The following is a 72,089-nucleotide window of genomic DNA, read 5'->3' as shown; positions in this document are numbered from 1 at the left end:
CACTGGACGACACCCAGTGGCATCACAACACCAGAGTCTTCCATCAAGAGCACAGAGAACGTGACGCCCATATCCACGACCGCTTTCAGCCCAACTGCTGGAAAAATCCATGGGACCAGCCACGCTTCTCAAGAAACCAAAAGGATAACATCTGGAAACCTAACCAGATATCCAAAGGTAATCACCTGACTCATCCAAGAGCAACTCGTGTGGGTAAGCGACAACAAAACCCACCTCAGCACCACTCAGACATGCACAGTGCTGAGTATGCACAAGAACATGACCGCTTACCATTAGAAGACACGGAACAAGTCATGGAACAACTAAGAGAGTTCCTTCAAGACAATTTACATGCATATGACCACAAAGTTGAGTCATGCTCGCTGTGACCAGCGACAGAACGGAAGGCCGGTGATCCCCTGGTGCACCACATCAGAGATGACAAGCACCTGTTCAACAACAACCCAGAATGAACAAGTCTTTAACGGCCAACTGTTGATGAAAAATCTGAGGTACTAAAGGACATCACCTCAGTCACTAACAAACTGTCAAATGAACTCCAACTCCAAGTTCCAAATTCCCTGTCTGTGCAACAGCAACCACCAGAGCACAGAAGGTCAGAAAGTCTGCTACAGCCAGAAGGCATCACAAGAAGAATGCAACATAGGAGACAAGTTTTGCAACTCAGCTTCACACAGCCATGCCAAACTGCCTCCGACTGTCTGCTAAAGAACTTCCTGCCTTGCTGGACTGACCCCTCATTAGACCATGGACACGCCCTCATCCAAGCCAAGGATGCTGAGAGCCACTCTTCAGTGACATGCTAGAAAAAGGGGGAGACAACACAGATGTGAACAGATCTGACCACACATGCACTACACCAGTAACACACAACATTACCTACACCCAGAGGTAAACACATCTACTGATAACACAGTCAACAAACATATTCTTCCCACAGGTAGAATATCCAACTTTTAGCGTAACAAAGTTACACATACCCACCATGAAGAAACGTGCAGCCATCCTCACAATAGGTAGAACACCTGACACTAAGTTAAGGTTCACGACACACTAGCTGCACCTGACATCCTAGCTCAATAGTAGTTGTAACACATGCTAGGAAAACCCACAGCAGCCTTGTTTTGTTTTGTTCTTCTTTTACCTATCCTTCTCCTTCCCCTCTTTCCTGAGTAGGTGAAACGCCTAGACACCCTGCGAGGGTCGAAGGTCTGATATTAGGATTGACTCGCAACACCTAATATCCGCCAGCCACTCTAAACTGAATGGAAGCCAGAGAGCTCCATGCATGATAGGTCAATCCATTGAATTGAAAATGAAATTACTAGAAAACTAATGGTAAACATGTAAAGTAAGACAACCTAGAAGAACCAAACAAAGTTAACCACAAATTTGATTGATGAATCAAAATAAAAACAATTTCCAAGACGATCTAAACTATCTTCAATGTGCTAAACTACATTGACTAATTGAACTTAACCACGTGTACCTAAATAACCTGATGCCTGCACCAGTACAGTAACTGTCATGGAGGTGTTGTCTTGCTGTTTGCTGTGTTTGTCTGCTTCTTCTGCCTTTGTTTCTCCAGCGATCGATGATGTCTTCACCTAAACACCTCGCCGATCGAAAGGGGGATATATGTAGCAGAAATGAGTCAAATCAGACAAATCAAAGAGTCTATCAGAGCTGTGTGCATTGAAACATGAGCTGAATTCCTCAGGAAGTCATAAATCAGTTCTAGTGCCACAAGAACCAAGCAAGATAACCAACCAACTTGTTCACACAACAGCTTTCAACATTAACACCAATATAACAATTATTGACAATTTTAATTCGAAGAAGAGATTGTCAAATTTATTGTTCGTGATTGGAATGCAACACTGGACATCACATGTAAACCCAGGAGATCAAGTTAAATACTTGCATTGACTTCCCCCCAGCCAGCAGAACCAGACTGAAATTCCTAAGGGGGAAGGGCTTTAAACCTTTGTCTTCACAGAAAAGTCCCTTTGCCAGAGAATGGCAAAGAAACTGCTTTTTATACATTATATATGGACCAGAATGAACTCAAAAAGACTGCTAAATGAATCGTTCCATTGCTTAACTCCATATTCATTTATGTGTAACCCACACATTTGACTATCATGTATAATCACTTATTGTGTATGTCTTTTGATAACTATAGGATACATAGTCATGTCTAGTATTGACATAATCGAATTTTCTTGCTTGATATTGTCCTGACAATCATTTATTTGTAAAATATATCATAATCATGTTATAGGAATCATGTCCAAAATTAGACCCTGTGAGGCAAGAACCACATGCTTGGTAAGATAAACAATGATTTATGATACCCCAGACCCCAGGACCATATCTGATTGGTCAAGGCAACATTTGAGGGGTGGCCAACAAGAAAGTTTAAATACTTTGGACACGATTAAATCTTGCTTTTAGTCTAGCATTGCTTGTGCTATTAGCCATGTCGGCTTTTAGTCTGCTTTTAGTTCAAGCCTTGCTCGTGCTATCAGTCATGCCTGCTTTTAGCTTGTAGCTTTGCTACCTAGCTTTAGCTTGTAGCATCTAGCCCTGCGGTTAGTCATCATTGTTCTTTGAGCGCGGTTCCAGCGTGCCTGCCTGCTGCTTCTATGCCACAATGAGAAGGAACACAACCTAGTCTCGTCAAACTTTATTTCTTTTCTTTTCCGTTTGAGAGTTTCGTGTTCTGAGTTAAGTTTTGTAACGTTGAGTCTCCGACGCCTGACCTCGGATGCCCGTTCAACTTCGACCAGCGTACACGACTCTGCACTTTCAGCCAACGCCCAACAACCACGGGCTTCCCAAGACGTCACTTCACTACTGAACTTCCAGCCAATCAGCGACACCGGGATACCCCTTTCAACGGGAGTCCCTTTCACAGGAAACTAAGGCAACGTATCCCCAGATATTTGTTGTGCTGGTGTATCTAATATAATTTTAGTCACATTGAGGAACTCAATGCAAGGGCTAATTACGTGATTGATGGTTGTTCATGTCTATGCAATTTAACGTATTGCTGTTAACTTGGGATTCCATATTTCCATTCTCTTAAACTCATCGTTCCTTAACTTTCGACCTCCCTGCAACTTGTGTGAATGTATGTGTGCGTGCGTTTATGTGTTAGATTAGTTTATATGTCTTAGATTTATCTAATAAAGCCTTATTCATATTGAAAAGAGAAGTATCTTGTGTTTTGTGCTTACAAGTTAATGTCTTAAACTGCCGATCTTGTTACTGTGCTAATTGATAGTGGTTTCACATTAGTTTGGATATTAGTATCCAGCGCAGATTTGATGTTAAACGGCTCGTTCACTGAACTGCAGGCGCGTCTCCGTGAACAGCCGTGAAACAGTGATTCTGTTCAAATTCCCTTTAAAACCTTAAATGATTCTCTTTGAGCTAAATTGACCTGTTTCCCTTACATCTCTTTAGTTTGGCATTTCATCTTTTTAGGTGATGGTGCGGTCATACATTGATCAGATAAACTACCTGCCTCTTTGGGAGATGTTGGATGTATCAAAGCACTTTTGACCATGTCATGTCCAGAAGAACTACCATCCGAATCATCTGAGCTGATTTTTGGTATGTAGTCAACATCGCTGTAGTCTGTGACATCGCTGTAGTCTGTATCACAAACGGCACTTCCTGAATACTGAATGAGAGAATTTAACACTTACTCAAATAGTACAAAATGGTTTGTGTTTTTTTTTTCAATTATATATTTTAGTGATCACACGAGTACACCACTGGCAGAATCTAATAGAACAGGTAGTATTTGGGCATAGTGGGTATGGCAGTGGATCATGTAACATTACGTTTCATCATTTGCCGATACTGGCAAGCAAAGCCATAATTATGCAAAAAATATTGAGCGTATAAATGATCACATGGCAAGTGACATACCTGTCTTTTTCTTGATGGCCTTAAGGAGGATATCTGGAAGAGGAGAAATACAAACAAATATAAATAATATTTTATTTCATATAATTTATTGTAAGATTTACCAGTCCAAAAATGAATCTACCCACCTCCCTTAATGAGAGGGTCTCAGACGCCTGTGATGAGTGAACCACAGGTGTTGATGCAGCACAGGGTGAAGATAAGGGTGGAGCAGGAGAAGATGAGGATGATGAGGGCTGCACATGAGAAGGTGATGAGGGCTGCACAGGCGAGGATGAGGATGATGAGGGCTGCACATGAGAAGGTGATGAGGGCTGCACAGGCGAGGATGAGGATGATGAGGGCTGCACATGAGAAGGTGATGAGGGCTGCACAGGCGAGGATGAGGATGATGAGGGCTGCACATGAGAAGGTGATGAGGGCTGCACAGGCGAGGATGATGAGGGCTCCGCATGAGAAGGTGATGAGGGCTGCACAGGCGAGGTTGAAGGTGACGTGGGTGGCGCAGGTGGTGTTGACGGTGATGAGGACAGGGCAGGAGGGCATGAGGTTGATAAGGCCATTATAGAGGTGAATAAAGCACAGGGTGCCGATGAAGAGGGTGCATCAGATGTGGATGCGACTGAGGATGACTGTAACAGTCTTGATTGAAACTGCTTCTGCAGATATAATAAGAGGAATTTAGCTTAAACAAGAATAAAATGTACTTTAACAATATTAAAAACTGTGGCATCCATATAAGACAAGAACAAACACACTTTAGGAGTGATCAAAAAATAAACAAACATGTTTTGCACATTTCAAAGCAAAGATCATTAATAAAATAAAAAACTCTAACCAAACATTTATACAAACTTTACATACAAATTGTGACAAAAGTCACATTAATAGTTACATTGGTTCAGACATTAAAACACTGAACCAATAACTAGTTAAAGGATTAGTTCACTACATAATTAATTTCCTGATTTCCTATCTGCTTGCCTTAGCTCGATTCAAAACAGTAAGCTTGTAATAATATTTATAATTCCAGTGGTACTGGTGGATTTCCGCGTGAATTTCAAGCATTTTTTGCGTCATTACGTCACTTCTGTACACATAGAGAAGGAGTTTCGGCTTGTTGGATATATTGCGTGTGAGGATGTTGGAGGTGGAGATTTATATCCATTTCTCACAGCAATTGATATAATTAAACGTATTCATTTGATGGCAGATCCAGAAAGGTTCAAACGACAATCACCAGTGACAACTGAGATTCTATGGAAGCATATGGGTAGCATTATTCAATTTGGGATGTAATATGCAAAATGACAATGCAATATGTAAAATGGCAATGCATTTCTGTATTTACATTTACATTTTCCAATACATCTGTGCAACGTTTGGTGCAAAATGAAAATTAAAATTAAATTACATAATTTTCATTTGCCATTTACTACACCAGTTTTAATATGTAAAATGAATATTAATTTTAACGCTTTATAAGTTGCTAAATTAAAATGAAAATGTATTACAGAAATGATTAGATATGTCTAACATGTTAAAGCAAAAACTGTGGCAAAATGATCATTTAAATGCTATTTTTCTTAATTGCATTAACACTCACAGTCAAGACACTTACGATTGCATTTTCATTCGGTGTCCCGCAATGAATGTAGCAAAACTCTATTTGCACATTGAAAATGCATTCCGAGCCGATCACGTCTCCCCGCCCTCGCGCCACGTCAATCATTGTGTGAACAAGGCGGGGCTTACAGAAGGTCAGAGACTCAAGTCTCAAGAAGAGGATTCAATCAAGTGAGACAACATGGACAAGACAGTTGGTCCGTGTATGTTTTGATCATTTCGGTTTATGGCGTCAATATTTCATTCGGACTTGTGGGCGGAGCTGAAACGCTGCTTTCATCTGATTGGTCGAATCGGATCGGTTTTCATCTGACAGCCTTCAGCTGAAATGTCTGAAACTACACTCACTGTTAATTAGCATAATATTTGAATCAGATGTAGCTGGGCACATAATTCGTGCTGCTGAGACCTGCAAATTATTTCTAGGTTGTAGTATTGTATGAATATTGTCCCACTGATAAAAACAGTGCAAATAGTTCTGTCCCTTTGGATAACAGTAAAGTGGAAATAAATATAGTTAAATTTATGAAATAAAATTAAATAGGATTTTTTGGGAAGGTAAGTCTGGCCAGTTATACAAGCAACACGAGTCGGACGAGTCTAAAGATATGAGCTGAATTGGGTGAAACATTAAAGTTCTAGTCTGTGTCAATTACTCTCATAATAAATAATAATAATAATGTTAACTGTATTTTTCGGTATAAGTTGCATCAGTCCAAAAATACGTCATGACGAGGAAAAAAACATATATAAGTCGCACTGGACTATATGTCACATTTATTCAAGACCGAGAGAAAACATTACCGTCTACAGCCGCGAGAGGGCGCTCTGGGGTAGGCTACAGGAGCACTGAGCAGCATAGAGCTAATTTTACTATTTTTATTTAGAAAATGTAACTATATTCATTTTTACAATTATTTATTAATGTCACACACACACACACACCTAGTGCCTTATGACTTAAAAGATGAGAGTGGTAAATGTTACAGACATGGAACTGTTCAGTCTATTATTGATTTTAATTTCCACTTCACTGTTATCCAAAGGGACAGAACTATTTGCACTGTATTTATCAGTGGGACAATATTCATACAATACTACAACCTAGAAATAATTTGCAGGTCTCAGCAGCACGAATTTGCCCAGCTACATCTGATTCAAATATTATGCTAATTAACAGTGAGCGTAGTTTTCAGACATTTCAGTGCTTCACTCGCACTGACTCTTATTCTGCCTGAAAGAATGACAAGACCGAGCTGAAGGCTGTCAGATGAAAACCGATCCGATTCGACCAATCAGATGAAAGCAGCGTTTCAGCTCCGCCCACAAGTCCGAATGAAATATTGACGCCATAAACCGAAATGATCAAAACATACACGGACCAACTGTCTTGTCCATGTTGTCTCACTTGATTGAATCCTCTTCTTGAGACTTGAGTCTCTGACCTTCTGTAAGCCCCGCCTTGTTCACACAATGATTGACGTGGCGCGAGGGCGGGGAGACGTGATTGGCTCGGAATGCATTTTCAATGTGCAAATAGAGTTTTGCTACATTCATTGCGGGACACCGAATGAAAATGCAATCGTAAGTGTCTTGACTGTGAGTGTTAATGCAATTAAGAAAAATAGCATTTAAATGATCATTTTGCCACAGTTTTTGCTTTAACATGTTAGACATATCTAATCATTTCTGTAATACATTTTCATTTTAATTTTGCAACTTATAAAGCGTTAAAATTAATATTCATTTTACATTTTAAAACTGGTGTAGGAAATGGCAAATGAAAATTATGTAATTTAATTTTCATTTTCATTTTGCACCAAACGTTGCACAAATGTATTGGAAAATGTAAATGTAAATACAGAAATGCATTGCCATTTTACATATTGCATTGTCATTTTGCATATTACATCCCAAATTGAATAATGCTACCCATATGCTTCCATAAGATTCACCCGTTGTAAAATGCAAAAGACTTGGACTTTGGAGTGGCTACAGAAAAAAAAGAGACTGGCCGCCTGGCCCACACGAAAACAAGGATAAATATCCGAAGGGCCTTAAATGTAGTCACACAATGCTGATGTTGTTAACATTAACAATTTGAGAACAAAGTATAGTTTGCACGGTTTGATGTGATATGATAATTGATAAGCGATTGTTAGATTTAAAGGTGGGGTATGTAATTCTCTTTTTTGTCCATTTTTTCAAAATCACTTGAAATCCTATTCCTAACCCACTTACAGCCACTGAGTTAGAAGCACTGAAATGAGAATTAGGCAATTTAATCATCTGTGGAACGGGCAGGACTCGAAAAAACTCCAGCCAATCATTTCCAAGACCACCTAGAATCATTAGACAGTAACTGCATCAATCAAACGGTCGTACCATACCCCCTCCCCCTTCGTGTCCATGTACTTCGAATGGGTGGAGTCAAAGGAAAGAAGGTAAGGCCATCCACAAAAGTGGATGTTACTTGTTCCAGTGTCATTTTCCGGTGAACATTCTTCTGTTGGTCATGACTTATACTTCCAAAAAGTATAATCTGTGATTGCAAATGACAGTATCCACACCGACGCGATGTGATTGACAGCAGCGCGTTCTCCTCAAAACATTGGATTCATTCCGATGTGCCGTGTCAAAGCACAACCCATGTAAAGTTGATAATTCCACAAATGACTGCAATTGCAGATTTCGAACAGAAATGGCGACAAAGACGAAAAACTAGGACTGCAGCTTTAAATAATTTCTTGTTTGTTTTTTTAATTGCGAGTACATTTAAGTTTGGGTACATAAATACATTCCAAATGACACGGGTGCTGGTTGAAGTGGATATGCACCTACAAATCAACTAAAACCAAACCATTCTATGGTTTGCCAGCAATAAAGATATTTTCTATTTGAACACCTGAGCACCAGCTAATAGTGGTTGACTGTGTTGCGTGTTCATTATTTTGGGGGCGGAGCAATGAAGGGAGGGGTGTGTTTGTTTGGGTGTCGATTTCAAATATTAAGTGTTTCTCAGAAATCACTTACTGCATTTTTTACTAGCTGGCAGTAAACATCAGTAGATAGTTGCTGCATGTTTAAGATGGTTACCGTTTTATTCCTTGATGTTCTTGCTTTGCCTGACTGCTTATGAGGACCATTGCTGTTTACCTTGTCCAGTTCAGGAGAGGAAACAGAAGCTGCACAATGGGGCTAGATGTCAGAAAAGAAACCAGTGAATATCAAAATATCAGAATATTTGTAAAGGACAAACAAACTTGTTAATGTTCATTCCTCTAGCTGTCCTATACTTTATACAGAATTGTTCAAAATAATAGCAGTACAATGTGACTAACCAGAATAATCAAGGTTTTTAGTATATTTTTTATTGCTACGTGGCAAACAAGTTACCAGTAGGTTCAGTAGATTGCCAGAAAACAAACAAGACCCAGCATTCATGATATGCACGCTCTTAAGGCTGTGCAATTGGGCAATTAGTTGAAAGGGGTGTGTTCAAAAAAATAGCAGTGTCTACCTTTGACTGTACAAACTCAAAACTATTTTGTACAAACATTTTTTTTTTTCTGGGATTTAGCAATCCTGTGAATCACTAAACTAATATTTAGTTGTATGACCACAGTTTTTTAAAACTGCTTGACATCTGTGTGGCATGGAGTCAACCAACTTGTGGCACCTCTCAGCTGTTATTCCACTCCATGATTCTTTAACAACATTCCACAATTCATTCACATTTCTTGGTTTTGCTTCAGAAACAGCATTTTTGATATCACCCCACAAGTTCTCAATTGGATTAAGGTCTGGAGATTGGGCTGGCCACTCCATAACATTAATTTTGTTGGTTTGGAACCAAGACTTTGCCCGTTTACTAGTGTGTTTTGGGTCATTGTCTTGTTGAAACAACCATTTCAAGGGCATGTCCTCTTCAGCATAGGGCAACATGACCTCTTCAAGTATTTTAACATATGCAAACTGATCCATGATCCCTGGTATGCGATAAATATGCCCAACACCATAGTAGGAGAAACATGCCCATATCATGATGCTTGCACCTCCATGCTTCACTGTCTTCACTGTGTACTGTGGCTTGAATTCAGAGTTTGGGGGTCGTCTCACAAACTGCCTGTGGCCCTTGGACCCAAAAAGAACAATTTTACTCTCATCAGTCCACAAAATGTTCCTCCATTTCTCTTTAGGCCAGTTGATGTGTTCTTTGGCAAATTGTAACCTCTTCTGCACATGCCTTTTTTTTAACAGAGGGACTTTGCGGGGGATTCTTGAAAATAGATTAGCTTCACACAGACGTCTTCTAACTGTCACAGTACTTACAGGTAACTCCAGACTGTCTTTGATCATCCTGGAGGTGATCATTGGCTGAGCCTTTGCCATTCTGGTTATTCTTCTATCCATTTTGATGGTTGTCTTCCGTTTTCTTCCACGTCTCTCTGGTTTTGCTCTCCATTTTAAGGCATTGGAGATCATTTTAGCTGAACAGCCTATCATTTTTTGCACCTCTTTATTGGTTTTCCCCTCTCTAATCAACTTTTTAATCAAAGTACGCTGTTCTTCTGAACAATGTCTTGAACGACCCATTTTCCTCAGCTTTCAAATGCATGTTCATCAAGTGTTGGCTTCATCCTTAAATAGGGGCCACCTGATTCACACCTGTTTCTTCACAAAATTGATGACCTCAGTGATTGAATGCCACACTGCATTTTTTTTTGAACACACCCCTTTCAACTAATTCAACTAATTGCCCAATTGCACAGCCTTAAGAGCGTGCATATCATGAATGCTGGGTCTCATTTGTTTTCTGAGAATCTACTGAACCTACTGGTAACTTGTTTGCCACGTAGCAATAAAAAAATATACGAAAAACCTTGATTATTCTGGTTAATCACATTGTACTGCTATTATTTTGAACAATACTGTATATCATTCCACACAGAACTCTATGCTGATATATCAATAATATAGAATAATGATACAGATGTTTTAAAGTGGACTTACGGATTTATGCAGGCGCAAACTGCTGGCTGGCGTTTTATCAGTGGATTCTGCTGATGCTTTATTCAAAGGCTTGAGAAATATGAGACCACAATCACATGGTAACTTATCAGAATTAGAGTAAAAAATTATCATGAATTACTGATCAATCTCTTTTGCATTTTATTGATAGTACCTTGACCCACCATGGCCAATCTGAGTCTCCATAATTGTAAGTGATTTCCTCTCCTGGTAGAATGTCTCGTACAGCAAACAGACACAGGTGAGGTTTTCTTCTCACTTCAACGGTTCTCATTTTGCAAGTAGGATTTCTGGTCTCATCGTTTGCAAGTCTTCCCAAAGACAAGTCTTCTTTAGATGCATCCATGCTATAAAAACATAAAATGAACACTCAATACTTATAATCTTAGTATATATGCTAGACATGTACAGTTAATTTTTACAAGTGGTTCTGAACCCCAGTCCTGGGAACCCACCGCTCTGCATATGCTGTATGTCTCGTGTTTTAATCCACCTGATTGAGATGAGGAGTTCTTCATCAGAACATGGCTCTATGAACTCATCTGATTGCATCAGGTGAAGGAGACCTACAGAATCTGCAGAGGAGGGTCTCAGAACCACTGATCTATATGATAGTGTACTGCAACATGCTCTCAGCTCTCAGATAAAAGCATCTAAAAGTTACCATGTTGTTCTCTTTAGGGAATACAGGGGGAATTTTTTTTGATGACTCAAAGAAACTACACTCCGTACTCTATGTCAGTTCTTGGTGAATTTGAAGTATTAGGGTGTGTTCACATCTGGCATGTTTTTTTAGACTGTTAATGTGGTTCATTTGAATAAATGTGAAAGCTGCAATTTGAAACCTGGTGAGACCAAACAAGCGGACCGAGACGCTGAAAAGAAGGGTCTCAGTTGGCTTCCAAATGAACTCTGGTGCAGTTCAAATGAAATATAAACATAACATGGACCAGAGACATGTAAATCAACCAAAAACAGGAAGATGTGACCCTAAAAAGGACAGACTGGTCAAGCATAACTTAGGTTCAACGATAGAAATGCCAATCTGAACACTAAGCGTATCCGGACCAAAAGAAACGAGCGAACAGAACTACAGGCATGAACTAAGTATCTTACAGTTCCAGATATTTTAGCATACCTACTACATCAATCCAACAGTTCTGTACTCACCACCAATTTTTGCCATGCCACTGAAAATCAAACAGGAACGTGTTCTCAGCTTCAGTGTAGTGTCCAGTTCGGTCCAGACTCTCCTGTGAACTCAGAAGTTCACCTCTGTATTCAAGAACAAAATCACCTCTGAAAAAAGCTCCAGTGGTGAAAACTCCACGCCCTGAAGAGGAGAAATACATTATTTTCAGTTTCTTTAATGTCAAATATTATTTTGATTATTACTAAAAGTTCTCTACCATATGATGTACATTATATGATGTAGAAGGGAAATTACTGAAGGAAAATAGTCAGCCAGGCTAATCTCAAAGCATGCTTTGCTTTTCATACTTTTAAGTCTTAAAATTATACAGTTAAAATTACATACATTTTCTTACACAAACAATATTATCATGGCTATATATTGTTTAGAACAGAGTGCCGCAGTGATGACGTATTTTTGCTGGCCAACCCGGTAGTTCACCTCACCTAGTTCCCTCCACAAAAAGATTTTAGAACCCTATAGAAAATTCATATCCTTGTGTAATATATATAATGTTTCTACATTCTTGTAATGTATGTTTGACTGATTGTGTGCCTTTATAAGTAAATCAGGTTAATGACGTCAAAAGCAAACCATATGTGTATCTGACTTTGTGTATTTCATATGTCATGTCAGTTGTGATGTTAAATAAAGCCCAAGAGTATTCCAGAATACCAGTGGGAAACTTACAGACTCATATTCTCCTCTCATCCAGTATCGGATGCAGGATTTTGACTGTACCACCTCTGCATGAGATGAGAACACATTTTAAGAGTTTCTTGGGTAGAGAAAACGCTTGCTCTCTCTGGATGTGCTTAAATCCACAATAAGGACACTTTCCTGTCACACATCACACATGCTCACTTCAATAAGCCACAGAACACAGGTTAAAGGGATAGTTCACCCAAAAATGAAATTTCTGTCAGTAATTACTCACCCTTATGTTGTTCCAAACCCGTAAGACCTTCGTTCATCTTCGGAACACAAATTAAGATATTTTTGATGAAATCTGAGAGCTGGATCACTCCTCCATAGGCTTCTAAGGGACTGAAACTTGTTGGCCCAGAAAAGTTATAAAAGAGATCGTTAATATAGTCCAAGTGTCTACAGTGGCGCAATCTTAAGTTTATCAAGCGACGAGAATACTTTTTGTGCGCAAAAAAATAAATAAAAATTACGACTTTATTCCACTATTCATTTCCTTCTATCTGGGCCTCGAGTGAGTTCACGTAGTAAAACTGCGTTGCTTGATATACTTAAGATTGAGCCACTGTAGTCACTTGGACTATATTAACGATCTCTTTTATAACTTTTCTGGGCCAACAAGTTTCAGTCCCTTGGAAGCCTATGGAGGAGTGATCCAGCTCTCAGATTTCATCAAAAATATCTTAATTTGTGTTCCGAAGATGAACGAAGGTCTTACGGGTTTGGAACAACATAGACAAAATCTAGCTGTGTCGACTGGTTTATGCTTATGCCGTTTATGATTACCTTAGTCTGCGTTTACATGACCACAAGAACTGTCGGCTTATTATGCATAGTTGGGTTACATGTTATCTGTTTCTGATGCAGAAAAGCTAGTTCATGCATTCATGTCCTCTAGACTGGACTATTGTAACGCACTTCTAGGTGGTTGTCCTGCATCTTTAATAAATAAGCTACAGGTAGTCCAAAATGCAGCAGCTAGAGTCCTTACGAGGTCAAGAAAATATGATCATATTACCCCAATTTTACAGTCTCTGCACTGGCTACCTATTAAGTTCCGTATCAGTTACAAATTATCATTACTTACCTATAAGGCCCTAAATGGTTTAGCTCCTGCGTACCTAACTAGCCTTCTACCACGTTTCAATCCATCACGCTCCCTAAGGTCACAAAATGCTGGACTTTTGGTCGTTCCTAGGATAGCAAAGTCCACTAAAGGAGGTAGAGCTTTCTCACATTTGGCTCCCAAACTCTGGAATAGCCTTCCTGATAATGTTCGGGGTTCAGACACACTCTCTCTGTTTAAATCTAGATTAAAAACACATCTCTTTCGCCAAGCATTCGAATAATGTTTCTTTTTAATTGTGAGTGTAGTTGCATCTGTTCAAAGGTGCATTTTTATTCATTAGCTTGGGTTAAACTAATTTTACTTTGTTGGATCAGCAGCTATGCTAATGATGTCTGTATTTTGTTTCTATGTTTCGCCACAGGATTTACATCCCGTGGTAACTAGGATTTACACAAGTTCCAGTCTGGATCCAGAACACCTGAGAAGAGATGATGCTGACCCTCAGAGGACCCCAGATGATGCTAACCTTGAATCAACAAACAGAACTAACAATTATTGCTAAATGTGTGACTGAATCATATAATAACTTAATTAATAATATTGATAGTTCATCGTCTAGCTGACTACGTCTTGTATTATTATTATTATTATTATTTTTTCTAAAATCCTGTCAAATGTGCACAAACTACTAGCTACTACTAAATATTGTAGAAACATAATTTTCTGTAAAGTTGCTTTGTAACGATTTATTTTGTTATACAAATAAACTTGAATTGAATAAACTTGAAATTCTAAAACTTATCATCTATGTTTGTATTGAATGTAGGCTACTGTACTTACTGTGCAGTTACTGCTGTTAATTTCAGATGGTTACGGTTATTGTTTTCAATAGCCAAAAGCCAGTTTGGCCTATTAAATACTAAATAAAATCTTGTTTATGCACACTTTCCTTCTTTTATTGTTTGTTGCTCAAAAAAAAACTAAACAATCGGAAATCGGAATCGGCCAGTTTACTTGTAAAAAATAAAATCGGTATCGGAATCGGTCATGAAAAATCATGATTGTTGCATCCCTAATTTTAATACAGAAGCAATGTAGTACAAGTTTAGCTTCACAGATTTTTGTAATGGGCCACATTGAGAGAAAATGAAGTAGAAATGGTGTGATAGTGACATTCAACAACTTTATGCTTTTGTCCTAATTAGATGAAATGGATGTGTCGAGGAACAGTTCCAGTGATGAGGCAGAACCGCAAACTATAAAGCTGCAGAAGACAAGAGTATGAGGATCATGTGAATGGTACATGCGTTTATTCCAATTCTATACATTATTATTCCTCCAGCTCTGCCTCTACTCCATTACTCTGGATAATTCCGCTGGATAGGAAGTGTACATTTCAGCAATGGCATGAGTAACTGTGCTGTACTTAAGATAGTTGCTTTTTTCCACAATCAGCAGGCAACCTGCAAGACGAGGGACTTCAAGACGAGGGACTCAAAGTTTCTTCAAAGAAAAACCACAATGTTGTTCCAAACCCATAAAAGCTTAGGTTTATCTTCGGAACACAATTGTAAGATATTTTGGATGAAAACCGGGAGGCTTGTGACTGTAGCATAGACTGCCAAGTAAATGACACTGTCATGGTCCAGGAAAGTATGAAAAGAATTTTCAGAGTAGTCCATCTGCCATCAGTGGTTCAACCGTAACTTTATGAAGTGACAAGAATACTTTTTGTACACTAAGAAAACAAAAATAATGACCCCAGATGGACTATTCTGGCAATGTTTTTCATACTTTTCTGGACCTTGACACAATTATTTACATGGCAGTCTATGGGACAGACACAAGCCTCCCGGTTTTCATCCAGAATATCTTAAATTGTGTTCTGAAGATGAATGAAGTAATTATTGACAATTTTTATTTTGGGGTGGAGTAACACTTTAGCTTAAAATCATAAGAATACCACATTTATTGTAAAGATAGCAAAGAGAGCAAAATTAAGAGAATTAACATAGCCTTTCAAAGTAGTACAATAAAGCATTGGCATGTTCTTATTATTCATATAAAGATTTAATTAATTGATTAAAAAAATGCTTCATTATAGACTCCCAGAAAGCACATGTGGGTAGACCAAAATCCTCCTCCATGGTAGACCTGGACGATGCCTATCTCAAACAAGGTATCCATGTTTTATTAGGAGATTAGTTTAGGACATATGGTCCCAATATGTAGGTGTGATTTAGACATCAGTGTGTGTGTGTGTGTGTGTGTGTCTGTGTGTGGCTCAGTACTCAGTCTTCAACATGGTCCCAATATGTAGGTGTGATTTAGACATCAGTGTGTGTGTGTGTGTGTGTGTCTGTGTGTGGCTCAGTACTCAGTCTTCAACATGGTCCCAATATGTAGGTGTGATTTAGACATCAGTGTGTGTGTGTGTGCGTGTGTAGCTCAGGACTCAGTCTTCAACATGGTCCCAATATGTAGGTGTGATTTAGACATCAGTGTGTGTATGTGTGTGTGTGTGTGTCTGTGTGTGGCTCAGGACTCAGTCTTCAACATGGTCCCAATATGTAGGTGTGATTTAAACATCACTAGCCGCATTTCCACTGTCAGGCCAGTGCGAGCCAGGGCATAAAGCGGGCGGGGCGGGGCTCATAGCCCCGGGCCAGTAGCACCGAGGCCAGAGTAGCGCAGGGTTTCCACAGTGGAGCTTGAAGCTCCGCTGCTCGTCACTAAAACACGCTCTTTACACGCCTCTCAGAACAACGTCATGCAACCTCATCATTTCACAAGAGAAGTTATCAGAAAACTAAGAAATAAGTCACTGGAACATGCAATCACAAAACGAACATGATAAAAGCGGCCGTTTGTTTGCATGCTTTGTTATATATTCTAATTCAAAAGCATCAATGTTTTAACTAGGGATGGGCATTCGATTAAATTTTCTTAGTCGATCGTCGGGAGAATTAACGATCGACTATCGATTAATCATTAATATTTTTATAATATAATTATTTAATTTTTATAATAAAAAAATGCAATGAATACAAAAATACAGCGTGTTTTTCCTCGGTGAGACCTTTATTACAAGATCAACTTGTGGCAGACAGTTAAACTACGTTCAGGCAAACCGAACATATATCCGCGTGCATATGCAGTGCTCTAAAGCAGCGGAACCTGCTGCTGCTAGCAGGCGTTCTTAACCCTTTCGAGTCGATTAACGCATATATGCGTTTTGAGTCTGAATAAAGTGCTTCATTCTTTTTTCTGAGGAAATCCATTTCTCAAATCATCAACCACATCACATCTTTTTGGGGTGAATTATGTCTTAGTCCTCTCATCGCGAAGCAAACAGTAAAATAAAATAAAAACTTGAAGAACAGTCTCGCTGCCTTTTCTTCTGTGTGGGCGTATTCAAGAGCGTGCTTCAGTTTGAATCTGAATAGCGCGTTCAGCGCGGGGGCGTGGTCACATTAAATATAATGAAGGAAGATATGAAAAACAGACATTGCGTTGTTTTCATATGGATTACTTTATCTCAGAATATTTGTTTTTCGGAAGCACTTGTTTAGTTTAAAAGTAGACATTCCAGGCTTTCTATAGATATCTCTCTCATGTCTCTTCGTTGAGTATTCAGGAGTTACGGTTCATTTTAATAAAATGTTTGTACATGACGACCAGCGGAGACAAAGACTGTAGACAGCGCACCTTGTTTGTTATCTTTATTTTATAAGTGCACAAAGGTTTTTTGTTATTATGTCTGTATCCAAAAAAAACTAGACCCTTTACAGATTCGATTGATGTATTGTATCTGTACGATTAAAACTGAGAGTGTAATTTATCAGGGGTTATCAGGAGAAAATGACTCAAAACGCATATATGCGTTAATCGACTCGAAAGGGTTAAAGCCTCATGAAAATTTGCCGGGATGCACAGGTACATCATTTGAGTCGTGGCTGTGTTGTACTTAAACACGGCATCGCAATGTTTGCAGTTAACTAGTTCGCTTTTTAAATCAAAATGGTCCCACGCCACACTTCGCCGTGACATCTTCATGATTATTCTTTGAAATCAAAACGGAAGATCACAGATAACCGAGTAGGGTGTCAAATATTGCCCCATGGTGGTAAAATATTTAATTGCTGCCACACAGTGAAATTCATTTAATTGCTTGAAGACTCGCACTACGCAACGCAACCTGCATTAGATTAAAAAAAATGCTTTAGATTAATCGATAACAAATTAACATGATCGAGGAAAATCTTAACGATCAATTATCGATCGTCGATTAATCATGCCCATCCCTAGTTTTAACTATAGAATAAGTGATACAGTGATCATATTGTTTTAATTTATCAAGACTCAAAATTAATCAAACATAAATACACTTTCTATTTTATTTATTTATTTTTAACACTTATGAAAATAGCCTGCTTATTCAGCGAGTCTGTTTCTGTTTATTTGTAGTCACAGTGGCCTATAAGTCACATTAAGAATGAATTATATCTTTATTTTTATAAAGGATCCCGAACAAAAACATTATTATATTTTTATAATAGGCAACATGAGCTAAACTCTCGAGACGAGGCTTGTGATAGATAATATAAGTTACTAAATAAATACACGATTGTGATAGAGAATAAGAAGCTGACGTCTGATTTCTTCAAGCGGTCACATTTTCCATGTTTAATGTTAATGCCCAGCGTGCATAGTCTTTTACATCGCTTATAAATATTTCTGCCCTGTATGGTGATTAGCCTATAATCCACATTGGATCAAGTTATTTCAAACACTCGCTGCTGACTGAAAGTCAGTTTTTAGCTCAACTTATTTAAATAAAGCGTTTAATGCTGGCGTTATAGCGGCTATTTTCTGAAATGATCAACAGCACATACTCTCTATTTTTATAAAAGCTCCCGAACAAAAATCATTATTATATTTTGATGATATGCAACGTGGAGCTAAACTCACGAAACAAGACGACATAAAATGTTACTTAATAAATACACAATTGTGATAGAGAATAAGAAGCTGACGTCTGATTTCTCCAAGCGGTCATATTTACCATGGTAATGTTAATGTTTATCGTGCATAGTCTTTTACATCGCTTATAAATATTTCTGCCTTGTTTAGTGATTATAATCCACATCGGATCAAGTTATTTCAAACACTCGCTGCTGACTAAGAGTGAGTTTTGAGCTCAACTGATTTTAAAATGTATTTAATGCTGGTGTTAAAGTTGTTATCTTTCTGAAATGATCTGCGCTGACGCTCTCCAGACGCTGAGAAACTCCGCCTTTGTTCGTAACCCCTCCTCTAGCCCCAGCTGGCCCGCTTTGGCCCAAGGTTTTCGTCGGGCCGAAAAAACCTGGCCGTTGGCCCCGAGGAAGCCCCGGCGAGGCACAATCAAGCCCCGGAAGTGACAGTGGAAACGCGACTGGCCCTGGCACGCACTAGCACGCCAGGTCCTAGCTTGATAGTGGAAACACGGCTAGTGTGTGTGTGTGTGTGTGTGTGTGTGTGTAGCTCAGGACTTAGTCTTCAACATGGTCCCAATATCTAGGTGTGATTTAAACATCAGTGTGTGTGTGTGTGTGTGTGTGTGTAGCTCAGGACTTAGTCTTCAACATGGTCCCAATATGTAGGTGTGATTTAGACATCTGTGTGTGTGTGTAGCTCAGGACTCAGAATACTGTTTTATGGGTCTTTGTTTTCTCTGGCTTTGACTGATTTGCCTTATAAAATGTGAGGCATAAAATATAATTCGTTTTGGGTAAATCTAACAGGTAATCTTTGGTATGTATTCATTTTATCTATATGTTAAAATGAAAATAAAAAAAAGGCAAATTTGTATAATATTTTGTTTCATTGTAATGGCTGTATATACTAAGTAGACATCGAAAATGCCTCTTTTACCGCTGCGGGTACCGCCGCCGTGGCGTGTGTAAAGTGCATTTGCAGCCTTTGACCGCTGAGTGGCGCTTTAACCACAAGTTATCAAACAAGCACATCAAAGCACATTCTCGCAAATAGACGTCCATTTTGCCTCATTGATGTGTTAGATTTGACTGCTTCAGTCACGGAAAATGAAAGACAAACACTATAGTTTAAATATTTTATATTTTATATTTAATATTCACAGATGGTTTGGTATTTATGAAGTTATGTGCATTTCTTAAACGAATTCAAGCAGGATAAATGTCAAGCCTGTGCCGGAGTCTGAGCTTATATTTTCTAAGCTACATGGAATTAAACCATATTTTAGATTTGACATTTAAAATGGGTCAGTATTATTTATATTATATTAATTATGCGTAATATTATTTAAAAGAAATTGTGGTTTACTTTGCATCGGAGCATTAAAAGTGGTAGCCTATTTTAGGGGGGTAGGCTACATGGATTAATATGCAAAATGTCAATATTTTAATATATTATGCCTATATTTTAATTTATATTTTAAATGTAAATATATTTTTTCCTTTAATAAAACAACATGCATTTTTGTTATTCGTTAACTGTCCTTTATTTTGACATAACGTATTGGGACAAAGACATTTGTCTGTAAACTGATTAAGAAATTGTTGCATGTTTAAATGTGAAGCACTGTATAATTTCGTTCCCATTATTTAGGCCTAATTTGCCTTAAACAATAAACAAATAAAATGAAGCCGGCTCGATTAAATCTTTGAAACTCTAAGGAATTAATAAAACATCCTCACAATTATTTATTTTTAATACTAGTCCGTCATGCATCTAACCATCAACTCAGCTTTAAGAGCTGTTCAGATTAAAACTGGCAGCTCAGCAGTGAGTCAGTGTCATGGATGGAGGACCTGTTAATATATTTTCTAGTTTATATTTCCATCTCGTTATGCCATTTTTTTTTTTACTTATTTGTAAATAGAGCAGCGACTTTCTGTGTGTCTACACCAGACGCGAAAGTTTTCATCTGTGCCCCACAGCGAAAGTGTGTCTAAACTTGATGACATCACACTTCAGTGTCAAATCATCTGAACACAGTGTCAGAACATTTTGTCAAAAACAGAACGAGCATCAGTTCACTGATGGGGATCGTGTCCAATGTATCCATCACTGGGTTCTGCTGTCTTTTGTTGGATCGTTCCACTTGTGTCCGGTGTAGACCTGGCGTGCGTTTTTTATTGTTTTATTTTACAGCCCAAGCTACTTGTTTTAATGTTTTTATTAAATATCTGTATTGACTGCATGGTCATATTATCGAATTATTTACTGCCATGCGACCTACAAAAGTAAAGCTTGGCGAGTCGATCAACGAGCAATGCTGCAGGTTGATTTTTGGCGGATGTGCTGTGCTTGTGTTGGCGCGGTTGTGTTCATTTCGTCAGATGAAACCAGGGGGCAAGGAACTCGACCGGAAGTTGAAGTCGGGTGGGGGCTGCCATCTTTTAGCAGAACTTCACTTGCGTTAGCATTCCCATTGACTACCATTAATTTTGGCGTCACTTTGACAGCGAATAACTTTACATCTGAGGCGTTTAAAGACTCTGTTTGTCCATTATTTATTTCTAAAGATACACGACAATGTATAAAGGGCTCCATTACCTTCTATGTTACATTATGGCCCCGTATAAACAGTTTTTGTAAAAAATAGGCTAATGATTGCGTCATAACCACTCGGCTCTCTGTCGCATTACCGTACAGACAGGTGGAGAAGCTCGCAGGCAATTAACTTAATATGGCGTACTGGCGTTACATTTTAAAATACTATACAAAATAATTAATCAGAATACTTACTCCTGCTCACTCACGACAAAGAACTCCCCGCTCAAGCTCGCCGTCTCTGCAAGATTAACGATGGCAGTTTGCACGCACAGCTACTAGAAGATTTACATCTGGCAGACAGGTTGCTGACGTCGTCAAGCTTCGTTTGAGTCTGCGCGTCAGAAACGGAAGTGCTAAAAAAACGCTAAAACTGGGCTTCATTTGTCTCAATTGAGTTCCAGTGGGGTCGCTGTGTCCATTTCTTTTACTGTCTATGGATGAAACATCTCTCTCACTCGCAGCAGAGTCTATGAGCAGCAACAACTTCCCCTCCGCACGCACTGATACAAGGAACACGCTCCGCCTTCACTCCGTGAATAAAGTTTTTTTTTTTTTATAATTGTAGCTTACATAAATAGGTAAAGCAAAACAAATATTCGGATTGTCCCTTATTTTTCCCCCTTGTTTTCTTAAAGAATAAACACGTATTTTTAACAAGAATAAACACGTATTTTTAACAAGAATAAACATGATAACATTATTAATTAATAAAAATAATTTAAGCAATTAAAACCTTTTTTTAAAAACTTGAATTCAAATACTATTAAATTAACTTTAAATTCTCAAGGAGTTTATAAGTAAAAAAAGTTCTAAATGAACTTGTTTTAACAATATAATTAGAATTAACAATACAATTTAATTTTTTAAAATGAACAATTCCTGTATAAAATGGGACAGCAACCTAGTGGTTCTCAACCTTTTTTTCCAGCGGGCTGCACTATGGTCTAAGTGCAAATCGCATATAATTTACATATTACGTCACCAATACAAACCAACCTGATTTATAATATTATAGCCTAACTATTATGATATATAATCTATTACATTAATTGAAATAAACAATTCTACTCCCCATAAATAAAACACCTGATGCTGTCGGGAGCTGACCAATTTTGTGAGATTCAGCTTGAAAGGAGTAACACAAAGAAGTTGCGATTGTAAAGCCTGTGTTATACTCTCCGCATGAGCAATCCGGACGCGTACACGGTCAGCGTGGACGCAGGCTTCTTCAGTTTATACTTCTGAATGCGCAGGCTGATGGCCAGCTCTGCAATTGCCCAGAATTATTGCACATCCCTGTCTTTATATTCTTTTATTGATGGATTGCACAGGTTCGTGTAGCAATGAGCTTCTTCACTCTGCCTGCACGTGCAATTTTGCTTTTGAAGCCTACTGACCACGCGCACCTGTCCGCGCGGTCGTCTGCTCAGAGCCTCGGCACACACTCTCCAATGACGATTTTTTACGTCACGCCTTTACCTAGCGGTCCATAGCGGACTCGCGGACACAGAAAGTTTGACAGAGGCTTTAAGATGCAGGCTTGCACGACCTGACGTGCAACATTTCAGAAAATGTGCGTTCACAAATGTAGCCTATTTTGATCCAAATATGGAAAGCACTTTTGAATTTAATAAGAAGAGGCTCTTTACAGAGATGTTTTGCCACATTTCTTCAATTAAGGATTGCTACGTAGTGTATGGTGTTTCTATTTGCCTGAACTTCTTCAAGTGAGTTGTGGGGCAAAAAAATGAAAATCCAGCACTTCTCCTTCAATACTGATACTGCGACTATTCACAGTTTGTACATGTTCATTTGCTGGCATTTTTTGAATTTCTTTTTTTTCCTCCCTTAAAAAACAAATGTGTCCATTCTGATGCGCAATTTTACCTCAAAGGCAATTTACCTAATGGCTGTTGATGACTATTTGAATTGAATTCTGCCAAAGTGCGCGCTTGTATGTGTTCGTTAAATGCTTATGCCAGTAGGTCTTCTCATGTCTGAAAATAATATATGAAGAAAAATAATTCACATAAAAACATTAGGATATAGCTTATATTTCATTAGTAGCATATATTTTTTTAATTGATGTAAAAAAGAAAATTTTACAAACTGATAAAGTTTTTTTTTTAATTCAGCATGTGGTGCGGGCCGCATTTGAATTTGTGACGGGCTACGGGTTGAGAACCACTGCTTTATATCAAACATTTTTAAACCGTCCACAGCTGAGCTTTGCGGGAGGCTGATCTGTGCCAGATCGCGTGAAGTGAATGTAATGAACAAAGTCATTTTCAGATGCAATGAAAAAAAAAAAAAAAACCTGGATAGCCTAGATTAGTCCCAGGCTCTGTTCTGAAGTAAAATAATTATAACTAGAATTAAAAGTTAGTGAACTAACTTTGATGTTGGCTTGGCCATCTTGGCCATGCAGCAAAAGAGCCACAGTACTTGTGTGCCCAACATTCTTGAGTTGCCCTGCTGCAAAAAAATAAAAATAATAATACCATAAAAAAATACACCTGCAACAGTCTTTTTCCATGGTCCCTTGCTGTTTTCTTTTTTAATAAAAAGCCTAGGCTATGATAACAGCTACGACAGGGTTGTCCAGCTGAATGCGAATAAGTCATGCAAAAACCATAATTTCCTAAATACCATTCAATTTGATATTATTTTAATAGTACTGACAACATATTTTAAGTTATCACACATTACTGAAAAATTAAAGAAGGGACACTATATATAGTATACTTCGGTGAGTCAAGAGCTAAACAAAAAGTCCTGTTTCATTACAAAATACTGTAACTTTTATAAACTTTATACTATCACCACAAAATTTTAATTAATATTTATTAAAAAATAAATATTTCATAAAACTGAAACTTAAATATATTATTTCTATAGGCTATACAAAACAAAAAAGAAAAAAGACTAAATAATAAGGCTGAATAAGCTGATCTATAGCATATTAAATGGTGGTTGCCTGTCTATGAATGGTACACCCCTCTAAGCACACAGAAGTGGTTTGACCCAAGTCCTCAGCAGCCAATGACACTGACCTGTTCAAACTGATTTTTAACGTGTACTTCACGTGTAGTTCACATGTATTTAATGTGTATTTAAAACGTGAAATACACGTTAAATACGCGCTGATTTTTCACGAGTAAACAACACGTATTTAACGCGTTAAATACGTGTTGTCTATGCGTGAAATACACGTATTTAACGTGTTGTTGACGCGTTAAAATTCACGTGTATTTGACCCTCTTGGCCTTCCATACACATTAGATATAATGAAGGGAGACGTGAAAAAAGGACATCGCGTTGTTTTGATATGGATTACTTTATCACAGAATATTTGTTTGGTAGCACTTGTTTAGTTTAAAAGTAGACATGTCAAGCTTTCTATAGATATCTCTCTCATGTCTCTTCGTTGAGTATTCATGGAGTTACAGTTCATTTTAATGACGTGTTTGTAAATGAAGATCAGCGCAGACAAGGCTGCAGACAAAACACCTTGTTTGTTATCTTTATTTTATAAGTGCACAAAGTTTGGTTGTTATTATGTTTGTATCCAAAAAAAGTAGACCCTTTACAGATTCGATTGATGTATTGCTCTTATCTGTATGATTAAAACTGAAAGTGTAATTTAAGTAATTTTCGGGGTTATTAGGAGAAAATGACTCAAAACGCGTATATGCGTCAATCGACTCCAGAGTTAAAAGGCTGTCGTGACTTTTTTTCCTTCCAGTATTCATAAGCTGTATCACGCTGTCAAATTATATTTCATTTTGCACACATAAACAGTTCAAAAACACCTGAATTCTGCTCTTGTTGTGTTCTAATGGGTGGATTAGTGCATTCGCTGTGAAATTATTTTTGGAAGCTCTTAAAAAATGCTGATGAAACGCTCATTTCTCTCTCGTCTTTCTCTCTGTTCTTTGGTCAGAGACATAATTTATTAATGAGATATGACCCGGTAATAATAACATATGTTGGTTTAGCTTGTCAGAGTGAATGAAATATGTAGCCTATTTATTTGTCTGATCTTGCCCCGAAACGCAGCTGTCATGTGACTTTTTTTTTCCTTCGTGATGTCAAATATTGCATTTTGCACACATACACAGCTCAAAAACCCCTGGATTTTGCTCTTGTTGTGTTCTAATGGGTGGATTGTGTGCATTTGCAGGAATATTTATTTTAAGAAGCTCTTAAAAATATATATAAATGACTTTACCATGTTGTGCAGCGCTGATCAATCTATGTGACGTTCAGTCTGACAGAAAAAATCTCACAAGCACATATACACTCATTTTCATGTGTATAATATATTCTTCTAATTGTTTTATGCCGTTTTGCTGCAGTGTTTTAATGTGAGAGGCTGTAATCTCTATGTGTACTTTAAGTGTTCAGAGAAATACATCGCGAGCTCGCGGACAGTGTAGACAATGCCTGAGCTGACCAGCCAGATTCTTCTCTCATCTTTCTGACTGCTCTCTGCCCAGAAATAATTATTAATGAGCCCTAACCCCTGTACTAATCAGATATGTTGGTTTAGCTTGTCAGTTTGAAGGAAATTGTATTATTTACTTGTATTTTTAACCGGTTTAAAAGTGAAACGAAACCCGACTACTCCTCTAAATCTCTCTCGGCTATTGCAACTGTAGGGGCGCAATTTTTCTCAGACAATGTAAGTCTATGGGTAATGTATTTTTACATTTAAAAATTAATTAAAAAAAAAAAACTTTAAGTCTGCTCACTCTGAAAAGATATAGCACACACCACCCCTCTATCCCGCAGGTGACTGCCGAGTTTGGGGCTTGTGGCTTTAAAGCCCTAGGAGGAGATACGTTTAGATTTTTTATGTCTCAGAAAAATAATAATATAAAAAATAATAAAAATAAGAAGTTTAAATAGCATAACAGTATGTAACATAACAGCTTGTTGCCAAGCCAACATAATTACTGTTAACCAAGAGTAACAAATTTTAACGGATTAATAGCCTATTTTCATTTGCTGAATGTTTTCTTTATTTTTTAAACATGCTAAAAAATAAATTAAGTTTGTGAGAGGAAAAAAATATATGAGTTGTGTATGTGTTTCATTTTAACGGATTAATTACCTATTTTCGTTTGCTGCATTTTTTTTTTTAAACACGCAAAAAAATAAATCAGAGTTTGAGATAGGAAAAAATAGGCTATAAGAAAATATTTTACAACAAATCTTTTAAATTAAAAAAATTTATCAGAACAAAAAAATAATTAAAAATATAGAATTATAATGGACAAATATAATTGCAGTATATAATAATATAGGCTTAGTAAAAAAACAAAATAAAAAATATTAATAATTTAAAGCTAAGCATAAGAAGGTTGGGCTTTCTCAATCGGGAGGAATCCAAATGTTTCAATTTTCGTGATGTTGCCCATTTGAAGCTTAACTATTATTCATGAGGTAAATAGGCTGTGTGCGTTTCAGTATCAATGAAAAAAAAATCATAATTAACAATATGTCAAAGTGCTCACGCCAAATGTCTGGTGAACGACTGCAGTTTTCAGTGAATATGTGCGCGAGGCACCAGCGCGATCAAACAGCTGAGACAAATAAAACTTAATTTTTGGTCACACATAAGGCATAATTCAAAAATGCTGGTGGTGTTAGTGTTGGTAGTTTGAAAATGTGTATATAAAATGTATATATATATATATATATATATATATATATATATATATATATATATATATATATATATAGGCCTTATATTTATTTACAGTTTAATAAAAATAGCATGCATATGATCCTTTGTGTAAAGGTCTTCTTTTAATTTTTTAGTAGACTGTAGCCTAAGACTATCCTACATTTTAAAAATTAACAAATTGTAATTTTTTTATGTTTTTCTTTTTATTATTATTGTTACAATGTTATATCATAATGTTATTGTTGTTTTCCTTTTATCTCATTTTACAATTACATTCATTTTGCAATCCGTCCCTTTGCGCCACCTGGCGGTACTTTCGCGAATGATTTTAACAAGCGACTGAATTACAGTTACCACCGCGGCAGATAGGCTGGCCACCTACTGTATATATATATATATATACATTTCCCTGAACTAAGTACATTTTTGCAGCTGTTATTATGTTTCAATGAAAACGGTATTTGATATCATATTTCGTTTTATTGTAAATGTACAGTGAGGAAAATTGCAGTAGCCAAGTCGAGCTGACTGATGTTATCAAGCACGCTGCTGTTTGCAGAATTATCGTCCTTCCGTCGTTGTGGACATCAACAGGTCTGGGGGGAAAAAAGTTCCTGGTACAAATGTTCCGGGTAATTTCGTTGGAAAACGTGACATCAGTCTTCAACATGGTCCCAATATGTAGGTGTGATTTAAACATCAGTGTGTGTGTGTGTGTGTGTGTGTAGCTCAGGACTCAGAACACTGTTTTATGGGTCTTTGTTTTCTCTGGCTTTGACTGATTTGCCATATTAAATGTAAATCCTAATTTTTTTTTTTTTTTCAAAAGTCAGTGTCAAAAGGAAGTGGTCGGAAGAAGAGGTTGGGGCAGTTGAAAAGCATTTGATGCATTTCATACACAGCTGTCGAGTTCCTGGGAATATGGACTGTGTCTCATGCCTGTTAGCTGAGCCTGAAGCACTGAAAAACAGAGACTGGTCTGCTATTGAGTTTTATATTAATAACAGAATTACTGCATTGAAAACACAGAGTCGGTAGAACTGATTTTTTTTTTATACATTTATACGTTGTTAAATTTGCAGTTAAAGGGGGGGTGAAATGCTCGTTTTCACTCAGTATCCTGTTAATCATGAGTCCCTATAGAGTAGTACTGCATCCTTCATAACTCCAAAAAGTCTTTAGTTTTATTATATTCATAAGAGAAAGATAGTCTGTACCGATTTTTCCCGGAAAAACACGACCGGCTGGAGGCGTGACGTGTGGGCGGAGCTAAATAATCACGAGCGCCAGTAGGCTTTTGCGTTGAAAGCGTTTGGAAGCTGTGACATTATCGTGAGGAAAAAACATCTAAACAAACCATGGCTAACAGTCAGATTCAGCCGTTTATTTATGATTATGACGAGAATCAGATCCCGAGGCTGAAACTGAACGAGAGCAGCAGCAGCAACGACTCGCTCCGAGCGGGGCTCGATCCCGGGTCTCCGGCATGGGAGGCGGACGCACTAACAAGAAGGCAGAGATATTTGAAGCAATTCTACTCACCGCCTGTGGTTCCAACACACGATCGTGACCCTTTTTCGTTGGGATTGCATCATCCTCAAGAAATAAACGATACGCAAATCCGTCGTCAAACTGGGCCTTGTTTGTAAAACATGCATCTTCGAAATGCAGGGAACAAACACAAACACTTGCACAACTCCATTGATGCTCTGTAAAAATAAACTCCATCCACTGGTCCCTTAATGCTGTTTTTTTTTTTTGGTAATCTGTACAGGGTTGTCTTGCCCTGGCAACCAAAAATACACTTCTTTTGTGACATTTCGCGACGCTCTCACTCTGATCAGTGAAGTATGTTGTGCTCTCAGTGCTCTGCTATACAGGAGCACGCACTCTTCCAGCAGACGTGCCTCAGGACTCATATAAGGAAATTCCGCTCCATCTAACGTCACACAGAGCCATACTCGAAAAAAACTTTCCGAAACTTGTGACAAACCGGAAGGAGTATTTTTAGAACATAAATACTCCTTCAAACGTACAACTTAATTTTTGAAACTTTTCCAACTCTTCCAAAGAATCCAACTCTTTAACAGTGTAAAAAACTCAGTATACATGAAATGGCGTTTCACCCCCCCCCCCCCCCCCCCCCTTTAAGGCTTTATGAAGTCCTCTTTGATTTTAAGCAAGATCAACAAAAATCTGGGTAACACTATAATAATGTTCAGTTGTAAGTCATGTATAAGTGATTTAGTTATAATGACGAACTAATAATTTACAAAACGACTTAACGTTCACAATGTTAAGATTTACAAATCTTTTGGTAAGTTATCTGAAAAAATAGCATCTTGAAATAGTCAAACAGATCCTTAGTAAAGGTCTAAGGAGTTATTAGTTAATATATTATTTATCACTTATCACAGCACTAAAATACTCCATGTGTGTCAGAGAAGACATCTGCAAAACAGTTTTTTTTAATCAGTATGATAATCTTGTACCAATATGTAGGTATGATTTAGACATCAGTGTATGTGTGTTTATATGTCCTGAAAGGTGATGAAATTAATATTTGTACTCATATGTAGGTTAAAAATCTGGTTGTGCAAAAATACGCTTTAAATTAAAATCTTAACAGATGACTGTCATAACAAAAACCATTGCTTTAAAAAGGCATGTCCCCATATGTGAGGTATTTTTCATATGTACCAGTTTTTCACAAAAACGTGTGTGTGTGTGTGTGTGAGAGAGAGAGAGAGAGAGAGAGAGAGAACGGTCAAATAGGAAAAATTACGAATATAAATTCAAAGTGAGAATTAGAATTGACTTAAAATCAGTCTTTTTTTTTTTTTTCTTGGACAACCAACCAATCACAGTCTTCAAAAGATTGTGTCATACATAGCATCGGGGCAACCCCGCCTCCTCACCTAGATTAAAGTGTTTGTCTTTTCCTTACTCTGAGTTGCTCTCAGATCGGTCCCGAATCGCTCTTAAGCTAAGACTCCTACATAAAAGTTTTTAAGCTAAATTAAGAGTTTTCTGAGAGGATTCTTAGAATATTTATTAATACGGGCCCAGGGCTTTACATTAACTTTTTTGCTCACTAGCCATTGTAGCCAAGTTACTAACATTTTTACTAGCCAAAGCATTAGAAACACTGTTTAAATATCAGACTCAGAATTACTTTATTGAACCACACTGAGAAATTCTTTTACAAGTTGCAATGGAAAGTAGGTCAGTCTCGAAACCTCACGAAAAATGCATGCCATGGTTCGGACAAATTTGCTTTTACCTTCATTAAAATTTGAGGGGAACGTTCCTCTCATCATTAAGAACAAATTTCAGTTTGTGTCATTTTTTTGCTCAGGTGCTAATAATGACTACTGGTTAGGTTGCAACCCTCTACTGACACTTTGGCAATTGAATCTCCATTGACTACTAAATATGTTAGTTTACTCGCCACCAGACTGATTGAGATATATATATATATATATATATGTTAGTTTACTCTTAGTTTATATATATATATATATATATATATATATATATATATATATATATATATATATATACCTACATACATATATACATACATACATATATATTTGTAAAATGGTGCAGTTTTTTAAATACACTTTTAACATCAATCAAGCTTTATAATAATCAAGTATTATTTAATATAACTTAAGCAATTAGAAGTAAATTTGATAACCATGTTTGAATGATATTACTCATTATTCATCAAACTGAACTTTAACAAACTGAATTTCATCAAACTGAACTTTAACAAACTGAATTTCATCAAACTGAACTAACAAACTGAATTTCATCAAACTGAACTTTAACAAACTGAATTTTAACTTGAGAGGTGGTTGCTTTTTCTGTCATTCAATTTTTGACAAAAAAAACTAACAAAAATACTGATAGGAAAATAATGATATGAATTCTAATAATAATAACTATAAAATACACCAAGGATTACTAAAGGATAATGAGCTACTGGATTTATAAATATTAATCAGGTTTTGTGCGTTTGCTTGAACTGAATTACTCTCTGCGATTTGTCACGTAGCACCACATCTACTGTAAACAGCATCACTGATTATAATGGGATCTATTGCATTTTGTTGTGCCGCTGACGTATGGTGTAGACACTGTGAGAGCCACGCAGATTTGTGTGGACACTGAATTATGCTCACCTCCATCTCAATTTTTGCCTGAAATGACACAGTCTATGTGCAAAACTATGTCAGAATATACGTGAATATGAATCTACATTTTCCTCTTACTTCAAACGAATACTTAATTTGTGACTCATCGTTAGCCTATAATTTTTAATAACAAAACATGCTAAAACAGTACGATGACAAATTCGCTCATATTAAACTTTGAACTTTTATTAATATATTATTAACTCGCTTAGCCGAAATTAAACTTTTATTCACAAAAGGTGTGCTTGCATCAATCTCATCGTGCAATAAACCAATCCCTGTTATAGCCTAAATAGAAGCTCTGCATACGCTTGCACCTGTTAATTGTTTATATTTTATATGAGTTCATTTTGCTTTTGTGTAATAGATGAATAACAATTTATTTGTTTTAGATTTTTTATGTTTAGATACTACTTTTTTTATTTTCCAGCATCCTGCACACACACAAGTCTTGTCCCGCGCCGCTCTCTGTTGCATCAGGTCTCGCGGGAGCAAGTCTGTAATCCACTGGTACTTGACTTGACAATGCGTGTGCTACATACTCTTTACAATCTCTAGATTATAAAACTAGCTGATTTATTCAACAACAAAATCACCCCAATCATTAATTTTTTCCTTAAATAGAGCTGTTCAAGTCATCTGGTGATTTTTTTCCATTTCTCAATATACATTGCTGAGAAACATTATCACAATGTGTGTTGTTTTTTCCAATATCGTGCAGCTCTACTAGTAAGTTAAGTCAAGCTAATAGGCGCAGTAGCTTCTACAGCATGAACACAAACATGTAGTCCTCCATTGTTGTTGGTGTTACATGACCTAGCGGTGTCTGACTATAGTAGAGAAGTGGGTTGATGACATCATTGTTTAACAAAATATATGGATTGGCAGTACACAAAAGCAAAAAAGGTGTCATTTTCAGATTTATCCACTCTGGGACCTGGTTTAAAAAAAAATTAATTCACTCTACCAAAATGCTGGATCCGTCTGGAGGAAACATATACCATACAAAATATTTACATATACAACTAAATGTGTCTCCCCGTGTACGGGGCCTTACTGTGATTGTTTTTTGTTTGACTGTATGTAACAGATGACATAAAGGAACACTTCTCACGTACATTGCGTTGATGTGCTTTCTATCCAGTGTGAATCCTCTCATGTGTTTTCAGCTCTATTTTCTGTCTGAATCTCTTGTCACAGTGTGAACACTTGTAAGGTTTCTCTCCAGTGTGAATCCTCTCATGTGTTTTCAGACTTGATGACACACTGAATCTCTTGTCACAGTGTGAACACTTGTAAGGTTTCTCTCCAGTGTGGATCCTCTCATGTGTTTTCAGATGTGTCGAATCACTGAATCTCTTGTCACAGTGTGAACACTTGTAAGGTTTCTCTCCAGTGTGAATCCTCTCATGTGTTTTCAGATGTGCTAACCGACTGAATCTCTTGTCACAGTGTGAACACTTATAAGGTTTCTCTCCGGTGTGAAGCCTCTCGTGTTTTTTCAGACTTGAAAAATCACTGAATCTCTTGTCACAGTGTGAACAGTTGTAAGGTTTCTCTCCAGTGTGGATCCTCTCATGTTTTTTCAGATTTGATGATTGACTGAATCTCTTGTCACAGTTTGAACACGTGTAAGGTTTCTCTCCAGTGTGGATCCTCTCATGTTTTTTTAGATGTGTTAACCGACTGAATCTCTTGTCACAGTGTGAACACTTGTAAGGTTTCTCTCCAGTGTGGATCCTCTCATGTTTTTTCAGATTTGATGGATGACTGAATCTCCAGACACAGTGTGAACACTTATAAGGTTTCTCTCCAGTGTGAATCCTCTCGTGTTTTTTCAGACTTGATGACACACTGAATCTCTTGTCACAGTTTGAACACTTGTAAGGTTTCTCTCCAGTGTGGATCCTCTCATGTCTTTTCAGATGTGTCGAATCACTGAATCTCTTGTCACAGTGTGAACACTTGTAAGGTTTCTCTCCAGTGTGAATCCTCTCATGTGTTTTCAGATGTGCTAACCGACTGAATCTCTTGTCACAATGTGAACACTTGTAAGGTTTCTCTCCAGTGTGAATCCTCTCGTGCAGTTTTAAACTGCTTGGTGAACTAAAAGTCTTTTCACACTCAGAGCACACGTACTCTCTCACGCCAGTATGTTTTATCTGAAGATGTTCTTTCAAACTTTGTAGATGCAAAAAACTCTCACCACACAAATGACATGAATGTGGCTTCTTCTTTGCATGAACTTTCAAGTGTTTCTTCAGAAGTGAAGCCCATAAAAACATTTTACCGCATTGATCACATGCATGCTGCTTCTCTTGATGATTTGGTTCTTCATTTTCCTCTTCAATGTACTCTGAAATAAAAGTAAAATTTTTATTTTTGGTATATTGATAAAAGCTGAGAACATCTGTTAAAACACAATTTACTTTTTTTGCTTCAGATTTAATGACTTTTACTAATTTAATAGGGAAACTGGGTAAACATTTTTAAGCATCACTTTATCACCGTCACAGCCCTAGTAAAATGTATATATTTTATATACACATTTATAAACAGTAGGTAGACAACCAGAATGGGTAATACCACCGCGGTGTAAGGGAAACAGGTCAATTTAGCTCAAAGGGAATCATTTAAGATTTTAAAGGGAATTTGAACAGAATCACTGTTTCACGGCTGTTCACGGAGACGCGCCTGCGATTCAGTGAACGAGCCGTTTAACATCAAATCTGCGCTGGATACTAATATCCAAACTATAGTGAAAACACTATCAATTAGCACAGTAACAAGATCGACAGTTTAAGACATTAACTTGTAAGCACAAAACACAAGATACTTCTCTTTTCAATATGAATAAGGCTTTATTAGATAAATCTAAGACATATAAACTAATCTAACACATAAACGCACGCACACACACATTCACACAAGTTGCAGGAAGGTCGAAAGTTAGGGAAAGATGAGTTTAAGAGAATGGAAATATGGAATCCCAAGTTAACAGCAATACGTTAAATTGCATAAACATGAACAACCATCAATCACGTAATTAGAGCTCGCATTGAGTTCCTCAATGAGGTTAAAATTATATTAGATACACCAGTAAAGGTCACAGTCTGGAGGTAAAGTTACTTGCATCTCCTGTGAAGAAGGAGCCTCGGTGAAAGGGCTATCCCGAGGTCGTTGATTGGCTGGAAGTTCAGTCTCTGAAGTGACGTCTTGGGAAGCCCGTGGTTGTTGGGCGTTGGCTGAAAGTGCAGAGTCGTGTTCGCTGGTTGAAGTTGAATGGACGTTACAAAACTTAACTCAGAACACGAAACTCTCAAACGGAAAAGAAAATAAATAAAGTTTGACGAGACTAGGTTGTGTCCCTTCTCATAGTAGCAGCAGGCAGGCACGCTGGAACCGCGCTCAAAGAACAATGATGACTACCGCATGGCTAGATGCTACAAGCTAAAGCTAGGTAGCAAAGCTACAAGCTAAAAGCTAAGAGCAGGCATGACTGATAGCACGAGCAAGGCTGGAACTAAAAGCCGACATGGCTAATAGCAGCAGCTAGACTAGAACTAAAAGCAGACTAAAAGCAAGGCATGACTGATAGCACAAGCAATGCTAGACTAAAAGCCGACATGGCTAATAGCAGCAGCTAGACTAGAACTAAAAGCAGACTTTAATCGTGTCCAAAGTTTTTAAACTTCCTTGTTGGCCACCCCTCAAATGTTGCCTTGACCAATCAGATATGTTCTTGGGGTGGGTATCATAAATCATTTGTTTATCTTACCAAGCATGTGGTTCTTGCCTCACAGGGTCTAATTTTGGACATGATTCCTATAACATGATTATGATATATTTTACAAATAAATGATTGTCAGGACAATATCAAGCAAGAAAATGCGATTATTTGAATACTAGACATGACTAGGTATCCTATAGTTATCAAAAGACATACACAATAAGTGATTATACATGATAGTCAAATGTGTGGGTTACACATAAATGAATATGGAGTTAAGCAATGGAATGATTCATTCATAAGTCTTTTTTGAGTTCATTCTGGTCCATATATAATGTATAAAAAGGGTTTCTTTGCCATTCTCTGGCAAAGGACTTTTCTGTGAAGACAAAGGTTTAAAGCCCTTCCCCCTTAGGAATTTCAGTCTGGTTTCACTGGCTGGGGGGGAAGTCAATGCAAGTATTTAACTTGATCTCCTGGGTTTACATGTGATGTCCAGCGTTGCATTTCAATCACGAACAATAAATTTGACAATCTCTTCTTCGAATTAAAATTGTTAATAATTGTTCTATTGGTGTTAATGTTGAAAGCTGTTGTGTGAACAAGTTGGTTGGTTGGTTATCTTGCTTGGTTCCTGTGGCACTAGAACTGATTTATGACTTCCTGAGGAATTCAGCTCATGTTTCAATGCACACAGCTCTGATAGACTCTTTGATTTGTCTGATTTGACTCATTTCTGCTACAGCGGCATGCAGGTTCACATGACCAAAATAAGAAATGCGCTGTGTAAATAAGTTCAGAGGGCGCGTTTGCATACTGCTGTTAATACGCAATTCCCATTTTAGATCTACAAACTTTACTGTACAAGATTTTTTTTCAAACTGAAAACATAAATCTAGGCTATCCGCTAGCGTTTTCAAAGCACAATTCAAAACTGTGACATTTCATTCACTGACGCTCTACAGACGGCAGCGCTAAACCCGTAAATCCATGTACTTACTTGCTGGCAACCCGCCAAAATAAAAGCCGATTTTCAGTTTGTAAATTCCGAAAGTTTAGATTAAAATAATAATAATAATAATAGCATTTTTTATAATACTAATATTATTAAAAGAAATTTACATTTATTATATAATAATTGTATATTAATTGAAAATAATTTGCGGGGTGTTATTGATTATGCCATTATGTCTATACATGAGCGCTCAAATGTCTGATTTCACATGATTTCACGAGCAGGTCAAACAAAAAAGCAGATTATTAATAACTATGAGGCCATTCTTAAAAATATTTTGGTTTGCAGTAACAGTAAAAAAAAAAGGGTCGTAGGTTGGTGTATATATATTTTTTTTTTCAAGTTTCAATGTAAAAAAAAAAAGTCAATTTTTGTGATGTTGATGACGTCGGTATGAATTTAAACAAATTAGCATATTGTGACATCACTGACTGGGTCTTCAACCCGTGCCTACGGGCGCATCTTTGCAAACCTCATTTTGATGCAGGCTATATAGACTACAAACAAATTTAAATCTTTGTCAAAAACATGTTTATTGCATGAATTTCAAGTGAAAAAAAAGAGAGGTACTGTTTTACTTGCATCCACCGCTATGTATCAATGCAACCTAATGAGAGAACGTTTACTTTGCTTTCTTGGGTTGTCACTTTTGTGAAAAAAAATCCTGTTTGATTTGAGTGACGAGTGTTCATTGAATCGATTGTAAAATCGATTTTGCATGTCTAAAGTTTTATACTGCAAATAACACCAAATATAGGTACATCAACGGACAACAGGCAGGAGGAATGTAAAGATTCAAAGACCAATATTTCTGATGATTTATTGGCGTGAAGTTACGTGCACAATGACAAACAGGAGCGCAAAATTTTCGAAAAACAATAAGCAGAGTGGACTGACATAATGCAAAACATTTACTGCAGGCATCAACATGGCTGTGTTTACGATTAAATTTCAACAACAAAAACAAAAAAATTGCATAAGCGATTTTCTTAGGCTGTAAAAAAAAATCTTTTTTCGAATATTCGTCGAATTTAAAATAGAAATCCACATTTGAATGCGCATTCGAATTTTGGGTGTGCATTAAGGAAGCTGCCTTATGAGCCCCGGTACGTGTTCAATTCCATCTCGCGCGCACAGCTGTGTCTACACAACTTTCAAAGGCGGACGAGCTCGACACGCAGTATCTGCTTTCTCATCTTTCACCTCGTGTACGTGCACGAGATGCGATGACGATGTATGTGCCATTGCATTATAAGGTTATGTTAGCCTATCCAGTTGAAGCCACTTAAATAAAAGAAAAAAAAATGAACATCAATGTGGAGAAGATCTTTTTTTACATCAAAACTGCATATTTCGCGCATTTTCTAGAGGGACACTGTTGGACTCGCGTCTCCCACAAGAGAGCCGCATGTTTAGAAAGACATGTAAAATTTTTGTATTAATTTTAATTTTCTAAAAAATATCTCGAGACTTTATGTTGGGTTTTTGTTCCCCATCCCACTGCATCTCATGTTTTTAAATGAAATAATGTATCCTGTGTGACCTTTTTATTTATTAAAAAAATGCATGCATACATGATGCTGTTTTGTTTATAGTTCTTTAAGCAAATTAATTAATAATAATTGGTTCATAAACATTATTTGAAATATTGTTTTTTTCAGTCATGTATTCTAATGCTTTGAATAAACATACAGTAATATTTTGCTTGATGTGCTATCTTGAGCCTCAGAAGAGAAGCAAAAAGCTTTTCTTCACCCTAACTGAAATTATGCATTTAAAATTTGAATACAATTTGAATTTTGATCATATTTAAGTAAAAAATTCGAATTTAGTTGTTCAGGTATTTTGACAGCCCTAGGCAATTCAAGCCCAAAGCATATTAGACTGAATTCACATTTCTGTTGTAAAAAGAGAAACATTGTGCAGAAGTATTATTTGCGGTTATGCGTGTTTGTCCGAGGCTGCAGTTGCTGTGTGACGCCTGTTAAAAAAAAAAAAAACCTGGATGCGCTCTGAGAGAAGGTCATTAAAATCATTTAAAATAGTTTTTGAAACTTGTGTTGGTTGTTTCGTGCTTGATTCGAACCTAAAGTGACAGTGGACACGGTCACGGTTTTAGACTAGAGAGGAGAAGGGATGGGAAAAGACCTGGGCACAGTTTCTCCAGAACTTCGTGCCAAGTTAAAGCGGTGTCGAACTGTTTTAATGAATTTTTTTAGATGTATTATGGTGCCCGAACCTGTAGGATTTTGAACAGTGACCGCGAACATTTAGTTTACTGTAGCTGCAGCCATCATTACCAAGCGCGAACCGTTGACTCTGACTCTCAGAGATGAGACGAAGAGAACGCACAGGCCACAGTGTGACTTAAATATAATTAATAGTATGTTATTGCGTTTGTATTAGTTGTTTGAAGAGTAAAAAAATAATTGGTCGGTCTTAACACAAATTTACAATCGGCAAGTCGGTCGGACTAAAAGCAAAAAAAATTATAATAATTGAGTCGGTGCTAAATTGACAGGGTTACGGCAAACAAGAATATTTTTAAGGATGGCCTGACTGGACTGTCACACCCATACTATTATAATGAGAACACCATTATAATAAAACGCTGTGAATTTTTAAAGTTTAGCTGCCGTGTTTCTGCACATTCTGCACACACATCCGCAAAAGGAGTTCACATTCAGAGCCCACGGACACGTTCATTTGCATTTGGGCTCTTTTTGCAGATAGCAAGCATATTAGTCCTAATATTAACGTTATGTTGTATAAATAAAGCGTATTCTACATTGAATTATGAGTTTAATCCCATTGATCAAAAACTCACTCTACTGGTCATCTTCAGTGCGCGCAGCTCAAAACAGAAATACAGAACATTAATAACTACTGTCATATAGGCTAACTTTATAACGAGAGCACTATTGTAAAAAATGTGTATTGTTAGGGTTTCGCTGACATTTAATTTGAACCATTTTAAATCAAAACATAAAACATTATTTACCCCGTTTATATCTGCGAAGCATTTGTTACACATTTTCCATGTGTGTTAACATCAGTAATTATGGCTGTAGAATGTCTGACTTGACTCAATGTATTTTGCCCCGCCCCCAAACATATGATTCGATATCAGCAAGATTGGAAAATTCCGATTCGACTAAGAAAATCCTTAGCCGGGAACACCACTAATATATATATATATATATATATATATATATATATCTCGTCACGATCATCAGCTGGAGTGACCATAAACTCCAATAGAGGGGAAACTCCACTCAGGACTATGACTACGGTTTCACTCCTAAAAGGATTCAACAGGAATCTACGCATTATACATGCACCGGGACACTTTACTTTTACAGACCACTTTACAGAACCAATGCAAGTATCCACTATCCACTGCCATGACGCTCCACTGTCTATTGTGCATGAGTGCTCGCTCGCTCTCGCTGCAGTTCGTTCGCTCTCTCTCTCTCTCTCTCTCTCTCTCTCTATCCATGCTTTCCGTGCGTTGACATCTATGTTTAATGTGTATACGTTTGTGTTAAGTCAGATGTTCCATGTTGCCCTGTAGTGTAGTTTAACCCTTTAACTGTCACCCCGTCCCGTATACGGAACGCTTACATTTACTTCACTATATTACTCTCAAAAATCTACACACACACGGATAAAAAGCTACATTTTTTTACAAGTTTTCATTTAAGTTCATTCTTGGTTTAAAAAATATCTTCACATTTACATTGAAATTTACATTTAATGATTTAGCAGACACTTTATCCAAAGTGACTTACAAATGAGAACAATAGAAGCAATCAGATCAACAAGAAAACAACAACAATATACGAGTGCCATGACAAGTCTCAAGTACAGTACGCATAGCCAGGGTTTTTTTTTTTTAATGAAAGACAAGAAAAGAAAGAAAAGTGCTAGTATTATTTGGTTAAGTGCTGGCGAAAAAAAGATGAGTCTTTAGATGTTTCTTGAAATTGAGATCGGGAGGTCATTCCACCTGCTGGGAAAAAAAGTCCAGAAAAAGGTCAGTGAGAGTGATTTTGAAATTCTTTGGAAACCACAAGGCGTCATTCACGTGCGGAGCACAAACTTCTGGAGGGCACATAAGATTGAAGTAGTGGGTTTAGGTATGTTGGTGCCATGCCAGAGGTTGTCTTGTAGGCATGCATCAGTACCTTGAATTTGATGCGTACGGCTACTGGTAGCCAGTGTAACCTGATTAGGAGAGGAGTAACGTGAGCTTTTTTTGGCTCATTGAAGACAACCTTTGCTGCTGCATTCTGGAATAGTTGCAGAGGCTTGATAGTACATGTTGGAAGGCCCGCCAGGAGAGCATTACAATAGTCCAGTCTGGAGAGAACAAGAGCTTGGACAAGAAGTTGGATTGCTTGCTCTGACACTAAGGGTCTAATCTTCCTAATGTTGTATAAGGCAAATCTGCAGGAAAGGGTCGTTGTAGCAATAAGGCATGTGAAGCTTAACTGATGATCCATCACAACTCTTAGGTTTCTGGCTGTTCTGGAGGGAGTTATGGTTGACTAACCCAGCTGTATAGAGAAGTTGTGATGAAACGATGGGTTAGCTGGAACCACCAGAAGTTCTGTCTTGGTAAGGTTGAGCTGAAGTTGATGGCCATTCATCCAGCTAGAAATGTCACTCAGACAGGCTGAAATGAGATCAGCTACTGTCGGGTCATCTGGGTGTCATCAGCTAAGCAGTGATAAGAAAAGCCATGCTTCTGAATGACAGATCCTAATGACGTCATGTAGATGGAGAAGAGAAATGGTCCAAGTACTGAGCCTTAAGGATCCCCAGAAGCAAGTTGTTGTGACTTTGAAACATCACCCCTCCAAGACACGCTGAAGGATCTATCGGAGAGGTAGGACTGGAGATTGGAGGACTTCTCAGGGTGGACAGGAGAAACTGGTGATTAACTGTGTCAAAAGCAGCAGACAGGTCCAGTAAGATGAGTACTGAGGATTTTGAAGCTGCTCTTGCCAGTCGCAGGGCTTCAGTAACTGAGAGCAGGGCAGTCTCAGTTCAGTGGCCACTTATGAAGCCAGATTGGTTGCTGTCCAGGACGTTGTTCTGTACAAGGAACATAGAGAGCTGGTTGAACACAGCTCGCTCAAGTGTCTTTGCAATGAATGGAAGAAGGCATACCGGTCTGTAGTTTTTTAGAATCATTGGATTTTGAGATGGTTTCTTAAGCAGTGGGTTTACCCGAGCCTGCTTAAATACTGAGGAAAATGTTCCAGAGTGAAGAGAGGAGTTGATAATGTGAGTAAGTGAAGGTATGACTGACGAAGAGATCGCTTGAAGGAGGTGAGTGGGGATCGGATCAAGTGGACAAGTAGTAGGATGACTGGACAGGATAAGTTTGGAAACATCCATCTCTGAGAGTGGAGAGGAGGAGAGAGAGTGTGCATTGGTCATTGTGAAGTTGTCCTCAGTCTACGTTGTGAAGAATTGGTCATTGATGGTTCTTGTCTTATTTGTGAAGAAAACTGCAAAGTCGTCAGATGTAAGAGTTGATGGAGAATGAGGTGGAGATGGATTAAGAAGGGAAGAGAAAATTTTAAAGAGTGTCTGAGGATCACACAATTTTTAATTTTGTTGTGGTAGTAGGATGTTTTAGCTGTGAAGACATTTGCAGAGAAGGAAGAGAGCAAAGAGTGTCCTTAGCACCGTTCGTGTCCAGAGCTGAAAACTGAGAGAGTGCAGGAAGTGAGGATGAAACCACAGAAAATAGGCAAGATGGAGAGAGTGAGCGTAGGTTCCGTTGAAAGGTGACCTGCGTTGGAGTGTGTGTCGCTTCAGGAGTAAGTGCTAGGTTAGCAGTAATGAGGAAGTGGTCTTGAGGTGTGCAGTGGAACAACTAAAGAGCTGTCCACGGAGCAACAACTTGTGTAGATGAGGTCCAGTTGGTTGCCTGATTTGTGAGTCGCTGTAGTAGACACTCGCTTGAGATCAAATGAGGTGAACATAGTGTTTTGTTCCAAAAATACTACTTCCGGTTTGTCACAAGTTTCGGAAAGTTTTTTTCGAGTATGGCTCTGTGTGACGTTAGATGGAGCGGAATTTCCTGCCGGAAGAGCGCGTGCTCCCGTATAGCAGAGCACTGAGAGCACAACAGACTTCACTGATCAGAGCGAGAGCATCGCGAAATGTCACAAAAGAAGTGTGTTTTTGGTTGCCAGGGCAAGACAACCCTGCACAGATAACCAAAAGAGAAACAGCATTAAGGGACCAGTGGATGGAGTTTATTTTTACAGAGCATCAACAGAGTTGTGCAAGTGTTTGTGTTTGTTCCCCTGCATTTCGAAGATGCTTGATTTACAAACAAGGCCCAGTTTGATGCCGGATTTGCACATCGTTTATTTCTTAAGGATAATGCAGTCCCAACGAAAAAGGGTCACGATCGTGTGTTGGAACCGCATGCGGTGAGTAAAACTGCTTCAAATATCTCTGTGTTATTAACTTAGCTATCGGCATGTAAGCACATCAATTAAACAAAATGCAATGTTGTCATCAAACTGTACTTTCCACATGTACAGCTTAAAAAAAAAAAAAAAGATGACAAAGTGGAACTTAGTCATTTTCCAAAACCGCTAAGCAAATATATACAGTTTCAGTACGTAACATAAAACATTGAGACTGATTGCTTATGCTGCTCTTGTTAAATTTCAGCCTCTGATTCTGGATCATAAATATACGCTGAATCTGACTGTTAGCCATGGTTTTTTTTGGTTGGTTTTGTCCTCACGGTGTCACAGCTTCCAGACGCACTCAACACAAAAGCCTACTGGCGCTCGTGATTCTTTAGCTCCGCCCACACGTCACGCCTCCAGCCACTCGTGTTTTTCCGGGAAAAATCGGTACAGACTATCTTTCTCTTATGAATATAATAAAACTAAAGACTTTTTGGAGTTATGAAGGATGCAGTACTACTCTATAGGTACTCAAGATTAACAGGATATTGAGTGAAAACGAGCATTTCACCCCCCTTTTAAAGTTTTGAACTAAAATATTATTTTTACCATATAGCCTGTAAATAAAATGCATACTTTTCAAAGCAAAGAACACTTACAGAGTGTAGGTTGCTTCTGGTGTTTGGATTTGTACTTTAATCTAATGAGATCCAAGTTTAAGAATAGCCTACTACGGTTTTCTCTCTCTCTCTCTCTCTCTCTCTCTCACTCTATTTAACAGATTTAACTTACAATGAAATACATCATCCTTCAGGCAGACTGAATGTTTTCCTGCCTTGCTAAATGTTGGGTCAGTTAGCACGAGTCACGCTCACTGTGAAGCGGGAGCAGTCAACAGAGGATTCCGCTTGGTCTTAAAAGGAACACTCTGACTTTTTGGGACTTTAGCTTATTCACAGTATCCCCCAGAGTTAGATAAATCCATACATACCTTTTTCATTTCTGTGCGTTCTGTAAGTGTTATTTGACGCACCCACCGCTAGCCTAGCTTAGCACAAAGACTGGATGTAAATGGATAATGGTAGCATAGTAATCCCAATAAGTGACAAAATAATGCAACATTTTCCTATTTACATGTTGTGATCTGTATAGTCACAGCGTGTACAAATAACAAGGCTATATGAGACAGAGACCATTGTTAATCGTATAAATACTGGGAACTATATTCTGACTAGGTGTAGGAGCGCAGCTAACCTTATTCGGACGGAGTGGCATTTCGTTTCATTTTGGTCTGAAGATGATCTGAGTCAAATTTGTTGAAAATCAGACAAACGGGTCTAGGAGGAGTTTGAAAAAGTAGTTTTTCAACATTAATCAAAATGGCCGACAGGGAGTTTGCTCAATTTTGGCATAATTGGTATTGATGTTCTCGACATGACCCAAAGAATATAGGGAGATCACTTTGATTTCAATAGTCTAATTTATTCAAAAGTTATTAGCATTTTTTTTTACATTTCATTTTATTATTTTGACCACAAGGTGGTGCTGCCCCCAAACTTTCTGAGTACCATCAGGGCATGGAGCCAAACATTTTTGTAATTATTTTCATAACGTTGCGATAATGCATAAGAAAATACTCACCATGACCCTCCGAATCTAAAGAGATCAGTTTTGTGATTTTTGACCAAACCATTCAGAAGTAATAAGCACAAATATGCATTTTTCATATCTCCTGACAGGTAGTCTCAGGTCATGCTTGTTATAACACAAACCAAGTTGGTCTCAATACGCCCAACCGTTGCCGATATATAGCCTCACATGCATTTTTGTGTGCTTTTTGTAAAATCCATTCACGTGTCATTCGAGAATGGTCGGACGACTAAACTTGAATACCTCAACTTTTTGCTGGCGTGGTCTGAAGATGATGTGAGCCAATTTTTGTGAAAATTGGATTAACCGTCTAGGACAAGTTCTAAAAAGTAGGTATTCTCGAAAAAGAACACAACTTCTGCAGTTGGCCAGTATTTCGGGTTTCGACCGAACGAGAAGGGACAGGTGGTAAATAAGGACGAGGCTATTTGCAAATTGTGCCCTCACGAAAAAAGATGACTCTGGGAATATGCTGCAAATAAAAAAAAAAGCAGATGCAATTGCAGGTCCTGTAGGCATCGGCAACGTAGAGGACCGAATCGGAGCTGAAGTAACAGCCTACTGTTTAGAGCCAGTTACTCAAGGAGACCAGAACCCACTTCATTCATGGAAGAATGCTGCCTGGTGTTTTCCTGCGAGTGGCACGAAAGTACCTGTGCGTCTGTGCCACAAGCACACCATCGAAGCAGGTTTTCAGCACCGCAGGTAAAGTTGTCGGTCCACAACGTGCCCTAGCAAAAAATCTTGACTAGATTGTATGCCACTTGCCATTTGTTCCTATTGTTTATTTTTTATTAAATGGATTCAGGTATTTTTATTTGGTTTTCATTAAAAACTATTTTGGAAAGAAGAAATTTTTATTTAGACCTATTGCTTTTCAATAAATTTTATTATATATATATATATATATATATATATATATATATATATATATGGATGTTTATTTTAATTCAACTCTGGTTGACCGTTGTGGGTCTATTTGCTCTTTTTTTATAAGCTGCTCTTTGTTATTAAAAGTTGTTTGTGCGGTGTGATTTTTATGGATGGGTGTTTTTCCACAAATATCACATTCGAATAATTTTGAGCTCACAAAAAAACTAATATTTGAATATTTAAATTAAGTTTAATGAGACAGAAGTTATTTTTCATCAACATTTAGTGTTTCTGTCATTTTTGAACAAGCTTACACACAATAAGCTTGAACATTACACATTGTTTTTTGTAGCTGAAAAACTTTAACAATGCAAACAAACAAAAGTACAGATTAAAAGCAAAAAAAAAAATTAACAAAGAAAAAACGTAAAGCAGCCTGCAGCAATTAGGCCATTGTCCAGAATGTAGCTTACACTTAACTTTGAAACTGTCAGCAAATCTTTTTTGCTTTTTCTATTGTTTTTTAACACGTTCTTGTTAAGTAACACGGGCATGTATGATCGGGGGAAAGTCGGCTCCTTAGTCTGTTAACAATAAGGCCGGCATTGAGGTTTCATTGAGAAACCTGAGATCTTTGGGCCAAGGGTCTAGGACAGACGTGAGAAGGAGTTTTCACTGCATTCTCCAAGTTAGCTGTGTTTATTCGTTGCTTGAGAGATGCCGCAACAATGTTCTTGAATGCGGTCAATTTCTGTGATTATCCACGGCATATTTGAAGTACTGTAGAAGACCGCAGTTCTTATTCATTCATTAATAATTTTTTGCTTGCATACATCTTCAAATATGCCGTGGAGAATCACAGATATTGACCGAATTAGGTTTTATTGTGGACTTATTTCCATTTTTTTTCTTTATGGCAAGCAAACGTATGTCGATATGTTTATTTATCAAATAATTAGAGCAGAACGAATATTATAATAATAATATCCCCAAGTGATTTTATTGATTTGTGTGCGGATCTCTGCGCAATACTGTTCTGTATGTTTATGTTAATTTAATTATGTTTGACCATTGCTATTTGTTGCTAATAAAAGTTGTTAATATTGTTGTGCATGTAATTTTGTTATTGTTTCAGTATTTAGTTTCTGAATGGTTTAGGCACAAGCCAACAGTTTGATGCTGTCTCAGCCTTACGTCATCATTTTTTAATTATTCACGGTAATACCGTATACCGAGGTAAAATAGGGAGGAGGTTTGACGTCATCAAAATCTGGATACCGCCCAAGCCTAGTTCACAACTTTCCCGCAAGCGGTTATATGGGCTGCCATAGACTTGCGGCGGAAGAAGAAGAAGGACGCCAATAATTTCAATAGGTGCCTTGCACCTTCTGTGCTTGGCCTCTAATAATAAGATCGGGAACGAAAACGATAGGTGCCTTGCACTTTGGGGCATGGCCCCTAATAAATGCTGCACATTGCACTCAACATCACACACGCTACGCAAATCTTGCACTGACATTTTGCACACCTGCATTTAAACCCAACAAACGTGACGTCTAGGGCTGGGACGATAAATCAATGCAGAATCGATTCGTGGATCGATTCTTAGATTTTAACTCTTGTGAATTGTTCAAATTCACTACCCTTTCGAGTTGTTCGGGATGAAAACATCCACTCAAACTGCTGTAAAAATGTATCAGATTCATATATTTTTTTTTTTCTTTTTTTTAGGTGGGACCAATAACCATTTAGATAGGCCTGTGCAAAAAAAAGCTTAGTTTCTGACTTGTATATGAAGCTATATGGAGTATAACAGCATATTATATGTGTATGTGTATGTGTGTGAGAAAGAGAGAGAGTGTGTGTGAGAGAGACCTTTGCGCACTTACCTTGATGTACATTAACAGATTTATGCAAAAAAAAATTGCAATTTCTCTGGAATCGATTCTGAACTTAGATTTTAACAGCAGATGGCGCTAGATGGCTACTCGACATACAAATCTGGGGTCAGATTCATGAAACATTCTTAAGAATAAAATTCTTCTCAACTGCCAATTTCTTCTTATTTTCTAACTTAAAGGGGGGTGAAATGCTCATTTTCACTCAATCTCCTGTTAATCTTGAGTACCTATAGAGTAGTACTGCATCCTTCATATCTCCAAAAAGTCTTTAGTTTTATTATATTTATAAGAGAAAAATAGTCTGTGCCGATTTTTTTTCGGAAAAACACGAGCGTCTGGAGGCGTGACGTGTGGGCGGAGCTAAAGAATCACGAGCGCCAGTAGGCTTTTGCGTTGAGAGCGTTTGGAAGTTGTGATATTACCGTACTAAGGAAAAAAAACATCATCCAAAACAAACCATGGCTAACAGTCAGATTCAGCCGTTTATTTATGATCCTGAATCAGATTCTGAGGCTGAAACTGAACGAGAGTAGCAGCAGCAATGACTACAGCAGGACGTCTCTATGTGGTATGTTTTGAAACTGTATATATTTGCTTAGTGGTTTTGGAAAATGACTAAGTTCCACTTTATGTCGTCTTTTTTTTTCTTTAAAGGTGTACAAGGTTTATTTGATGTGCTTAGGCGCCAATAGCTAAAAGTTAACAACACAGAGATATTTGAAGCAGTTTTACTCACCGCCTGCGGTTCCAACACACGATCGTGACCCTTTTTCGTTGGGACTGCATTATCCTTAAGAAATAAACGATACGCAAATCTGGCGTCAAACTGGGCCTTGTTTGTAAAACAAGCATCTTCGAAATGCAGGGAACAGACAAAAACACTTGCACAACTCCGTCGATGCTCTGTAAAAATAAACTCCTTCCACTGGTCCCTTAATGGTTTTTTTTTTTTTTTTTGGTAATCTGTGCAGGGTTGTCTTGCCCTTGCAACCAAAAACACACTTCTTTTGTGACATTTCACGACGCTCTCGCTCTGATCAGTGCATGTCTCTGCTCCGCTCTGCTCTTCCGGAAGAAGTGTCCTTAGGACCCATATAAGGAAATTCCGCTCCATTTAACGTCACACAGACCCATACTCGAAATAAACTTTCCGAAACTTGTGACAAACCGGAAGGAGTATTTTTTGGAACAAAAACAAACGTACAACTTAATTTTTTTTTAACTTTGTCCATGTTTAGCATTGGAATCCAACTCTTTAACAGTGTAAACAACTCAGTATGCATGAAATAGCATTTCACCCCCCCCCCCCTTTAAGAAAAAAGATAAGAATATTTTGTATTCCCCCAAAAAAATCTTCTTAAGAATGTTCTTATCTTTTTTCTTAAGATTGTTCTTAAGACAAAACCTAAGAAGAATTCAAATTCTTGAAAAGAATCTTCTAAAAAATCATCGTAAATAACTTCTTAAATTTAGGACAGCCCCAGGCTTGTCTTAAATCCCAAACAATAATAATTTATTGGGTTATTTAAAATTAATTATTATATTTTACCATTACAACAACAGCTCATATAATACTATGAGAGGAGGACTAGGGATGTGCACAAGTTTTGATGACATAAGGGTTAATGTAAACATGATCGCTCATGTTTATCCTGTGTATGACGCTGCTTTTTGCTGACTTCAAAACTCGTTACCAACTCTAAAACGAGTTAGATAGGGAGCTTTAATTGAACTCGTTAATTTGAGCTTATAAATACATAATCTTTGGCAGTATTCAGCGTATATGAATGCACAGGAGACATTTGCTGTAGAAGCGCGGACTCAAATACCGGAAGCGTTCACTCAGATGAGAGCGCAAAAACAGCACAAAATGAATGAAACGTATCACCGCAGCTTGAGATAGCCTATTTTAATAGTAACTGTTCAAAAACAGGCCGGTTAGTTAGTGGTTAGTTCTAGTACTGCAAATACAAATATATGGTCACTACATTAACAATAATATAAGATTTTCTAAATTTTATCTTGTGTGAAGTGTTCGTTCTTGCATTAAAACAGCTTTTGTCAAAAATAGACTCATTACGTTAACAATCGCTGCACTTCTGCAGAGCACTGCTCCTTGACACCTCTTGCAGTATGAATCCGTTAATACACACTGCAGACGGACTGTGTGAAACATGCGTTATACCGTAACACCAGAGCACCACTGTGTTTACCCTCACCACGCCTCGCAGTCACTGTTTAGAAATGCAACATTGTAAAGGGTCCGTCTGAAACAGTGTCACGCAGTATAACGTTTGTTTCCGAATGCTGAGTAATTAAATATGTATATAGGTATATTCAATATTAACATCGGAATCGAAAATATACACCGGTTTTTGGTATGAACTGGTTTCCGCCCAGCACCACTTATAATAATCATGTAATAAATTTGATTTCAGGTTATTTGGTGAAGACAGAGAGATGTTGTGACGACAGGACAGTTCCTCCTTTCACACAAGTCTCTGCTGTATATGGATGCCTGTCCACTAGCACTAGAATGAAGTTTACAACATTTTGGTGCCAGGGACCCCTTTCAGAGAAGATTTTTCAAGAACACCCTCAGAAATGCAAACAGATTTTAAGGGTTAAAATTATTAGTTAATAATAAAATTATTAATAGGGTGGAAGTATAATGAACATAATATGATTGTTTTGAGTGACTGCATTCATTTATTTTTTTATGGTCCCTTTTTATTAATAATACATTTGTTTAATCATACAGCACACTATAGGACTAAGTTACACCTGATCAGGAAAAAAATACATAACGTACATGTATAAGACACATTTTACTATTAATTTCAGAAATCGTGTAAATACTGATAAATAAAACAAACGTTAAGAAACTTAAAACTACAAACGCTGTAAATATTTTATTTATTTTTTCCGCTCATTTCAAATCATTTAAATTTAATGCTATTTAAAACAGAACAAAAAACAAATATAGGCCTATGATTAAAATAATCAAAAATTCTAGTGCCTTTACTTTCAAGCAGAATATCTTTTGTTAAATAAAGAAAACAAACAAAATGCACTTGCTATCTCCGTTTCTATGAACATCATCCTGAAATGTAAAAAACACAGTGGTATAGGGGTGTAAGAAAATATAGATACACGGGAGTATCGCAATATTTTATTGAGCGATACTCTATAGATTCTCAAAAACATAAAAAAATAAAAACTAAATAAAAATAAAAAAATCATACAAGATTCATAGGGTTGGGTACCGAAACCCGGTACAAATATGGCACCAGTATGCACCGAACCAAATCCGCGCTGTGATTTCGGTGCCTCTTAAATGCCTGAGAGATCGATTTAAATATTTGTCCTGATTCTCTGAAATGTACACACGAAGCATGGGCATCGCTAGGCTTTTTGTCTCCTCGTCTTTCAGCGCTCTTTTATCAGCAGACCGCGCGGAGCAGCGCGAGCGGACTCAAACACAAACAGCCCTCTCGTGGCTGGAGACGGTAATGTTTTCTCTTGGTTCTTGGTTCTAAATAAATGCGACTTATATATGTTTTTTCCTCATCATGACGTATTTTTGGACTAATGCGACTTATACTCAGGTGCGACTTATAGTCCTAAAAATACGGTACTTTTATTACATTTAAGCCCCTTTCACACTGCACGTCGGACCCGCAATATTTCCGGAACATAGCCGGGTCGCCTTCTGTGTGAAAGCAACCACGTCCCGGTATTGATTACCGAATTGAACCCGGGTCGGGACCTAGTAACATTGCGGGGTTCGACCCGGGACGAGCGCTGTGTGAACAAAAGCCAGATCTAATTCCTTGTCGAAGTGATGACGCACGTTATCGCGTGACTCTTTTATCGGCTGAAGATCAACGTTCGCGACGAAAACATATGTGCAAACTGTAATGAAGCAGAGATCAGTTAGTTCCTCACTTTCCGCGCTGACGCCGAGATCGTTTTCTTGCTTCAGTGAAAGTATAACTTGCCTAGCATTTTCCACTCGTACATTACACGTCACACGCTGATGTTACGTGTCGTTACGGGATCTTCAAGGGTTGTGTGTGAAAGCACGCACATATACTGGCAGTGTGAAAGTGCAAAATCTAGCGACCAGGGAACAATTGCAGGAATACTTTACCTGTGTATTTGCCGGAATGGCAGTGTGAAAGGGACTTTATTAAAATATACTTTATCTAATTATACGTACTTTATACAGTACACACACTACTATCCAAAAGTCATAGTCTTAGGCCGTCTGTTGTCAGACTGCATGTGCATTCAACAATCTTACTAGATTATTATTAAAATGAATGGCAAAATGAATATTTGGATATTTGGTAATCTGATATTTCCTCCTGACATACTACAGCAAAATATATAAATAACTGGCTTAAAACACTTTTTTGGGGTGAAAATACTAATGTGCCTAAGACTGTAGGCTACTTTACAAATGGCATTGCTGCTACTTTATAAAGAATGAGCATACAGTCATTCACTGAACTGATTACAGACAGTGACAGACAGCACTCATTTTAACTAATTTTAGGGGTGTTTTATGCAGTTGGTGCAGTGCTTGTGTAGTGGTTTTCAACGGCGATAAAGTTAGTTTGAAATTAGACATTAATTTTTTTTTTTTTTTTGCCAATTGAACTCTTTAAGGCGATTATGTTTTGAGCCCAAACTAACTCGGATAGTCATAAATCCATGCCCTTTACGTTTACAAGGCTTAATTTCTAGGGGGAAATTAACAATGAACCATTTAAATTAAATAAACGATTAACTACTTGACATTATAATGTAAAACCAATACCACAAAGTTCAGTTTTCGGAATTACCATTTTATGGGTTTTAAAATAATTTTACAACTTTTAATGTATGCAATAATATAAATACATTAAAGGACAACATCATTTGATCTAAAGGTATCAAACCAACTGTAAAATATACAGAATATTATTCAGTATAATGCACAATGCATTGTTTTTCAGATGATGCCTTTGTTGTTTATATACATTATTGAATCAACTGTTTTATATAATATACTCACTTCAATTAAACTGACACAGTTTGAGATAAAGGTATCAAACCAACTGTATTATATTCTTTATAATGCACAAGAAATGTTTTTTTAGATTATGCTTTTATTGTTTGACTTTGTATATTGTTTATATTTTATTAAAGGATACTGCAAGAACTTTAATTTATCCCCCTTTATTCATAATGCACAAAAAGTGGTTTAATTACATTGAATGTTACAAAATAGTCAAAGGAAATTTATATGAAAGACATAAAGGAGGAACTTCGCCTATTAATAAAAACCCATGGGTAACAAGTCTTCAGTGCCGCAGTCTACACCTAGACTTTATATAAAAACAGCCACAAATGTCTCCACAGAAATTCTCCAGGGCCCCAAAACACCCGATAAGTAAAACTTTGTAAGTCTAATGTAACATTACCACAAACAGTCATTAAAGATGAATGAAGAACAAAAAAAAATAATAAAAAAAAAAGTAAAATAAATAAGAATAAACACCAACCTACTTGTTCCTCTTGTTTTATTCTCCAGGTTTCTGGTTCCTCGTGTTTTATTCTCCAGGTTTCTGGTTCCTCGTGTTTTAATTCTGGTTCCTCGTGTTTTATTTCTGTTTCCTCGTGTTTTATTGTGCTGGTTTCTGGTTCACTCGTGTTCTCTTCTCTCTCCTCTTTCACAAACTCCATCTTCACAGCAGCAGATCTCAGTTTAGATGATAACGTTACTCCCCCAGATATTCCTGCTCGCTTCAAAACTCACGGATGTGAGGATGTTACAGGTATTTACTGAACTGATTCAAAATCTGTATTTCTCTCTCTTAGAAAAATATCTGTCTGTTTGTATGAAGGCAGCACACCGACATAACAACAACAGAGAGCGCGGTGAAACTGAACTTCTTCCTCTGAGGTTTAATGGTGTTTGTCAAACAAACGAATGTGTTTAGCGCCTCCCGCTGGACTGGAGCGAAGCGACGAGAGGAAGAAAGACCAGAACGTTGGAGTGTTTTTTTATTATTATTATTTATTGCAACAACATTACAACCAAACAAGGTACATGAACACATTTCCAAAAATATCCACAATTATTCAGACTTGGTTGAGCATAACCAAACTTATAACAACAAACACACTTTAAAAAAAAAAAAAAGAAAACAATTCTACAAAATGGGCTTTTAAATTAAATTATATCATTCCAACATAGAGGACAGCTTAAGGGCTTTTTTATTCTTAACAAATTTTAAGGATTTATATAAAAGTTTTAACTCGTTACACCAATGAATAAAGTTGGGTTTAGATTTAAACCATCTGCATTTGTGAATAAAAAAACCTCCCAAAACATATCAGAGAATTGAGAACAAATTCAAAATCTTTGTTTTCATGAAAAATACCAAACCGAACTACCTTCACATTGAATGGTGGTAATTCAACATCTTTGGAACATAACCAGTTTTGCATCTCACTCCAACAGAAGTGAACTGAATCACACCAAAAAAAAAAAAAAAAAAAAAAATTCTCTAAAGTTTCAATACTTGTTTCACAAAAAACACAATAATTTGCATCAACATTAAATTGTAACCTTAAAAATTCTTTGGTAGGGTAAATCTCATTTATAATCTTGAAGCACACGTTGGAAAAGGGAGTCTTTTTGGTGCTTTTGTTCTTGCACAAATTATGTATATTGTGACACGTGTCCTGAGCTCTCATCAGCGTCACCCTGGAATCCGAGCAGTCACACCTGCACCTGCTCGTCACAGGCTGAGCAGCCACACCTGAACCCCATCAAGCACTGCATATTTAAACCCAGCAAGCGAACACAGAGGTGAGAGATGATTGTGAGGAAGTGCTTATGGTTTCACGGTTTGGCTCGGTGGATTGAATGATATTCTTGGCTTTTATCGCTGGAATTAGCAACAACTGTACCGTGAATGTAATTATCATGGGTAAAAGTACGGATGGAGATAGTGATAGTATGTTATGGCAGGAGGTAAATAATAAGAGGAAAGGAAGGTGTAATAGTTCTGGAAGTTCCAACGATGATGTGGACGTGAGCGACAAGTCCAAAAAAGTGAAGTCTATAATTATAAATGGGGGGAAAAAGGAAAATGAACAAACTGAATGGAAAGTGATGATAACGTTCAAAAAAGAAGGGGGACATTTTCACCCACTAAAACTAACAAAAGCAATTGAGAAAGAAATGGGTAAGATCGAGTTTGCTAAATATTTGAATAATAGAAGGCTGCTGGTCTTTGCTACAGGTCAACTGCAAAGAGATAGATTTCTCAGAGCAGAAACACTTAATGGGGAAAGGATCTGTGCTCATATCCCTGGGAATGCAGCAAAGCTTAGAGGTGTTATCTATGATGTACCTTTGGCAAGAACAATGGAGGAGATAATTCAAGAAGTGAAAGGAGGGAAAGTTGTGAAAGCCACAAGACTACAAACCCAAAGAAAAGGGGTGAAAACTGATAGCTTATCAGTAAAGCTAGAATTTGAAAAAGAGATGCCAAAGAGGGTATGATTGGGATATTTGAGTTATGATGTAAGAGAGTTTATCCCAGCACCACTTCGTTGTTTCAAATGTCAAAGAATGGGACATACTGCTGGTCAATGAAAAGGTAAACAAAGATGTGCTAGATGTGGAGGTGAACATGAGTATGGAAATTGTGGTCAGGATACAGAAGTAAAATGCTGTAATTGTGGTGGTGAGCATAGCGCTGCTTTTGGAGGATGCCCTGTACAAAGACAAACCAGAGAGGTCCAGAAATATAAAGTAACTAATCAGGTGTCTTATGCTGATGCAGCAAAAAAAGTTAAGGAAAGTGAAATATACAGACCCAGTGTGGTACAAGTAATAAATAAAGCAAAAGAAGCTGAGAACAGAATAATTGAGATTTCATCTCCAATGTCAAGTCAGAGGCAAACCGAAATAAATCCATGGATAAGAGAGATCAATGAAGACACGCTGATTGTGGGTAAAACCAAATTTATTGCTTTCATCTGTAAGACTGTCAATGTGGCAATACAGCAAAAGAAAAAAAGTGATAGAATCAGGACAATAGTAGAGGCAGCCATAGAAATACTGGGGATCACTGAAGTTACAGCAGAAATGATTCATGAGATGTTGAACCCAAATAATGGAATGTCTCAAGGTGATTAACCTCATTATGGTATTTCATATCCTCCAATGGAACGCCAGAAGCTTAGTTGCAAATGGTCAAGAGTTCAAGAAGGTTGTAGCTGATCTGGAAGTTAGACCTGATGTTATGTGTATACAAGAAACTTGGTTAAGACCTCATTTGGACTTTGTAATATCAGGTTACAGTTCGGTTAGATGTGACAGAATTGGAAAACAAGGTGGAGGATGTATAACATTTATTAAGGATACTTTGGCATACAGAAAGATAACTGTCCCAAATAAGTATGAATGTATAGTAATAGAAATGTGTAGTCCCAGAGGAAATATAAAAGTAGTCAATTTTTATAACCCGTGTAAGAAATTATCAAAGCAAACATTCCATGAAGTCTCAGAAAGTGTTGATAGAAGAGAAATATGGTGCGGCGACTTTAATAATCACAATACTCTGTGGGGAAGTGATTATACAGACACAAATGGAGAAGTAGTGGAAGAACTAATTGAGGAGAGATTACTTGCTTGCCTTAACCCTTTCGAGTCGATTAACGCATATATGCGTTTTGAGTCATTTTCTCCTGATAACCCCGAAAAGAACTTAAATTACACTCTCAGTTTTAATCGTACAGATAAGAGCAATACATCAATCGAATCTGTAAAGGGTCTAGTTTTTTTTGGATACAGACATAATAACAAAAAACCTTTGTGCACTTATAAAATAAAGATAACAAACAAGGTGCGCTGTCTACAGTCTTTGTCTCCGCTGATCGTCATGTACAAACATTTAATTAAAATGAACTGTAACTCCGTGAATACTCAACGAAGAGACATGAGAGAGATATCTATAGAAAGCCTGGAATGTCTACTTTTAAACTAAACAAGTGCTGCCGAAAACAAATATTCTGAGATAAAGTAATCCATATGAAAACAACGCGATGTCTATTTTTCATATCTCCGCTCATTATATTTAATGTGACCACGCCCCCGCGCTGAACGCGCTATTCAGATTCAAACTGAAGCGCGCGGCTTGAATACGCCCACACAGAAGAAAAAGCAGCCAGACTATTCTTCAAGTTTTTATTTTATTTTACTGTTTGCTTCGCGATGAGAGGACTAAGACATAATTCACCCCAAAAAGATGTGATGTGGTTGAGGATTTGAGAAATGGATTTCCTCAGAAAAAAGAATGAAGCACTTTATTCAGCAGAGATCATAAACAGAGTAAGTCTCTCTTTATTTATTTGTACTAGTTTTCACATAACGTGTAAACATTTTACTAGTTAGACTTTTTCCAAATACTTTTTCCAAACTATAATTCCTGACTAAATGTATAATCAAGTGAAACATTATGAAGTTTCAATAACAATATACAATACTATACCATTCAAAAGCTTGATGTAAATAATATAAATGTGACAAATAGAGATAACTCTAACAAATGTAAAAACAATGCAGTTCTTTCGATTTATTCCCCCTAAAAAAACCTGAAAAATATTATCAGCTCTTTTCAACATTAATAATAATAATAATAATAATAATGATGATGATAATAATAAATGGGGTTTATTTGGTAGAAAATAAGATTGTTAAAAGGATTTCTGAAGGATTGTGTGACTAGAGAAAGGATGCCAAAAAATTTGAAAGTCAGCTTTGATTGTTCCTAATAAACTGTTTAACTGCTCCCCCAAGTGGATATTAAATTATGTTGTGGGATAATTAAATATATTCTTAATAAACTACAAACATAAAATTATATACTTTTATTTTGTTCTCTTTCTTGTAAGTCCTCACTCACAGTAGCACAGTTGAATGAGAGGCTCATTATGCAGCTCATTATGCAGGCCTTTGTCCTCTCAGGTGTAAATCACAATGATATTCATGATAGTTGACGCCTACTCGCATATGACTTTTACCAACAAAAAGTGTTTTAGAAAATTTAAATCAATATATTGTTTTCTGTGAGTGAGTAAACAAGATGATTTTCACATCATTCAGAAAGAAAAATTCTAGGCTACAAGCTCCAGTTCTCAACTTTTCCGGCAACCAATTTTATGTATGTGTTTTATTCCCTTATTCAAGTGATTTAACATTTTTAGTTTTTCACTAACCATGCATAACATTTTTTTTCTCAAAAATACAATCATGTACATGCATGGGTTTCACATATTATTATAGCCCAGTTTGTGCTGATTACAGTGATATTAGACTTTACCCATTTAGATATTTATAAGAAACTGAAAAAAGCACAAATGTCAGGGCATGACAAAACTTCTCAAGGCCCCAAAAATACCCTTAGACTCCAGAGGGTTAATGATGGAAGAGGTACCAGGGTTAATGTTACAAGAAACTCAGTTTCTTGTATAGATCTTACTTTAGTCTCGGTAAATATGAGTAATTTATGTCAATGGAATGTTAAGAATGATAACAACATAGGGAGTGATCACTTTCCAATTTTGTGTTCCATGAACTTTGATATGTATGTTCAGGAGGGTTATGTAATAGAGAGATGGTGTTTTCCTAAAGCTAACTGGGAAAAATTCAAAGAACTTTGTATTGAGTATTCTGAAAGCATATCGATGGAGGATGATGTAAATAGTTGTGCAGTAGAAGTGACTTCCATGATTATTAATGCTGCAACAACCTGTATCCCTATGAGTACAGTGAATGAGAAAAAGAAAATAGTTCCATGGTGGAACAATGAGTGTAAAAATGCTATAAAAGATAGAAATCGTGCATTCAGATGTCTAAGAAAGAATTTGAACCAAGATAATTTAATTGATTATCAAAGAAAGAGGGCTATAGCACGTAAAGTAATTAAGTCATCCAAGAGGAATGCATGGAGGCAATACTGCTCCTCCATTGGCAGAGAAGTTAAATTGGGTGACATTTGGGCAATGATCAAAAAGATGAGTGGGAAAAGAAAATCAGTTAAAATCCCAGTTCTGATAGAGGGAGAACATCAGCCAATTACAAATTAGGAAAAAGCTGAGCTACTAGGTAAGAAGTTTGCAAGTGTACATAGTGGGAGTCATTTAGATGAAATGCATAAACAACGGAAAAAGGATATTTTAAGAACAAATAGTGAGGTAACTAAGAAAAAAGATAGTGATGATTCGGCACTTGACATGGATTTATCATTACATGAGTTAAAAATGGCCTTAGATGGTAGTGGATATACGGCTCCAGGGCAAGATCGACTATGCTATGCTATGTTTAGACAATTACCAAAAGAAGTATTGGAAATTATTCTAAAACTGTTTAATAAAATATGGAGAGAAGGTGTAATGCCTGATAGTTGGAAAAGTGCATTGATACTACCTTTTGGTAAGCCAGGTAAAGACACAACTAATGCAGGAAACTACAGACCTATAGCCTTAACATCACATCTATGTAAATGGATGGAAAAGATAATTGTTTGTAGATTGACATATTATTTAGAGCAAAGAGGACTGCTAAATAAATACCAAAGTGGATTTCGTAAAGGAAGATCAACGGTAGATGCTTTGGTTAAAGTTAGCAATGAGGCAGAAAAGGCGATTAGTATGAAAGAGATCATGGCTATAGTATATTTTGATATTGAAAAAGCTTATGATTCAATGTGGAGAGAAGGATTCTTGATTAAAATGCATAAAATGGGTATTGGCAGAAGGCTATACAACTGGGTGTTAAATTTCCTATCTAACTGAACTTTCCGTGTAAAGGTTGGGGATGCTTTGTCAGAGTACTTTGATATTGAAAATGGTATCCCGCGAGGGAGTGCTATAAGTCCTATTCTATTTAATATCATGATAAATGATATTTTTATAAATGTTGATAGGGATATTGGTTCATTACTTTATGCAGATGATGGGGCTATATGGAAAAGAGGGAAAAACATTAGACATGTGACTAATAGTATTCAGAATGCGATATTAAAAGTTGAAAGATGGTCATATGATTGGGGATTTAAGATGTCAGTTATAAAATCTTGTTATATGATATTTACCAGAAAGAGAAGGATTAATAATATACAGTTTAAATTGTATGGACAAAATATGGAAAGAGTGAAAGAGTTCAAGTATTTAGGATTGTGGTTTGATGAGAAATGTATATGGAAGAATCATATTAAACCGGTTGAAACAAAATGTAAAAAGGTACTAAATCTCATGAGGTCAGTCTCTGGCTATCAATGGGGAGCTGATAAACAATCAATACTAGATATTTATAGGGCCTTAATACGATCGTGTATTGATTATGGGTGTATGGTATATGGAGCAGCAGCCAAGAGTATTTTAAGAACATTAGTCATAATACAGTTTAGAGCTTTAAGACTCAGTATAGGCGCAGTGAAAACAACCCCTACTAATGCACTACTGGTAGAAGCTGATGAATTGCCATTATATTTAAGACGATCTAAGCTGTCTTTAGCTTATTGGATCAAGTTACAAGGATCCGGGGAAGAACAACCGGCAGCAAATGTTCTGTGTGATTGTTGGGAATATACAACACATCTTAAAGGAAAAGGATTTGGTTGGAATATTAATACAGTAGCAGAACAATATGGATTAAATAAAATAGAATATGGACCAAATATTGTATGGGGTAATGTTCCTCCATGGATATTTCCTGTGCCCAATGTGGACTTGAAACTTCTAGAAAAGAAGAAAGAATGGAATGAAAGTAATATGAATAATATAGGATATTTGGTTGAAGATTATGTGAAGAGGAATTATTTTAATTATATGCTAATATTTACTGACGGATCAAAAGATCCAGGGAAAGAACATGTAGGATCAGGAGTATATATACCAGAGTTTGATGTAGGTATATGTAAAAGAATTAATGATAAATGATCTGTATATACAGCAGAAATGGTTGCTATTATTTTAGGGTTACAGTGGGTAGAAGAGGTGAGGCCAGAGAGAGTTGTCATTTTTTCAGACTCCACTGCTGCACTGTTTAGTTTGAATTCCAAAAAGACCTCACGAGATGATTTATTGATTGAAATATATACAATAATGCTGAGAATACAAAGAACTGGTGTTGATGTACAATTTGTTTGGGTCCCGGCTCATGTTGGTGTTGTGGGAAATGAAAAAGCTGATGAGATTGCAAAGACAGCATTAAAATTAAAAGATGATGAAATAATGAAAGTTCCCTTTGGAAAAGGAGAGGCCAAATCATTAATTAGAAAAGCAGTGAGTGACGAATGGCAGAACAAGTGGGACACAGACAATAAAGGGAGACACTATTACAGCATTCAGAAATCTATTAAAGTGAAAGGTTTCAAAGGGAAATATAGAAGAGATGAAGTGATCTTTTCAAGATTAAGGCTTGGACATACTGGGTTAAAATTAACGCTGTATTTAATGACAAAATGTGTGTCTGATAAATGTGAGGTATGTAATGTTCCTGAAAATGTCGAGCATGTCATAATGAAGTGTAGTAAATTTGATTTTGAGAGGAATATCTTGCGTGATAAGATATGTGAATTAGGACGGGGATGGAATTTAGAAGGGATACTGGGGATAAGTGAGGAAACGTGGGAGTGTTACGAAGCTCTCTTTAACTTTCTTAAATCTACAGGATTAGACCATTAAATATAGGGCGCCCTCCCCCCCCCTTTTTTTTTTAGGGATCACTAAAAGGTAATCTGAAATACTAAAACCATGAATTACACACTCCGGTACAGTAGGTGGCGGTATGCACCGGAAAAAAATTGGTTGCGACCCGCCATTAATACTAGAGAAGAAGAAGAGGTGAGAGATGTCTCCGCAAGACATGGCTAATCCTTTTTTTCCGTTGTGCCTACAGAGAGCAGTGTGTGACTGCTAGCCCAACGCCCATGGTAGAGCACTGCACCAGCGCACCACTACAACGACGCAGAGCACCAAGTCGCCTCACAGGAATGCCACTTCACCACCCTTCCTTTCAATAAAATCCACCCTTCGAGGAACTTACCTTCATCCTCGAGTCGTTACCATCTTCACCCCGCCACACTGGTGAAGAATGTGGGCAGGACAGTGAAGAGGACCCCGACGACTCCTCCCCACACAGCGTTGGGCTGGTTGGGTGTTTTTTTTTTTTTTTTTTTTCTCTACACGCTCCTTGCCTCACGCATCTTCTCTGGTTCCTCAGGTGGCACTCCTCCCCAACGATGGAAGGGCTATTGAAGCTAATATTGGTTGAATTTATGAAGCTTATATTGGTTATGCATGTGTAAATGTATGAAGGGATTGGTGGTTCTGCTAAACCAACAGAGGGCGCTATGAAAGTGCAGTGTGTTGCAATGCGTCTGCCGGGCTGCTGGTCATAACCCAGCAAGACTAGAGCTGATCACACGCACGTATTTGTCCTGCCTTTATTCCACCATTTCACAGGTAAGTTGATAGTTTTATGGGTCATTCTGTATCGCAAGATCGCATGTTAGTGCTTATCAACTGTTTGAATCCGATTCATTTTGATAAGGTTTTCCATGTTTAATACTGAAATGAATTTGCGATGTTCACCCACGAATGGAGGATATTTAGGCCTTCTAATATTGGTTACGAAGGTGAAGATGTTTGAATATGTTCCTATATCAGTTCCTCTAAATGCTTACTTTACTCTAAAAATACATGTGAGTGATCTAAAATGGGTTTGTTTGTAAATGTAATTGATACAATTGAATCGAGGGGGAAGCCAGAGTCATGTGACACCGAATAACATGTAAATATGCAAATGAGTAACACATCAATTGGCTGTTGGACAGATCTTCATTGAAATGCTGTGTATTCACAAGAAAAAGACTGAAACGGTGAACATTTACATCAATCAATTTATTATTACAAAATGCATATTTTGACTTTGTTTTTTCTAATGTGAGGTTTTTTGGAAAATATTTAACCCAGCAAGACGAGAGCTGATCACACGCACGTTTTTGTCCTGTCTTTATTCCACCATTTCACAGACTGCTGGGAAGACCTAACTGTTAGCTGATGCAGAAGTCCTGTACCTGCTGCACGTACTTCGCGCCCCCCCCCCCCCCAGAACAAAGCACTTCTTACGAGGACTTACGTATGGGGCTGTCTCCAATCAGCGCCACCCAGCTATTCAACGAGTGGACCTTCGACCTGCGGCAGCTGGCCCGGGCTCAAGCCGCTAGCCTCTCCCGTTTGGCCCAATACTGGTTGCTGGCCGGAGGTCCCACCATACACCAGGTAGCGGAGCGCATTGTGGTCGACTGCCTCCTGCGGGCCCTTCCCCGCCTGCTTCGTCAGGCAGCCGGTATGCGGAACCCAAACAACATGGACAAACTGGTCGAGGCCATAGAGCTGGAGGAGGCCAGCCAACACCAGGAGGAAGGGGAGGGCGACCAGTGAGCAGGCCGGCGGTTCCTGGCCATTAGATGAGCCCATGCCCACTGAAGTACCCCGCTCTCCAATAGATGTCGGGTTCATCAGGGATCTACCAGTTCCGGTCCTCCTCAGAAGGGACTGGCCAGGGTTTGACTGCCTGGAGCTTCAGCCAGCACCCCACCCAACGCCACACTTTATAGTGAACAATGGCCTGCTTTACTGTGTTACTCCTGAGGGAGGAGAAAAAAACCCTGCTGGTGGTCCTGCACATCAAAACGGAGGCGATGATCGAAATAGCCCATGCACATCCGATGGCAGGCCACCTGGGGGTCCAGAACACGATCCAGCGCCTCCGTGACCAATTCCACTGGCCGGGCCTAGAGGCCAAAGTCCGACAGTTCTGTCAGGCCTGCCCAACGTGCCAACAGACATCACCTCGGACCTAGGGCCGCACTAAGACTATAAGGGGCCCCTGGGCTTTACCTCTTGAGGGGCCCTTCCAGGGCTCGACAATAAGGACTGCCAGATTGCCTGAGGCTAGTGTGAATGACACTCAGGACAGTAGACCGAACAGTCACTTGCCCGATCGGGCCAGTGCTGTAGGGTGTGCATTATATATATTTAGTCTATGATATTGGAATTGTTGATTTAAAGGGGGGGTGAAATGCTATTTCATGCATACTGAGTTTTTTACACTGTTAAAGAGTTGGATTCCCATGCTAAACATGGACAAAGTTTCAAAAATTAAGTTGTACGTTTGAAGGAGTATTTCTGTTCCAAAAATACTCCTTCTGGTTTGTCACAAGTTTCGGAAAGTTTTTTTCGAGTATGGCTCTGTGTGACGTTAGATGGAGCGGAATTTCCTTATATGGGTCCAAAGGGCACTTCTTCCGGAAGAGCGCGCGCTCCTGTATAGCAGAGCACTGAGAGCACAACAGACATTCACTGATCAGAGCGAGAGCGTCGCGAAATGTCACAAAAGGAGTGTATTTTTGGTTGCCAGGGCAAGACAACCCTGCACAGATTACCAAAAGAAAAACAGCATTAAGGGACCAGTGAATGGAGTTTATTTTTACAGCGCATCAACGAGTTGTGCAAGTGTTTGTGTTCGTCCCCCTGCATTTCAAAGATGCTTGTTTTACAAACAAGGCCCAGTTTGACGCCGGATTTGCACATCGTTTATTTCTTAAGGATAATGCAGTCCCAACGAAAAAGGGTCACGATTGTGTTTTGGAACCGCATGCGGTGAGTAAAACTGCTTCAAATATCTCTGTGTTATTAACTTAGCTATCGGCGTGTAAGCACATCAAGTAAACAACATGCGATGTTGTCATCAAACTGCATTTTCCACATGTACAGCTTAAAAAAAAAAAAATGACAAGGTGGAACTTAGTCATTTTCCAAAACCGCTAAGCAAATATATACAGTTTCAGTACATACCACATAGAGACGTCATTGCTGATGCTGCTCTTGTTAAATTTCAGCCTCTGGATCTGATTCTGGATCATAAATATACGCTGAATCTGACTGTTAGCCATGGTTTGTTTTGGTTGGTTTTGTCCTCACGGTAATGTCACAGCTTCCAAACGCTCTCAATGCAAAAGCCTACTGGCGCTCGTGATTCTTTAGCTCCACCCACACGTCACGCCTCCAGCCACATAGTCTAGTAGGTTAGACTTGTGCACGTGATTTAGTCTTAATGCCTCAGAATTCAAATATGCCCCTGTATATATTTCATATTTATATAATTGAATATCTATGTTAACCAATATTACACAAAGAGTGAAGTTTTTTTCCAAATATTAGCATGATTACAAATGTGATGATTTTAGTCAGTGTACAGTTTAATAAACAAGAACTTCAAGTGACTTACATTTAAGACACCAAATCGTCTGTTTCGCTGTATTTCGCCAACGAAAATGGTTCCAAAGTCCACAGAATTGTTTTGCGTCTCTGAGCAACACTTCCTGAGTAAATCAGCCGCTTGGCTTAGATTACAACTTTTGTACCTGAAAATCTCTTGTTTAAACCTACATGGAAAAACGTGAAAAGCACCATTTATTTCATTTGTATGTTTGTTCTGTTGTATTTATTTGTGCTATTTCTCATAATTTGATTATTTGTAACTATTTTATTACTTATTGTTTATTTTTCTAACAATATTTAAAATCTAAGTTAATCAGCTTTTGCTGTCATTAACCTATTATTGAGGTCAAATGTAACAAAGACAATGAAAACAATATCTATGCTTATTTTATAGGCCCATTTTCTTGTCTTTTACTTTTATTCATTTTTTGTTGTGGGGCCCCGACCGGGGTTGAGCCCTGCCTTCATCCATTGGAACTGCATTATTAATCGTTAAAAGTTATGGATCCCCTCCCTTTACTGTTAGGCCATTTGTATCTATTACACGTTACCCCACCAGGTGGCAACAAGTGATTGTTAAAAATGTATTTTTCAGGGAATCATTCTCAATTTAACTCCCTCTTCTTAATCACAAAGCCTTTTTTACATGAATAAATGGTATTAAAATATCTAAATCTATGGGTCTTTCATAGAAAATACACAAATATACCCAAATGAAAAAGTACACTTCCATAATGTACTTAAAGACACCATGAATAGGAACTACAATGTGCTTTTAATATACTTTTTTTTTTTAAATACAGAGACCGTATATTAAAAGCACATTTTAGTTCATATTCATGGTGTCTCAAAATAACAGTTGTGTACACTTAGATGTTCTTAACATTATCGTAGGAAGTACTAAAGAAGAATTTCAGTAAAGAAAGTAAAGTATCTTGTGGGGGTGTAGCGATGCATCGATTACAAACCCTTGAAAACAGGAAACGTGATTTTTGAATCGTGAATCGCCGATCTTGGACAGTAATCGATTCAAAATGCTAAGAATCGAATGAATCGCGATTTTTCTATCGATTTAATGCTTTCAAAATGTATACACATTAAATTACTACACGCACGAATTAATGGAGATCTTGAAGAGTGTTCCTGAATCGTGCCTCTTATCTGTCCTTCACGCGCTCCACCGTTTACCACCTGAGACTGTCACAGGATTGCACTCACGCTCCGTTCATCTCTGACGTAGCTGATGTGTGATCTATACGACTCGTGTCCAGTAATGCTAACGTGAAGTAGTTTTACTTTTCTGTAGTTTGTCAATTTCTCTCTGCATCTTACCGACGGAGTTACCGGAGCCGTCGACAGCTGTATTTATTGCATGGACGGAGCAGAAATGTAATTGTCTAAATCATACGCACAGTTCCATTGAATGATAAATGTGTTTAAACAATGCGGATGAACCGAATATACTAAGGAAACTTTTTTAAAATTAACCATAGCATTAACAACTACCTTGAAATAAGAGCGCAAGATTTATCTGATAATCAGCTGCATGAAAGTAGCGTTTGTTTATTAGCAAACAGACATCTGACGCGTTTTCTCTCAGAATCATTCGCTGATGGAGAGGAAAAGTTAAATAGAGATGAAGACGTTTTCACACTGAAAGAGAAGCAATCTCGCTCTCATAGGCTGCATTTACACTGCAGGTCTTGATGCCCAAATCCGATTTTCTGACTATATCCGATTTTTTTTTTTTTTTTTTTTTTTTTTGACGACCTGCTTACATCATCTTTTAAAAGTGTCCCGTATCCGATTTTTGCATTTACACTATACACTGCTGAAACTACCAAACGTAGACGTTCTGACCCGGAAAGAGAAGTAAAACAGCACAAAATACAATGGATGCAGATGTAAATAAAATTATACAGTAGGGCTGCACGATATTGGGAAAAAATGACATTGCAATATTTAATTTTTCTGTGATATATATTGCGATATGAAATTTAATCAAATTTTTTCTTACAAACAAAAATAGGGAGAGCAGATTTACATTCTCATTTTAAATTATTATGACACCATCGTGTCAATTGATTAATTGGCCTGAATCCGATCTGAGAAGATCGGAATCCATGCGGTTTTTTCCTGCTTACACGTACACCGGTCATATCCGATCTGTGCCACATGAGAGCAAAAAATCGGATTTGGGTCACTTGCACCATGCAGTGTAAATGGGGCCATAGACGTGCCAGGCTATATCTCTAGCTAAACTGAATAAAAGCAGAATGAACAGATGAAACCAAAAAAAACCCCACAAACAATTTATGAATGATGCAGTGCTAATTGACATTTATTACAGTAAAGAAACTATAAAGTATATTTTCTACCTTATTCTGTGCAGAAAATGTAAATAATTATTAATTAAATGTAGCCTAGTATATAAAACAATCATAAAATTGCCATTAGGAAAAAAATATCGATTACAAATGATTGATTATTTGCAGTGTAGTGTATTTGATTTATTACAGCTAATTAAAAGTAATTTAAAAAGAAGGTAATTCATTGTAAATAAAAAAATAAAATAATAATAATAATAATAATAATAATAATAATTATTATTATTATTATTTAGGCTACATACATAAAATGATTGTATTTGACATTTCTGTCACTTCTGAAATTATGGCTACGCCCCTGGTGTGACAAAATGTTAGCTAATACATAATACTCTTTAAGCTCTTTTTTAAAAACTTGGCTTACATACATTTTTACGTATGCCATATCGCATCATTAAACTAGCATTTAACAATGGACAAAAGTTTTTTTTTTTTTTTTCTAACCTATGGTTCTCTAACCATAAATGCTACTGTAATTTGCCCCCTGACTAAGCATTTAAAGAATTTAGTAGAAGCATTTAAATAATCCCGTGAATGCACTTAAAGAATGCATAATCGAATCGTTATAATCAAATCGAATTTAATTGTGAATCGAATCGAATTGAATCGTTCTAAATTTGCAAAAATCATTCTTGAATCGAATCGAAAACCTATGAATCGTAATCGAATCGAATCACTGCCTTGCCAAAGATTCACAGCCCTAGTATCTTGTGCTGTTTTTCTTTTTTTTGCGAATGTGACGGCCCGAGTGGTGGCCGCACAAGAGCCGTAATGTGGATGCGCACGCACACACACATATGCACACACGCCAACATGCATACATTTACACGAAGGATATACATTTAAGAATAATCTTTTATTTAAACTTATTTTGTCATTCATATTCATTTTAGTATAATGATGGATCATAATAAATCACACAAAACAAACAATATTAATTATTTTATTGTTAGGTTTTCACATGTTTACATTTACAGCACATTTTATATACATTGTTGGTGATTTGAAGTGCACACAAATTAGTTACGTTGTATGTTACTTATATTTGTTTCTATTTTGAGTTTAAGTTTACCGTTCGTGATGAACTTCAAATATGGTCCGCTGCAGCCACATCCTGGCGTGACGAAGTTTTAACTCTGGGCAGGAACAGAATTTAAGCATTAATGGTTCTGCCCGAACATACCATTTGCTGGAATTGCCCGGGAGAAGAAGAAACGTTAATGTTGTTATCAATTGCTTTATTTAATTGTACATTTATATTTGATTACATTTTGCTTTCTTTATCTTTATCTATTATATATCTTTGTTTGATTTGATTTTGATTTATTTAAGGTTATATGTTGAATGTAAAGTTGGTTTGTTTCCCCTCTTAATGTGTAATGGGCCCATCCTTCCCTTTATAAGCTGTTGCTTTGTTCATTTGAACAGGTCAGTTTTAGTTTGTTTTTGTTTTTTGTTTTTTTTCTCTAGATGTTTTGATCTCATTTTCTGTTTGTTTATTTTGTTGTATGAAAGTTATGAGTTTGTAAAGTTATTTTTTTTTTCTTGGGTTTAAATAAAGACCCATTTTTTGTGCAGAGATTGTTTTCCTTGTTCGTGGCTTCTCAGTCCCTCACATATGGTGGCAGCGGTGGGATATTTCAGTCAGTCAAGGACACAAAGCTGTGTTCGTTTTTTTTCTTTCCCCTTGAGGCTGTTTTTTTCCCCCGTTAATATGAGTCGTACCTTAAAGAAAGGTGGCCCTAAGGCTCCTCCCTTGCAGCAAGAGGAAGAAAGGGGTGAGGAGGCCCAGGACATGGTAGAAGGAGCTGAAGAAGGCGAGGCAGTTAGAGACAGAGAAGTTTCGGTGACTGAGTTGGCAAATCTGCTTCGAGCCCATATGGCCAGGACGGAAGGCCGGGAGACTGTAAGACCGCAGGAGCAGACTGATCAGGAGCGATGGTTTAAGGCTCTCCAGCACCAGTTCGGGCTTTTGCAAATGGAAGTCCAAGCACGCACCTCTCCGAATCTTCCCTTATCTGATGTTGACCGGATGTCCAGGGAAAGGCCTAATGCGGATCCTTTAGATTCTGATGGGAACTCCATGACTTCAGTTCCTCAGCAAAGTTTTAATCAGGTTGGGAACAATATAGGCCCACCATTATCTCAGATACCTCGATTGGAGAAACTGAGTGGTACTGATGATGTGGAACACTTCCTTGTGACTTTTGAAAGGATTGCTGTTGCTCATAGGTGGATTAAAACTGATTGGGTTTGGCATTTAATCCCTGGTAAAGCAAGAGCAGCTTATGTCAATATGGATGTGAATGAGTCTACTGACTATGACAAAGAAGTATGCTATTCTAAAGAAATATGATGTTAATGCTGAAACTTATCGACAAAAATTCCATTCCTTATCAGTAGATCCAGCGGAAAGTCCCATAGAGCTTTATAACTGGCTCACAGAACTCTTTGTAAAGTGGGTCCAGCTTTAAGAGGAAACAGGTGGAGGAGGTGAGTGAAATCATCATTTTGGAGCAATATCTTAGAATGCTGTCCCCTGAACCCCAGGTGTGGATTCGAGAGAAAGATCCCAGAACCACAGCAGAAGCAGCGTCTTTGGCGGATGTGCTTGTAGCAGCCAGAGGAAAGAGTAAGCCGTGGGCTTGGAAACCTGTTAATGACCGCCGTTCTCTTGACATGCCTCACTTTCAGCAAAGGAAGGTGGAGCGGTCTGGTAAGCCCTACATGGGGTAACCTACTTCAGCCAAACTAAATTTTTCTCCTAAACGACCTCCCATATGTTACCTGTGTGGTCAAGAAGGGCACACTAAACCAAATTGTCCAAAGATCTCAGTTCAGCTTACCCAGCTATGTTTTGTACCAAGGAGGGATGTATCCAAATCCCCAAGCTCTTTGAGAAACACAAATGTGGACATAAATGGGGAGAAATTGACTGCTTTGATTGACACTGGCAGTGATCAGACTCTGGTAAGAAGAAAGTTCATATCACCCTCTTTGATCAGCACAGTCAACAAATTACCTATTTGCTGTGTACATGGAAATGAGAGACTGTTACCTACCGCCAATGTTTATGTCAAAATAGAAGAACAGACTTACCTGGTGAAGGTGGGAGTGGCTGATAACTTGTCTTTTCCTGTGATTCTGGGCCGAGATATACCAGTGCTGCTGGAGTTGTTGCACTCGACTCGACAGTGTAACGTGGTGGTGACCAGAGCAAAGGCCAACCAGTTAGAGGGGATTGAGCACCAACTAAGTTCTTTACCTTTCTTCAATGCAGAGATTGAGACTGGGGTGTCGAAGAGGAGAAAGACTAGAAGAGAAAAAAGACAAGAAAAGGTCAAATATGCCGCTCATACAGTGTCTGAAAATATGGCCTGTGACTTACCTGTGAACTTCCAGGTGCCCACCAACATCGTTCAGATGCAGCAGGAAGATGTTACTCTCACAGAGTGCTTTGCTAGAGCTGCAGAGGTTAGAGAGAAGCCTCCAGATGACAGTACAGCCAGATACGTTATAATGAAGGGAATAATCTATCGAGAGATCGGGGTCCAGAAACAACTTGTGGTTCCACAGTGTGTTCGAGAGATGGTGTTACATCTAAGTCACTCTATTCCTTGGGCTGGCCACCTGGGGAAAAACAAGACTACTGCAAGAATCAAAAAGTGTTTTTTCTGGCCTGGTTTGAAAGCAGATGTGGCCCAATTTTGTAAAAGCTGTCCTGTTTGTCAGAAGGTTTCCCTCAGACGTCCGTCAAGAGCACCATTACAACCACTTCCTATTATTGGTACTCCATTTGAGAGGCTTGGAATGGATGTCGTTGGTCCGGTGGAGAGGAGTCGCTCAGGGAACCATTTCATGCTGGTAATAATGGATTACTCCAACAGATACCCAGAGGTATTTCCGTTAAGATCTGTGAAGGCGAAAACTGTGGCTGCTACTTTGGTCCAGTTATTTTCCAGGGTCGGATTTCCAGCAGAAATTCTAACCGATCAGGGTACTCATTTTATGTCTACCTTGTTGAAGCAGGTTTACCAGCTCTTAGGGATTAAGAGCCTGCGTACTACTCCCTATAATCCCCGAACGGATGGGTTGACTGAGCGGTTTAACCAGACATTAAAGCAGATGTTAAGGAAGTTTGTCAATGAGACTGTTTGTTTTTTTTGTTTTTTTTTTTATCTCATTTTCTGTTTGTATATTTTGTTGTATGAAAGTTATGAGTTTGTAAAGTTAATTTTTTTTTTCTTGGGTTCAAATAAAGACCCATTTTTGCGCAGAGATTGTGTTCCTTGTTCGTGGCTTCTCAGTCCCTCACAGCGAACCACTTTCATATTTACGAGACATTACGGTCACATTATATTAGCTATTTGAATAGTTATTGTCATCATTAGAATAGGCGGCAATTATCTTACAAAGAATTCAATGTAAGTATGTCACGTGAGTTCGATAGAGGCCAATAACTGAATGTGTTCAGACAATGATGAATTTTATTGGATTTCAGACAAATAATGCCCACTGTGACTGATGATTGCAGGGTTCATTGAGTGAGAGGGTTTGACTGACACTTCTCGAGCAGGACTTGCAACGCCCACACATACATTCAAAGCAAAGCGATAAAGCGTAATTTTAAAGGGACAACCAACGAATTATAAAATCTATGGTTAATATAGTTAGCTGGGTCAGAGTGTGTTGTGATTGGTTAGCTGGGCCAGTGTGTGTTGTGATTGGTTAGCTGGGCCAGTGTGTGTTGTGATTGGTTAGCTGGGTCAGAGTGTGCTGTGATTGGTTAGCTGGGCCGGTGTGTGTTGTGATTGGTTAGCTGGGTTAGTGTGTGCTGTGATTGGTTAGCTGGGTCAGTGTGTGTTGTGATTGCTCAAACTCTGAGAAGATATCAACTACAGCAGCAACTCCTGTACAAGGTTCTTGATCACTGTTACACATCAGAGTTTATTTGTCATTTCTGTGATGTGAAGCTTGTAGTGTATTTTTCGTCTGCCATGGATCTGAGGAATCACACTGTCTTGGGGTTTTGTTTCCATAAGAAAGATTTTATTTTCAAGAGAAAATAAAACCGAGGAAGCTCTGCAGAACAGTCCGTTGAGTCTGTGTCGGTTCTTTATTTTATACAGTGCTTCTGAAGGCGTGCTCATGTTCAATACATTTCATACATATGGTTCTGTTTATCAACTCTTTTACCTTATGTGGCTGTATCCAGCTTGCTTATAGGATGTAGAATTTATTTGAAGTGAAACGAGGAGGCCTAATCATATATTTTGTCTTATGTCAAAACAGGGTGTCCAGCTTTACTATATGCTGTATTTTGGTAATGTCTGCACCAAGGAGGTCTGATCATATATTTTTTCTAATGTCCAAATACAGTGTGCAGATGCACCATATACTGCACTCACTGCACATTCCATTATCATGCAGGCCTCTACATACAGTCAAATGCATGATTATAACAGTAGAATAACTTCATACATAAATGGCTAGATTCACATTGATTATGCTTGATTAGTTTACATATTGACCAATAAAAATCTTCCACAAGCTCAAGTATGCAGTGGTGTTGATGCTGTGATGTTTTTTTTTTTTTATATATATTTTCATTATGTTTGAAATTAACTAACATGGTTATGATCACAGATCCAGCAGAAACTAAAGTCTGTTAGAC

The 72,089-nt window shown here is 37.7% G+C and overlaps 1 protein-coding gene and 1 long non-coding RNA gene across 3 annotated transcripts; both read right to left on the bottom strand.

The window, feature by feature from the left end:
- Positions 1-4,415: 4,415 nt before the first annotated feature.
- LOC113100929 (uncharacterized) lies at positions 4,416-10,738 on the bottom strand. Of its 2 annotated transcripts, none has more exons than XR_003289847.1 (3): positions 10,600-10,738; positions 8,683-8,784; positions 4,416-4,619 (listed from the first exon to the last, which is right to left on the bottom strand). It is a non-coding gene; the product is annotated as an uncharacterized LOC113100929 (long non-coding RNA). The 2 variants fall into 2 exon arrangements; XR_003289846.1 differs by lacking the exon at positions 4,416-4,619 and adding an exon at positions 7,559-7,604.
- Positions 10,739-31,262: 20,524 nt separating this feature from the next.
- On the bottom strand, positions 31,263-54,879 carry LOC113100926 (zinc finger protein 501-like). The gene is made up of 3 exons (XM_026265415.1): positions 54,875-54,879; positions 52,223-52,269; positions 31,263-33,414 (listed from the first exon to the last, which is right to left on the bottom strand). The coding sequence occupies exons 1-3, from the start codon at positions 54,877-54,879 to the stop codon at positions 32,195-32,197; spliced, it is 1,272 nt and encodes a 423-aa protein (XP_026121200.1). The 3' UTR covers positions 31,263-32,194.
- Between the last annotated feature and the right edge of the window lie 17,210 nt (positions 54,880-72,089).

The sequence above is a fragment of the Carassius auratus genome, unplaced genomic scaffold (assembly GCF_003368295.1).
Source record: "Carassius auratus strain Wakin unplaced genomic scaffold, ASM336829v1 scaf_tig00217411, whole genome shotgun sequence".
In the NCBI taxonomy this organism is placed as follows: domain Eukaryota; kingdom Metazoa; phylum Chordata; class Actinopteri; order Cypriniformes; family Cyprinidae; genus Carassius; species Carassius auratus.
Note: the sequence above shows the minus strand (reverse complement) of the source record. Positions and strands in the feature narration are given on the sequence as shown.

Excerpts from the sequence above, each read along its gene's own strand:
- LOC113100926 (XM_026265415.1), bottom strand. Across the intron at positions 33,415-52,222 it reads AAAACAAGAGGAACAAGTAG|AGTACATTGAAGAGGAAAAT; the intron begins GTTGGTGTTTAT and ends CTTTTATTTCAG.